We start from the raw sequence: 72,089 nt of genomic DNA, 5'->3' as shown, positions 1-72,089 counted from the left end.
TGACTTATTTTCCCTCTGAATCCAAAGAGCATAGTCCTACGAGCCCTTGCACTGGCCCTATGCAGATGGTACTTATACATATACTGACTCTAGTCACCCACTCTACCCTCTGCCCTAATCAATCCACCTCTTCTTTCTGTTGTCTTTTCCCATAACTTGTAAAATTGTAAATTAATCTAATTTCTATCCTGCGGTTATAATCAGTCTTTAATTTCTGCATATTATCTTCCAGGTTGCATAATTTCTCCTACAAATTTATTAGATAATGTCAAGAAAACTATACTGGTTAATAATTTACAACTGATAGATAGGTAATAATTTTATAAAATAAGGTAAGAATTTTACATAAATTTATTTCATTATAATTCATGTAGTTCATAGAAGAGTTAATCATTAAGGAAATGTATAAGTCTGTATGGCATTAACCAGTCACATATCTTACATAAAATCTCATTTTGGCATCCTTTTCCTCATTATTTATTCATGTTTAATTTTATATAAGGTATGCATACAACATGTGTAGATATGTGTGTTCTTGTAACGCTTAGATACACTCTTAGAACTATACTTATCTTCCTGCTGGTTGCCTAATTAATAAATAAAATATAATTTTGACATGTGCTAATCACAAACATCTGAATTAATCTTTTTCAAATTAAAAATAATGACAGAAAAAGTTAACTATTACTTTTTGATACATAACAGATACTGTGCTATTTTACATGCTTTATCACATTTAAGTCTTAGTAAAATACATTATAATACAGTACTAATTTTATGAGAAAATGCTAATTTTCAGAGATTGGAATTTTCTAGAATTCATAGAAATGACAGCCCTGAGAAGAAAATCCAAGTCATCTTACTGTATTAACCAAATCTTAGCACTGATGATCTATTTTCTCGAAGGTCATGACCCCTATGTACTTTGACCTAATTTTTTATAAGAATGCAAGTCAAATTTTAATGCTTCCCAAAGAATAACGTCAGGTCCTCCCTTGCACTTCTGGCTCCCACCTCCCTCCCATCAGACACCCTCTTGCAGTGGATGCAAGATCTACACTGCAAGATTGTCTATCTTGTTAGATGCCCCGCATCTTCCTAAGGATGGAGCTCTACAAGCTTCCTCTATGCCACCCCTGTCATCCTGCTCCAGTAAGCCCAAAATCTACAGGTCAACACCTGGTTTAAAAGAAGAGTTTACTTCTGTCATGGCAAACAGTGTGTTTTAAATATATCTTTTAAATATTTAAATGTATCTTTTTAATGAGAGAAAGAAAGAGTGAGAGAAAGAGAATTGGCATGCCAGAGCCTCTAGTCACCACAGTTGAACTTCAGGTGCATGTGCCACATTGGGCATATGTGTTACCTTGTGTGTCTAGCTTACATGGTTTCTGGGGAGTTTAACCTGGATCCTGAGCCTTCCCAGGGAAGCACCTTAACTGATAAGCCATCTATCCAGCCCCCTTATGTATATTTTAGTTAATCCTCAAAGTCCTAGGAGAGACTATTGTCTTCCTATTTTGCATAAAAGAATATTTGGATATAAAATTTCCAGGTATTTTTAATCCAGTGACTGTCTTTGGAATTGGGGGCCCTAAATTTCAACAGCATCATCTTTTCAATATTTTGCCTTGCTGTGCATGCTTGGACTTTTCCAGAAGACTTTTGGATATAAAACAAAATTTTAAAAATGAGATTCAAACACATTGAAAAAAGATCAGGGTTAAAAAGCTAAAATCAATATTAATGTACAGAAGTCTGGGGGATAAATAAGACAGGGTATAATGAAGCAATCATAGTGGAGTATTGTACCTATAACCTTACCCCTAATCAACAAAATGAAGGCATTTGGTATATTTTTTTAATCAAACCAAATTTGCCACCATCTAATTTGAGGCCTGGCCCCCAAACACTCCGTCTCCCTACAAACCCTCATGGCTCCACAATGAATGGGCAGCATAAACCTAGGGCAAGCATCTGAGCACTAATCCCAGGTAATGTCCAGGGTTTGATTCTCCACTAGTAAGGATTCACTGAAGAGAAAGCCTTCCTATAATTACCAGTGTCCTGGCCCACAGCCAGGAAGTTATTCAAATAAATATCTCCTGTCTCTGGCATAGACACTCCAGGGACAGCTGCCTAAAGCTGCCTTATCCTGTCTGCTTGTCTGGGACTCAGTTGGTATGGTTCTGCATCCCACAAGCAATAGTACCACATCTGTAGCAGATGCAACTGCAGGGCATGTGCTCAGAAGCCCTACTGTCTCAAAGACCAGAGCCTACAATGACCCCTGCTTTGGATCATTATGTTCATAGCCACAGGATTACCCCTATTGCTGAGGTCCTTATCAATGTTTCTGGCTGTTACTCAAGATGTTCCTCTAGTTAGTTACTGGCATAGTCAACTTTTAAACTGTAAATTATTTTTAAAGCTCTTGTTTGAAGTATGCACATAAAAAGAAAAAGGGAACAAGTTTAGCTTGAGATATTGTATCCTTATGTTTTCAATAAAACATTTTGAAACCAGTTATTTTATCTTCAAATTCATTTTATTGTCTTAAAATTTTCAACTTTTTATTTATTTATGCCTTGGTATTTAGGGCACAATAATCTTTTTAGGTCTTAGAGCTTCAAAATCTCTTAAGAAAAACAATTACCCTAGCCAGGCAAGGTGGCAAATGCTTTTATTCCCAACACTCAGGAGGCAGAGGTAGGAGGATTTCTATGAGTGTGAGGCCACCCTGAGGCTGTATAGTGAATTCCAGATTAGCCTGAGCTAGAGTGACACTCCACCTCAAAACCCCCAACCAAAAAAAGAGAGAGAAAGAAAAACAATTACCCATCTGATCATCTTCTCTCTAGTTTGTGCTCAAAAAATCCTTTCTTTTATTCAATATTTTCCTTTCCTTCCCTTATGAACATCACTCAGACCACTGCAATATGTATTATCTGGGATCCAACTTGTTTAACTACAACAAACCCCTACAAATATAGAATGTGGTAGAACAGAGATATTTAGTATAGCTGTAGTTTAGTGGAATGCTAGTTACATGCCATTATGAGCTTGTCTAAGTCCATAGAATGAATAATGCCCAGAGTAAGTATAGCATAATTTAAACTATGAACTGTGGATGACAATGACATGTTAATGTAGGCGATAGTAAGTGCCCTACTGTGACAGTACAGGATAGTAACAGGAATCTATTTGTGTGGATAAGGAGAATACAGAAAATTTCAGTACCTTTAGTACCTTTCTCTAATATTCTTTGAACATTAGGAGAAATAATTTTTTTAAAGAAAAGAAAGAGTGATTAGAAAGATGGTCTAGCAGTTATGAGCACTTCCTACATAAACATGAAGGCCTAAGGCTGACCGAGTCCATTGGAATTTGATTCCCCATCATGAACATAAACAACTGGGCATGATTAAGCAAGTCTGTAAAGCCAGTCCTGTGGGGATTAGAGACCTGGGAATTACTGGAACTTAGGAAACTGCAAGCTCTAGAATCAGTGAGACACTCTCAAGGGATCATACAGATAAGTAATGGATGAGGGACATTTGTCATTCTCCTGTGTCCTCTACAAGCAAGCATATGTGGCCCAATATCTACATATACATGTGCATACACCAGAATACACATAACATATGAGAGAGAGGAATAGTTGTGATATGGAGACCTGGCCTTATTATTACAATGATACTTATGAAAATACTCAAGGGAGCATCAACTTCATATCACCTATTCTTCACAACAAAATGGACAAAGAAAAATGGGAAAATGCCCTCTAATGTTTTCATCTCTGGAATGATGATGAGAAAAACAAGCAACTCCTTTCTTTAAGACACCCCAATGCTTGATCAGAGTCAGTATCCTTCCATAAGTCTGGCCTACAATTTAAGAATAGGCATAAAATGACAACTGTGGTACTGCATACTTTTAATCCCAGCACTTGGGAGGCTCAGGTAGGAGGATCACTGTGAGTTCAAGGCCAATCTGAGACTACAGAGTGAGTTCTAGGTCAGCCTGAACTAGAGTGAGAGCCTAACAACAACAACAACAACAAAAAGAATAGGAATCAAAATAATTAACTCAAAATTAAAAATTAAGCATAATTTTGATACATGACTGAGCCTCAAGAAAAGAAGATCCTGGAAGTCCAGAACAGACAAGAAATCTTTGAAGTTGGGGAAGGGTAATGCTAAATTCAAGGGCAAAGCAGAACTACACAGGTTTAAATGATCACATGTGAAAAACAGTGGCAAAGCCTGGGCCAAGAAAGCCTTGTTCACAGTAAGTGAAAGAGGGGCCACAGCCCTCAGAAGGACATGATGAAACTATAATCCCTCCCAGGCATGATTCTGAATAAGGCAGATGATACAAAACAAACTTTGGGAATTCCTAACCTTAAGTGAACACTTAATATGTTTGGAGCTGTAGTCTACATCACATATATAGCCCAGGAAATCCTAAACCTACCAGTACAAAAGGCCATGCTGTGAATCTTCCATTGAAAAGTAAAATTCTTGAAAAAAAACTTGAAAGATAGAAAGATTTCTACACTATTTGTAAGAATCTTCCCTTAAATGAACCTTAGTTGGATCTCTACATGATAGAAACATAGAATTGGTTCCCACAGATGCTCAAATGTTTCAGGCATGACTGCCTCAGTTGTGATTAGAATCCATGATGGTGAACTCAGAGTCCACACAACCCAACAACCAGCTCTGGTGTATGGTGAGATAAAAGTGCCCACAATAACACTAAACTACCTGTAAGGGAATTGTGGGAGTGCCAGCCAGCATCCTGACAGGCAACTTCAGTGATATGACTTGGCTGTTTCCTTATGCCTGCCTTCTCCTGAACCATGGTTGTTCCCAACCTAGCTCCCTCTAATAGCCCATTTTCTCCTAGTAAACTACCTTCTTGCTGAACTTTATCAGCAATTTAAGCCTAAGAAACCCGAATGTCAGTTGGTAAGGAGGGTAAGGAAAGGAATGGAAAGACAGCAATAGTTGACAGTTGGCAAGACCCCAACCATCAAAGGGTCTAGCTTGTAAGAATGTGAATTCTCCTGAAAATAGAAGGCCTGGGTGGGAGGGGGGTGCAGCAGTCTGTAGTGAGTAGGCCAGACCCATTTCTGGTCTACTCATTCCACCCAGTTCTGCGTTCCTTGCATGGTCACTGTGTGGGTGGGTGCAGAGGTCTTGAGTGAGTAGTCTGGACCCATTTATGAGCTCCTCCACCCTACACCCAGGTCTGAGATGCTTGCATGAGGTCAGTGTATGGGCAGGAGCAGCATCTGGACTTAGTAGGCTGGACCCATATCTGGGCTCCTCCCACCTACTCCAAGCCTGCATTGGTCTATATCCTGAAGGGCTCAGCACAAAATAGGCCAGATCCCTGTTCCCTTACTCCTCCTAGTCCACTGGTCCTGGTAGGTCCCCTTGTCCCATGCTCAGGGAGGCCTGGCCCCTGCAGGAGCTATGGAATCAGGCCTTTTTCTCTGGTATCTTGACTGGCCACTAAGTACCATCATCCTTCTTCACCTGAGTCAGAGGGTGAAATGGGTCAATGGTCACAAACTTGCTTCCTCCTCAATAAAATAAAGAGTCTTCCTAAAATGGGTAGACAACAATGCAATCATAATAACCAAAATAAAGCAGTACATAACACAAGTAAACAACCAAGCCCACAAAAAACCTCATCATGTCAGGGATTAATTCAAACCTAACAGTAATAATCCTAAATATTAATGGTCTTAACTCATCCATCAAAAAACACAGGCTGTCAGGATGGATCAAAAAACTGGACCCTTCTATCTTCTGTCTTCAAGAAACTCACCTCACCACTAGAGAGACACCACCTCAGGGTGAAAGGTTGGAAAATGATATTCTAAACAAATGGAAATAAAAAACAAGTGGGTGTTGCTATATTAGTATCTGATAAAATAGACTTCAAACCAAAGGTACAAAAAGGACAAAGAAAGCCACTTCTTACACATCAAGGGAATGATCCATCATGAGCATATCACAATCATAAATATATATGCCCAAAACACAGGGGCACCACATTTTATAAAACAAAATCTACTCAACAATAAAACAGAAATAAGCACCAACACCATCATAGTTGGAGATTTCAATACTCCACTGTCACAAATAGATAGATCATCCAAGCAGAAAATCAATACGGAAATAATAGAGCTAAACAAGATCATAGATCAACTAGACCTAATGGATATTTACAGAACTTTCCACCCCAACTCTACAGAATACACATTCTTCTCAGCAGCCCACAGAGCCTTCTCCACAATTGACCATATATTAGCCCATAAAAAATGCCTTCATAAAATCAGAAAATTTAAACTAACTTCCTGTACCATGTCAGATCACACTGGTTTAAAGCTAGAAATTAACAAGATACAAATCAAAAACTCCATTAACTCCTGGAGACTAAACAATACACTTTTAAATAACGAATGGGTTGTGGAAGAAATAAAAAAAAAAATTGTAAAGTTTCTAGAACTGACTGATAATGAAAACACAACCTACCAGAATTTATGGGATTCATTGAAGACAGTCATAAGGGGAAAATTCATAGCCCTAAATGTCTTCATTACAAAGACAGAGAGATCACAAATCAATAACCTGACTGTCCACCCAATGGCTATGAAAAAACAAGAAGTATCTAACCCAAAGAGCTTCAGGTGGTAAGAAATAATAGGATTAGAGCAGAAATTAATGAATTGGAAATACAATTTTAAAAATCAATGAAATAAAGAGCTGGTTCTTCAAAAATAAATAAATAAACAAAATTGACAAACCCCTAGCTGAAGTGACCAAGAACAAAAAAGAGAAGTCTCAAATTAACAAAATCAGAAATTAAAAAGGAGAGATCACAAAGGACATCAATGAAATTGGAAGAATCATCAGGGCATACTTCCAAAACCTCTACTCCATAAAATTAAATAATCTGGAAGAAATAGATGAATTTATAGACAAATACCATGTACTAAACCAAAACTAAACTCAGAGCATATTGATCTCTTAAACCTATCACATCCATGGAGATTAAAAAGGTAATCAAAACCCTCCCCAAAAAGAAAAGTCCATGACTAGATGGTTTCTCAGCCAAATTCTATCAAACCTACATAAAAGAACTGAAACCAGTTTTTCTGAAAGTATTCTCCATAATTGGAGACTAGGAAATCCTCCCTGACTCCTTTTATGAAACTAACATCACCCTAATACAAAACCAGATGGAGATGCAACAACAAAAGAAAATTATAAGCTTATATTCCTAATGAACTTTGATGCAAAAATCCTGAACAAAATCCTTGAAAACCAAATTCAACAAAACATCAAAAGCATTATTGACCTTGATCAAGTAGGCTTTATTCCAGGGATGCAAGGATGTTTTAACATATGGAAATTGGTCAATGTAATATACCACATAAATAAACTGAACCATAATAACCACATAATCATCTCAATTGATGTAGAAAAGGCCTTGGACAAAATGCAACACCACTTCATGATCAAAACACTAGAAAGAAAAGGAATGTAGGGTTTATCTCTCAACCCAATAAAATTTATATATATATATATATATATATATGTATGTAAATGTATATGTATGTATATATATATATATATATATCCTAAAGCCCAAACAATTCTTAATGGGGAAAAACTCAAAGAGTTCCCACTGAGATCAGGAGCAAGACAGGGGTGCCCACTCTCCCCACTGCTCATCAACATAGTACTAGAAGTACAAGCTTAAGCAATTAGATAGGAGAAAGAAATAAAAGGGATTCAAATTGGAAAGGAAGAAGTCAAGTTAGCCCTATTTGCAAATGACATGATCCTATATATAAGTGACCTGAAAAACTCCAACCCAAACTTCTAAAAGTAATAAATTCCTTCATCAAAGTGTCAGGATACAAGATCAATTCACAAAAATCAGTAGCTATATGATAAAAACATAATAACACTCAAGAAAGAAATAGAGGACATAAGAAGATGGAAGGACCTGGATGTTCCTGGATAGGTAGAATTAATGTTGTGAAAATTGCAATTCTACCAAAAGCAATATACATATTTAATGAAATACCAATAAAAATACCATTCATATGGAATGGAAGAAATTCTTGGATATTCAAACATATCCTCAGCAAAAAAGACCTCTGGTGGTATCTCTATACCTTATCTAAAGGTATATTACAAAGCGATAGTGACAAAAACAGCATGGTACTGGAATAAAAACAGAAACATAGACCAATGGAACAGAATTGAAGACCCATACATTAGAACAAGTAACTACAGCTGCTCGATCTTTGGCAAAGATGCCAATAATATAGACTGGAGAAAAGACAGCATCTTCAACAAATGGTATTTGACAAATTGGATGACAATATGTAGAAAAAATGAAATTAAACCCACTCATTTCACCATACAAAAAATAATGTCCAAGTGGATTAAAGACCCCAATATAATACCTGAAACTCTTCAAAAACTAGAAGAAAAAATAGGACACACTCCCCACAATATAGGACTAGGAAAAGATTTCCTAAAAAATAACTCAGTATCCAAGGAAATTAAACAAGCACTCAACCAACAGGATCTCATGAAGCTACAAAGCATTTACATAGACAAACATACCATAAGCAGAAGCAACAGATTACCCACTGGATAGGAAAAATTCTTTGCCAGCTATACCACTGACAGAAGCCTAATATCTAGAATCTACAAAGAACTCAAAAAACTAAATAATAAAAAATTTAACAACCCACTCCAAAAGTGGGGCAGAGAACTAAATAGGGAGTTCTCAGAGGAAGAATTACAAATGGCTAACACACACTTAAGAAAATGTTCCACACCCTTAACAATTAAAAGGAATGCAAATTAAAACAACTATGTGATTCCACCCTACCCCAGTAAGGATTGCAAACATTAAAAAATCAAATGAAAACAAATATTGGTGAGGCTGTGGAGAAATAGGAACTTTCATTCACTGTTTGTGGGTATGTAAGATGGTACAACCACTGTGGAAATCAATTTGGAGACTCCTGAAAAGGATGAATATGGTTTCCAGCAGACCCTAAAAACTGGAATCAACCTAGGTTCTCATCATTGCATGAATGAATAACGAAGATGTGGTATATCTGCATGATGGGATTTGACTCAGCAGTAAGAAAAAAAATGCCACATTGAAATTTGTAGAAATTGGTTGAACTTGGAACAGATCATTTTAAGTGAACTCACACAATCACAGAAAGATAATCGTCACATGATCTCACTCATCTGCAGTTCCTAACCTGAATGAGCACAAGTAGCTGACATAACTGAATAGCATCTTTAGACTTCTACAATAGGGAGGGCAGGGTTTGGGGAAGGGAGAAGGCTGGGGGGATGACACAAAATCTGAACCCAAATTGAACTGGCACCATAGAATCCTATATCCTGGAAATCAAGCTAAAATGTGGAACCCTCAAGAGGACCTTAAAGAAGCACCTGAATAGAAGGGCCCTGGAGAGAGTGAGACAAAACCTAACCTCAAATTTCTCCTGTTTCTCTTTCTCTCTGGCTTTTTCTTTTTTCTTTTCCATTGGAACTGTCCTGTAATTCCCTGAAGTTATGAAATTGAACCCTAAGTTTCAATGGAGATTCCAGAAGATTGGAGATTCCAGGACCAAATAAAGCTATAGGAATATAGTGAGCCCAAGAAGCTATATGTTGCATACAGCAGAACCGAAGGAACAGAGATACCCAAGTCTCTCTTGGGGCCCAGACAATTCAATCAGGCATCCCAGAAATAAATCACGGAGCTGCATGCTTGGTGTTTATCCTTTTGGGTTTTGATCTTACTCTGGTCCAATCTTTTTTGCTATGCCCCTTTGCTTCCTTTGGAATCGTAACGTTTACTCTGTGCCATTCCTATGTTGGAAGTACATAAGTTGATCTATAAATTTTCAGATGGTCCTAGTTAAGAGATTGCCTTGAGTTTTATAAAATAATAGGCACCAATTAATCATCCAAGTTTGCTCCTTATCAAATCCAATGACATAATTATTTTCATGATTATCATGAATATAGTTGACATTGAGACTTTAACTGGTTAGTGTTATGACAAAGGTCTATTTTTTCATGAGTTATGGTTTAAAATAATCTTCATTGAGATTACTTAGGTATTCAATATGAGAAGTATCTTATTATCCATCAATTAAATTTGAGAAACTAATTTCAATTGCAAAATAGTGTTTTATGTGGTTTTTATGACAGATGACTGACAATATTTACAGACTCTACATTTTCACTTAGAAATCATGTTCCATTTTAACACAGTTATTATGGGCACATGTGGTCAAATTGATGTTATACTGGAAACTAATTGTTATGAGTCCTGAACTTTAATTTAAAACTGTCCTATGAGTCAGGCATAGTGGAGCATGCCTTTAATCACAGCACTTGGGAGGCAGGGGTAAGAAGATCACCATAAGCTTGAGGCCACCCTGAGACTACATGGTGAATTCCAGGTCAGCCTGGGCTAGAGAAAGACCCTACCTTGGGATGGGGAGGGGAAACTGACCTATGGAAAAAAAGGCAGTTACTCCAGAGAGAAGAGTCACTAAAGATAAAGACTACAGTCCCCAGAAAGGTTTGCTTCCTTAGGAGGAAATAAGTGATACAGGTGGATAAATTACTAGGTACATTGGTAGAGAGAGGGGTATGGGAAGAAAGAGGAAAGAGGAACCAACAAGAAAAGATTGTATTTGAAAATGCCAGATAAATGATATCTCAATCTCTGTATGCCAACTAAGAATATTTTTAAAGTAAAAAAATAGAACACTGTTGGGAATGGAAAGGTTGTTTGAGTGATTTCTCAGTCTCCATTAGCATTCTTTTGTTATTTTTGCTGCTTTGTGGTTGGGATTTATAGCATCATTCAAACTCACATTTTTACTTAATAGACTCTGAAATGTCACAGTACCTTTCATTGAAACATAAATCATAATGGTATAAGATTTACAAAACTATATTCAGTAGCAGCATGTTTGAGAGTTGCTTCATAAAATTGAAGAGAAGGGTTTGAGTAAATAAAAGAAAACATAGAAAACAAGACTTAGGTTAGACTTGATCCTACCCTTTCCAGTGTCTTGTGGGTCAGGTGTTTCCTGTAAGGGCCTGTTAAAGGTTCAGCCATTTGGTCTGCCTTTTAGGAAGTAGAATTTTATGGTACCATTGCTTTTTGGGTCTAGATTAGTGTTGCCCACCCCTTCAATGCCCTTTCCTCCCTCCCGCTCCATCCCAGTGTGTAGTCCATGAGATGCTTGCTGGGTATGTAAGGTATCTTGGGTAGATTCAGGTTTGGTGCTGTAGATGAGTGAGACTATGTGGAGATTGTTTTTTCTGTGACTGGGTAAGTTCACTGAGGATGATCTGTTCCAGTTTCACCCATTTTTCCTCAAATTTCTTTGTGTCATTTTTTCTTATGGCTGTGTAGAATTCCATTGTGTACATATACCACATCTTAGTTATCCATTCTTCTAGTGATGGACATCTGGATTGATTCCAGCACTTAGCTATTACGAATTGGGCCGCTACAAACATGGTTGAGCAAATCTCTCTGGTCTGTGGTTTGAAGGTTTTAGGGTAGATGCTCAGTAAGGGAATAACTGGGTATATTGGTATCTCTATAATCAGCTTTTTCAGGAGTCTCCATATTGCTTTCCAAAGTGGTTCTACCATCCTAAATTCCCACCAACAGTGGATGAGTGTTCCTACTTCTCCACATCCTCGCCAGCATTTATTTTCATTTGATTTTTTACATGTTTGCGATCCTTATTGGGGTAAGGTGGAATCTCATAGTTGTTTTAATTTGCATTTATCTGATGATTAGGGATGATGAACATTTTCTTAAGTGCATGTTTGCCATTTGTGTTTCTTCCTCTGTGAACTGCCGGTTCAGCTCTTTGCCCCATTTTGTGAGTGGGGTATTTGACTTCTTAATGTTTAGATTTTTGAGTTCTTTGTAGATTCTAGAGATTAGACCTCTATCAGTTGAATAACCTGCAAATATTTTCTCCCATTCTGTGGGTAAACTATTGGCTTTGCTTATTGTATGCTTGTCTGTAAAGAAACTATTCAGCTTCATGTGATCCCATTGATTGAGTGACTGTTTAAGATTGTGAGCTACTGGGGTTTTTTTCAGGAAGTCATTTTCCATTCCTATATCATGGAAAATACTTCCTATATTTTCTTCCAGTAGTAGTCAAGTTTCTGTTCTTCTATTGAGGTCTTTGATCCATTTGGATTTCAGTGTAGTGCATGGTGAAATGTGTGGAACAAGTTTCAGTTTCCTGCATGTGGTTATCCAGTTTGTCCAGCACCATTTGTTAAAGATGCTGTCTTTTTTCCAGCCTATATTGTTCTGGCCTTTGTCGAATATCAAGTAGCTATAGTTGCTTGATCCAAAGCCCGGGTCTGCCAGTCTATTCCATTCGTCTATACTTCTGTTTTTATGCTGGTACCATGCTGTTTTTATTACTATGGCTTTGTAATATAGCTTTAGATCAGGTATGGTAATGCCACCAGAGGTGTTTCTTTTGCTGAGGATATGTTTGGATATGTGAGGCCTTCTGCCTTTCCATATGAAATTTGAAATCATTTTTCTGTCTCTTTGAAGAACACTGTAGGGATTTTAATTGGAATTGCATTAAATCTATATATTGCCTTTGGTAGGATTGTCATCTTCACAATGTTAATTCTGCCTATTCAGGAGCATGGGAGGTCTTTCCATTTTCTCAAGTCCTCCTCAATTCCTTTTTTGAGTGTTTTTATGTTTTCATTGTATAGATGTTTCACTTCCTTGGTTAGCATTAGTCCAAGGTATTTTATTTTTTTGTTGCTATTGAAAATGGGCCTATGTGCCTTATTTCTTTCTCTGTATCTTTGTCATCTCCACATAGAAAGGCTACTGATTTTTGTGCATTGATTTTGTATCCTGCTACTTTGCTATAGGAGATAATCACCTTCAGGAGTTTTGGGATGGAGTCTCTCAGGTCTCTTACATGTACAATCATGTCATCAGTGAATAGAGCTAACTTAACTTCTTCCTTTCCAAATTGTATCCCTTTTATTTCCTTCTGTCTGATTTCTTGGGCTAGGACTTCCAGTACTATATTGAAAAGCAGAGGTGAGAGAGGACAACCCTGTCTTGTTCCTGATCTTAATGGGAATTCCTCCAGTCTCTCTCCATTAAGTATTATTTGGGCCTTTGGAGCTTTATATATTGCCTTTATTATGTTAAGATATGAACCAACCATGCCAATTCTCTCCAATGTTTTAATCATGAAGTGATGTTGTATCTTGTCAAAGGCCTTTTCTGCATCTATCGAAATGATCATGTGGTTTTTATGCTTAATCTTGTTTATGTGGTGTATTACATTGACAGATTTCTGTATGTTGACCCACCCTTGTGTTCCTGGGATAAATCCCACTTGGTCAAGGTGGATAATGCTTTTGATGTATTGTTGGATTCAGTTTGTGAGGACTTTGTTCAGGATCTTTGCATCTAAGTTCATTAGGGAAATAGGCAGGTAGTTTACTTTTCTTGTGGCATCTCTGCCTGGTTTTGGAATTAGGGTGATACTAGCTCCATAAAAGGAGTTGGGTAGCTTTCCCTGTTCTCCAATTGTGTGGCACAGTTTTAGGAAGATTGGTTTGAGTTCTTCCATGAAGGATTGATAGAATTCAGCTGAGAAGCCATCTGGTCCTTGACTCTTCTTTTTGGGGATAGCAAAACAAGCTATCTGCTGCAATTATCAGAATTGTGCTTTCTAGGATTTTGCTTGTTTGTTTGAGGCCAGGGTCTCATGCAACTCAGGCTAGCCTTGAACACACTGTATAACCAAGGCTGGTTTTGTAGTCTGGTATTCCTGCCTCCACCACACACATGCTGAAATACAGGTGTGCACCACTATAAGGAGCTTCAACTTTCTTATTTTTTAAGATCTTGCTTTTTTGGACAATCAGGCAGAGCTACAGAATTTAATGGGAGCTTCTACAAAAGCCTAGGAAATGTTGCTGTGGAAAGGAAAGGCAAAGGAAGACCTTGTTGAAACTGAGCCCCAGCTGTCTTTGAAAGACTTTCATCTCCAAGTGGGGATGAGACTCACTGTCTTTGCAAAAACTCACTAGAAAAAGAAAACCATGTCATTCACTCCCCATCACTGTAGGTTCCGGGGAAAAAAGCTCAGTCTTGCCTCTTAGCAAAATGTCAGAAAGGTCTATGCCTTATTTGTGAATACTTACCCTATAATTTCAGAGGCAATGGAGCTGTGCCTACAGCCACCTGAAGTGACTTGCTCTGCAGTTCTAGAGCAGACCTTCCACTCCTCCTTCTGCCTTCTAGGCAGAAACTGGGGACAGAAACCACTTTGCTCCGTAACAATGACAGTGACTCTTCCTAGGGACTTATAGGAAGCTTACAATTAATTAAAGAAAATTTCTACTAAGGTGAACTGACAAATGAGGACCATTCTGACTTACTTCCTAAATTACAGACCACTGGCCTCGTGACAAGGGAGCTAGGACCTACTAAGAAGGAAATCAAAGGATTAGCTTTTAATGTTGATGAAGATCAGTGAAGGGTAGAACCAAGATCTACAAAACTCACATACAAGTTTTATAAACCAGAGTGCAAACAGACCTATAAAACATCAGGCCTTCCCTCCAAGAGGGAGAGAGCACATCACATATTCCGTTTGACCTTCCAATCCTGGCATTGAGGAGGAACCCCCCCTTGAAGAATAAAGAAGAAGGAAATTCCAACTAGAATTGAAGAACACTATTCTTTGACCTCCAGAGCATAGAAGATAGGTGCTGACATAGAAAGAACCTACCACTTTGATCAGAGATCAGACTATTCACAGGAATTATTTACAGAGTAGTATTTCTTCCTATGGACCAACATGGAAATACATACCCCATAAATATGTATAGACACATGCTAAAACTTTGCTCCTGAAATTCTAGAAATATACCTAGAATTACTTTAAGGAAAATACTTAGTTTTAACCAAATGTGGTGACATGCACCTTTAATCCCAGCACTTTGGAGTCAGAGGTAAGAGGATGGTCATTAGTTCAAGGCCACCCTGAGACTACTTGAATTCAGATCAGCTTGGACAAGAGAAATGTGCCCTAGTCTAAAAGCCCAGGATTTGGGGGCATAAATTAAACAAAATTGAAAATTAAGAAAAATTCAGAGACACCTTCCTTTGTTTAGGAGCTCGGTTAAAAGAATTGCTAGACACCATTGTGCTCACCAGCACTTCCTAATCAAGCAACAAGGCTTTCTTCTCTGTCACTCTTTCTTTGCATGGACAAGCAAAGGGGTGAGGAGGTGAGTAACAATTGACAAACATCTCCATCTTACCTCTGTGCTTCTGTACTACAGTCTCCTGAAAATTCTAACTATGCCTGAGCTTGCCAGATGAAACCTTGGAAGATTTACCCTCTGTCCAGAGTTCATGAAGAAGAGAAAACTCACTGTTGTAGGCAGGGTATAGGAAAATCAGAGATGGTGGTGAAGGAGTATAAATGGAATCAGTGATGCCATGTGTAGGCTGAAGTTCAGAAGAAAGAGTTGAGTGGGTGGGGCCATGTAACTTGGGTATAACTCCAGATGGGTGAACTCAAGTCTACAGCCTTCCCACAGGGATAAGACAGAGCACTAAATACCTGCTCACTCTTTTCTTTCCCTGCATTGCTCACTAAGGCAGGGGACAGAAGCCAGTTACTACAGCCCACATCCACCATATTTTAGGGAGCAGAGCAGAAGGATAAGACAGAGCATGGATTAAGGTAAATTAGGAGATTCAGCTGAATCAGAAACCTTCTAAACCTAAATGGAAAATGGGAGGAAAATTATATGATGAAGGGCATCCAAATATTTCATTCATAGCACACATGAGGACTAGGAGCAAGAATACACATCCAAGTCTTTTATGAGGATGAGGTCTGTTGGCAATTGCAAGTTCTTCTCAAAACTTATAACAAAGGCAAGGTAAGTAGAATGGAGTCAGTAGCTCTAGTTCTAAGTGTTTCAGAATAGCAAAGATAGAGGAAGTGAAGATAACATCTAGCAGCAAGCATCTCTGATGCCTACCATTCTAAGAGGGAAGAGGAAATAATTGACTCACAACTGGTTCTCTCTCTCTCTCTCTCTCTCTCTCTCTCTCTCAATCCATGTGTGTGTGTGTGTGTAATCACATCAAAAAGAGGGAAAGCTAAGAATAAATGGGCAATTCAAAAGTAAAGAGCTATTTGGATTTTCTTTCTATGTTTGTCACCAATATCATACACTAACATAAAAATATAGGGCTGGAGAGATGGCTTAGCGGTGAAGCGCTTGCCTGTGAAGCCTAAGGACGCCGGTTCGAGGCTCGGTTCCCCAGGTCCCACGTTAGCCAGATGCACAAGGGGGCGCACGCATCTGGAGTTCATTTGCAGAGGCTGGAAGCCTTGGTGTGCCCATTCCCTCTCTCTCCCTCTATCTGTCTTTCTCTCTGTGTCTGTCGCTCTCAAATAAATAAATAAATTTAAAAAAATATATCTGTCAGTTGAGAGTCATACTACATTTAATCAGTGTTCTCTCCATATGCCTTTGTCAAATGCTTATGTACACTACCTCCAAGAAAGCTTTCACAAAATGTACAATGTCAGAGCTTGCCTCTGAACACTAGAAACTAGCCTGCTTGCATAGGTAAGGTAGAAGTGGTTAAGAATTTTCATTCCTTTTGAAGCATTCCAAAGCAATGACTCACTTGTGTGAAAACATTAATATTCCACCTCACTTAACATTGACAAGAACATGTGAATTAAACCGAATCCAGAGTTCCTAAGCCCCTTATATATACATGTATGCATACATACATAGGTGCTTTTAGAGCTTACTTACATCTGTGATACATTTCTCAAATATCAGACTTTGAGCAGGTACTTAAACAAAGCAAAAAGGCACTATCCTACAAAAATCTCAAGAGACAGCATGAGGTTGGTGAAAAGTGAAAATTCTAAGCACTTTGAAGAAAAATGTAGAATGATTAATTAGAAATTCCATTTCTAACTCATTGGCCACATACCCCTTTTTTACCATAAATAAGTGACATTTCTAGTCCCTTCACCAGAAAGAACAGAAACATAGAATAATGCTTATATTACAATATGTAATATAAGAAATCAGCAGGGAACATTTTCTAGGAAGTGAATATTCTACCTAAATGTTTTCCCCCTCCCATAATCTTTCTCCTAACAAAGTATGGGTTCAATCATTCTAAGTAAGAAATTTTACCAGCCCTTTGAAATTCAATCCCAAGTTTGAATACATAGAGATATCTGTATAAATCAATATATCTTCTTGACTTCCAGAGTCAAGAGGGAGGGAGAGTTGGGAAAAAAAAAAAAACAGTTAAGTAGAATATCAACTTCCTGCAAATGTTCTCTTGCTAAATTCTGTCTATGTGTTCTACACTTCCCACTGAGACTTGAGTCACATTAGGACAAATCCTTCTCATCAGGAGACGAGAGTCTGAGAGGAAGATATAGAAGAACAAGCAAGAACAGAAAGTAACACTGTAAGGAAAATGTACCACTCACCTCTGTTTTGAAATGCTATATGTTCCCTTCAAATGTTTTCAAAATTATAAGACATGAATATCAGACATAGCCTTCTTAAAACTAATCTCTTCAAGATACTGGAATCATCATGCTTTCCTCCACTAAATATTGAGCTACTATATAACAATCAGTACTGAAACAACCAGACAGACTTCCTTCAATTAACTTATATACTTGACCTATTTGTTCATGCTTTCACCAATATTGCACTCTCCTGAATACTATATCACAAGACATCCTGTATTTGGCAGTTACAGTCCTCTTACTTTACACCTCTTCTTCAGTATTATATTGGCCCTTAGGAATCTTTTTTCTTTCTATATAGACTTTCTGTAATCCAGGGCCTGGGGAGATTGCTGATTGTTTAGAGATGTTTGCTGCACAAGCTTGCCAAGAATTCGGATGCCCAAAGCCTTCATAAAGCCAGATGCACAGTGGTGCATGCATCTGTAGTAATTAAAATACTCTATGCAATGGGAGGTGAGTAGGAGAATCCACTAGCTCATGTGTGAGGTAGTCTGGTCTTCCCAATGGCAAACAACAATGAGACCCTCTCAACACCTTGAGTTTAACCTTAGGCCTACACAGACAGACACACACACACACCGTACACATACACAAAAAATTAAGACTTTTGAACCCATTACTAGTATGTACAACAATAAGCTAACTGAGCAAAGCCCCTTTCTCTATTGTGATTGTATTGAGTCAGAAATAACTGAAATCTTCACCATTTTGAGTCTTCTGTGCATAACCACAGAACATCTGTGCACTTATGTAAGTCTGTAGTTTTTTTTCATCAGAGCTGAGTAGTTTTCTTCTCATGTATATATTTTCTCAGATTAATCCCAACTACTTCCTTTGTACATTAATGGAAATGGTATTGGGATTTTTAACTTCAAATTCTATTTATTCATTGTCGCTATATATGAGAGCAATTAACTTTTTATTTATGTTATCTTTTATCCCGCAATCTTGTTATAATCACATGATTTCCATGAGTTTCTTATGACTACTCTATAGTTTCCCGTATATAGACCATCATGAAAGCTGCAAAGAAAGCTTTATCCTTCAAAAGCTGTATACACTATTTCATTTGTTAGGACTTATAATAAAATACTGAATGAGAATGGTGAGAAGCGGTATACTTGCTTTGCTCCAATCTCACCAATAAATACAATGTTCATTCTTTGAACTTTTATTTTCTTTTCAATGTACACATAAGAATTGGACATAATTGTGTTATACAATGTGTTATTTCCATAACCGCTTACACTGTATAATGATTGGCCCAGGGCTTTAAGCATACCCATCATCTCCAAGATTTACCATTCCTATATGGGGATAAAGTTCAAAAATTCTCTAGCTCAGTTATTTTAAAATAGCTAATATATGGCTGACTGTGTATAGCAGTGATCCAGTATGGGCCAGGAACCATGTTTAATCCCCAGCACTGCAAAAAAAATACATCATATATGAACCGGATACCAGCACAAGGGGGAAGGAGACCAACACAGAGAAAAATCAACTCCTACCAAATCGGAGAGCCAGAGCCTCAGAGGCCCCCAACACCTCATCACTGAAGCAGACCAAAAATGAACCCAACATGGCTCAGGGAAATTTTGCAGAAGAAGGGGCGGAAAGAATGTCAGAGCCACATGTTGGGTCATGATATGCAGAGACATTTATCTTCCCCATAACTGTGGGCTAACTCCACAATGCACGACTCATACGCCGCAACAAGGAGGGGCGAATGGGGAGGGGGTAGGTCACAGATGAGCCTAATAATGGTACCAAACTGCCTGTATTTGCTGAATAGAAAACTAATTTTAAAGATACATCATATAATATTTGAACTATAATCACTCTACTATACAGTAAAAACCCATACTAAAAACATAGTTGGAAGGCTTCTAGTCAAGATGGCAGACACAGGGCTGAAGAGATGGCTTAGAGGTTAAGCGCTTGCCTGTGAAGCTTAAGGAGCCAGTTCAAGGCTCCATTCCCCAGGACCCACATTAGCCAGATGCACAAGGGGGCACGCGTCTGGAGTTCGTTTGCAATGGCTGGAGGCCCTGGCATGCCCATTCTCTCTCTTTCTCTTTTTTTCTCTCTCTCTCTCTCTCAGTCGCTCTCAACTAAATAAATAAAAATGAACAACAAAGAAAAAAAATTTTAAAAAAAAGATGGCAAAGACAAAACCAGGGGAGAAAGGAAGCAAGATTACACTGGGGCGATTCAAGATCCACTAATTCAACAACAAAAGACTGCTGACTACTCACCACACGACATGCTACCACTACCACATGTCTTGGCGTCCAGGAGAAACCACAGAGAAAATAGCAACACAAGTATTGCTCTCAATGCTAGCCTGACAATTGCCACCAGAGAACTAAGCAACAAACACAAAGATGAAATGAAATACATCATAGCAGAAATATAGAGGCTACAGAGGACTCAACCCTAAAATCAAACTGTGAACAGACCCAAGGCTCAGGGATTATTGCAGAAGAGGGAGTGGGAAGATTGTAAGAGCGACAGGATGAGTAGAAATACCCTGAGGTACACCCCTCCCAGAAACTAATAGAGACCCTAATTACCCCATAATAAACATCAAAAACCCTACTGAGGTGGACCCTCAGGGTAATAGAGGCCGGGGATAAGGGAATATAAGACTAAAACCTAAGTAAATAAAATTTATACCTATAAATAAAAAGAAAATAACATAACTGATAAAGAAAACTTTTAACTGGTTTAATTCATCCCCCCTGTGTAATCATAACTTTCCAACTATTGACAATTCTCTCCTCAACTTCCCTTCCCTCCTATTTTTCCAGGATTCAGGTAAACATCAATATTAGGGGATGATTCTTTTTCAGATTTTATAAATGTGTAAGGTTGTTCAGTCTTTGTCTTTCTATACATGATTATTCCCCTTACCAAGGTTTATCCATAATACTGCATATTAAAGGATGTCACCATCTCTGTGTCTTAAAAGCATTTCAGGGCTGGAGGGATGGCTTTATAGTTAAGGTGTTTGCCTACAAAACCAAAGGATCTCAGTTCGATTCTCCAGGATGCATGTAAGCCAGATGCACAAGGGAGCGCACACATCTGGATTTTGTTTGCAGTGCCTTGGCATGCGCATCCTCTCTCTGTGTCTCAAATAAATAAATAAATAATATTTTAAAATATATTTTTTGGGCTGGAGGGATGGCTTAGCAGTTAAGGCATTTTCCTGCAAAGCCAAAGGACCCAGGTTTGATTCCCTAGGACCCATGTTAGCCAGATGCACAAGAGGACGCATGCATCTGGAGTTCATTTGCAGTGGCTGGAGTGCCCTTTCCCCCTCTCCCCCCCCCCCTCCTCTTTTTCTGTCAAATAAATAAATAAAAATAAATAAAATATTTAAAAATATAATTTTTAAAGGATTTCATTTCATTTCACATTTTCCCGTTTCATCTGCTGGTATAGGTTGATTCTCTAGCTGAGCAATTGTGAACAGTGCTACAATAAACAGGGAGTGCAATTTTCTCATTAACATACTGATTTCATTCATCAGGGAAATGTAAATCAAAACTATGGCCTATCATCTGGCCCTAATTAGAATTAGTGTCATCAAAACATTGCTGATGCTGCTGTGGACATGCAGAAATAGGAACCCTTACATAGTATTTGTGAGAATGTAAATTAGTGTAGCATTATGGAGAACCATACAGAGGTTCTTCAAAAATAGAATGCCCATGTCACCTATCAGTCCCACTACTTGATGTTCATCTGGAGCAGTCCATTATTTATAAAGGTCTTAATTAATATGAGAAAGTTTCCCTTCACTCCAAGGTTGTTGCAAACTTTATCATGGATACAGGTAAGATGTTGCTGAATGATTTTATGCATCTACTAATGAAAGTGTATGTTTTTCTTCTTTACTCTTCTCTGGTTTTAATTGAATACTTCATATGAACTTATTTTTTAATACTTTCTTTCAATAAATTTTAGTAGCTGCACTAAATTTTACAGTATATATTTACAGCCAATTGTGGTGGCACACATCTTTAATCCCAGCACTTAGGAAGCAGAGGTAGGAGAATAGACATGAGTTTGAGGCCATCCTGAGACTAATTCAATTAGATCAGCCTGGGCTACAGCACGATGCTACATTTTAAAAAAATTACATTTACAGTTAACCAAATTCTACTGCCAAATAATACAATACTACAGCTATTAAATTCTCTTTAAAATTAAGGGTTATCTCATTTGTCTGGTGCTAACTTACTCTCCATTGGAGAATCTGCTTTTCTTATTCAGATAGATGTAGATCCTAAGGAGAGAGCCAACCCATCATACCTCGGAAGGGCCCCAGCTGACACTAAGAACAATTGGCGAAACAAGCAAGGGTGCTGTTTTCTTGGTGAACCGAGTACCAACACAAGGGTGAAGGAGATCAACACAGAGAAAAATCAACTCCTACCAAATCGGAGATCCAGAGACCCAGAGGCCCCTAGTACCTCATCACTGAAGCAGACCAAAAGTGAACCCAACATGGCTAAGGGAAATTTTGCAGAAAAAGAGTTGAAAAGAATGTCAGAGCCACATGTTGGGTCATGATATGCAGACATTTATCATACCCATAACAGTGGGCTAACTCCAGAATGCATGACCCATATACCTCAACAAGGAAGGGGCCAAGGGGAGGGGGTAGGTAATGGATGAGCCTAATAAGGGCACCAAATTGTTGACTGTATTCTCTGAGTACAAAACTAATTAATAAAAAAGAAAAATAATAATAATACAATATCACTTCATGGAAGTACAACTGCCTTAAGACAGAGTATTCCCCATTCCTTTCTACCAGCATTGCTGTCTTCATTTTCTCTATCTATAATTTATGGTACTCAATATTTTGATGTAGTTTTATCTTTAGAATTATCTATTTGGTAAATTAATGTAGAAAAAGAAAACAAATGATTTTATTTTCCATTAATAATTAAACCTTTAATGCTCTTCCTTTCTTTCTTTCTCTGGAGAATTATCTTGCAAGACGAGTCTTCTGGCAACAAGTTCTCTCACTTTCTCTTTGACTAACAAAGTCCTTAATTTTTCATCACTTTTGAAGGATAATTTCACTGGATATAGAGTTTTAGGTTGATGGATTTATTTATTTGACCTTTATCCTAATATGTCACTCCACTTTTTTCTTGCTTGCATGGATTCCAAAAAGAAATCTAGCTATTTCTTATTCATGCCCTTTCATAGATAAGATCATATAGGCAAGATGAATATTGTCTTCTGACTTCTCCCAGAAGAGTGATTTTCTTTTTGCCTCTCATTCCATGGAGGGGATCAATTATACAAATCAAGAGCAGCTGGTTTCCCACCAACTGAGCCACTATTGCACTTGTGTGAGCATCATGACAGGTTATTTGCTGCTAAGTAGGTTAGACCATGAGTTGCTTGGACATATATTGGTCATTTTCCCCCAGTCACCCATGTAGCACCTTCAACCCTCATCCTCTGTCTCTATTTTTTTTTATTCCATTTTATCCTGTCTTCAAAACCAATGACTTTTCTACTCTGCCATGTCAAATCATCTGATGGACCTATAAAATGTATTTTTCATTTCTGCTAGTATGGATATTTTCAGCATTTTCTTTTATTTCTTCTTGGAATTTTCACCTTTCTGCTACACTATCCATTTGTTCTTGCCTACTCTCAACTATTTCATTAGAGCCCTCAGAATACTAAACATAGTTAAATTCCTAAACTGATGGTTCCAACACACCTACAATATCTGAGAATGGTTCTATTGCTTGTTTTGTCTCTTCAGGTTTCATACTCTCTTTCAGTATGTCTTATTATTTTTGTTCAAAGCCAGGTGTGATATAATGGGTCATGTGAACTGAGAAAACTAGAAAAATACTGTGAAATTTTAGTGTGGTTGAATGTGAAGTTTAAGGTTTATCTGGCTAAACATTGTGCTACTTCTACTGCTTGTTCAACAATGAGATGTCTGAAAGTTGTTTCCTTTATATCATTTTTATCTCCTTTGTTCTTGTATGGCTCTAGAAAATCTCCACTAGAATATGATGGTTGTTGTTCTTTCTCTATGCTGTCTTACTAATATAGAGATTTCTTGATGTGACCTTCCGGGGGAGGATGGAAAACAATCTACAGTGCTATGATTTGGTCTCAGTCTTTTCATTATTATTGTTATTGTTATGAACATACTTTGCATGGATACATCATGTGTTCATATCATCTTTCCTCTCTTCCCTGCCTCCCTTTGGCAAGGGACCCTCCTCATTGGGGTTGCTGGTATTCCCCATGAGGTTATGGGTTATGCTTTTAGGGAGCAGCAGTCAGTTACTGTGGGAGGAAATGCTTCTGGGTATGATGTCCCAACCTGTGACTCTTACATCTTTCCATTCCCTCTTCCAAAAAGTTCCCTGAGTCTTGGAGAGTGTGTTTTAAGTCTACTTAGTGATGAGCTCTTAAGAGCCTCTGGATTTCTGCTTTGGTATGTGTTGAGAATCCTCAGCATCTGTCTCCTTCACCCTGGTTCTGATTGTTAGGCTCACCATGGAAGCAGCACTCTTGCTCATTTCCCTACTTCCTCTGTGGTTTCCCCCAGCTATGAAGAAACAGGAGGGGTGGTTTATCTCCTCAGGTCTCATTACCTTATGAAAAAGAAAAACAGATTCCCCAACAGAGAGTGAAGTCAGCATAGGCTAATTTGGATAAGCATTATTAATTTGGGAGGTTTGATGGATGTAGTCCCTCTTTCAGCCAAAGACTAGTAGAAGATTGACATTGGAGAACATAATCTTTGTTTCCATAGGATTTAGACCTGGTTCTCATTTCCAGATATGGGTTCATTTCCAGTGAGTGGATCTCTTAGCCAATCAGAAACCTATTGGTTACCCACCAAAGCTGTGTGCCACCATTGCACTGGTGTATATTTCTTATTAGGCTGGTTGCTACTGAGTAGCTTACACCCCTGCATGTTCACACTACTAATGGCCACTTTCTTCCAGTAGCTCATGCAGCAATTTCCAGCACTAGACAGGCTGTCTGGGAACTGGCTGTCTTCTGAATTCCAGCCAGTTTTCTCCATGTTCTGTGTTGGCAGCATATGGTGATTGTATTTTTTAGTCTGCCTTCAAAGAGAAAGGTTTCTATGTTGTCAGTTCATTTTCAGGTTAGTTTGTCTTTATTTACTCCAGCCTCCCCTTCCCCCAAACCATTTCATCCCTACTGTCTGGGCCTCAACTTGCCTATCCAGTATGCCAGCGACTCAAGGTGATCCAGGTTACCAACAGGAGATGAAGGAGAATATGCGGTGTTTGTCTTTCCGTGTGTGTTCACTGAATATGATCTGTTCTAAGCCCATCCATTTTCCTACAAATTTCATTATGTAATTTTTCTTACTGCTGAGTAGAGTTCCATTTCATAACTGTATCACAACTTCATTAGCCATTTGTCCAATGATGGGCACCTGGGTTAATTACAGTTTTTAGCTATTATGAATTGAGCAGCTATAAACATGGTTGAGTAATATCTCTATAGTGAAGCATAGACATTTAGGATAAATGCCCAGTAAGGGAATAACTGAGTCTGTTGGTAGTTCTATATTTATGTTTATCAGAAATCTCCATATTGATTTCCATAGTGACTATACAAGTTTACATTCCCACCAACAGCGAATAAGGGTTCCTCTTTCCTCACATCCTCCCCAACATTTGTTCTTATTTGATTTTATTATTAATTGCTATCCTTACTGGAGTAAGATGGAATCTCATAGATGTGCATTTCCCTGATGGTTAGGGATTTTGAACATTTTCTTAAATGTGTGTTAGCCATTTGTATTTCTTCCTCTAAGAACTCCCTATTTAGTTCTATACTCCATATTTTTAGTAGTTTATTTGATATTTTCATTTTTTTTGAGTTCTTTGTAGATTCTAGATATTAGACCTCTGTCAGTGGTACAGCTGGTGAAAATTTCCTCCCATTATGTAGGTAATCTATTGGCACTGCTTGTGGTATGTTTGTCTGTGAAAAAGCTTTTTATCTTCATGAAATCCCATTGATTGATATTATTTAATTTCCTGGGTTACTGGGGTATTGTTCATAAATTTCTTGCCCTGTCTTCTATCATGGAGAGTTACTCTTATTTTTTCTTCCAGTAGTTGAAGAGTTTTAGGTCTTATATTAAGGTCATTAATCTATTTGGAGATTATTTTTGTGTATGGTGAGATGAGTGGGTCTAGGTTGAGTTTTATATATGTGGTTATACAATTTGTCCAGAACCATTTGTTGAAGATTTTGTCTTTTATTCAGTCTGCATCATTGGCATCTTTGTCAAAGATCAAGTAGCTGTAGCTGCTTGACCTAAGGTCTGGGTTTCCATTCTGTTCCATTGAACTCTATTTCTATTTTTATGCCAGTAGAATGCTGGTTTTTTTAAGTTTTTCTTAATTAGTTTTGTATTCAGCAAATACAGTCAGTTTGGTACCATTATTAGGCTCATCCGTGACTTACCCCCTCCCCTTAGCCCTTCCTTGTTGAGGTATATGGGTCATGCATTCTGGAGTTAGCCCACTGTTGTGGGTAGGAGAAATGTCTCTGCATATCATGACCCAACATGTGGCTCTGACATTCTTTCTGCCCCCTCTTCTAAAAAATTTTTCTGAGCCATGTTGGGTTCATTTTTGGTCTGCTTCAGTGATGAGGTGTTGGGGGCCTCTGGGTCTCTGGATCTCTGATTTGGTAGGAGTTGATTTTTCTCTGTGTTGATCTCCTTCACCCTTTTGCTGGTACCCGGTTCACCAGGAAAACAGCAACCTTGCTTGTTTTGCCAATTTTTCTTAGATTCAGCCTGGGCCCTTTTGAGGTAAGATGGGTTGGCTCTCTCCTTATGATCTACATCTATCTGAAAAAAAAAAAAAGCAGATTCTCCAATGGAGAGTAAGTTAGTTTTACTACTATGGCTTTGTAATACAGTTTTAGATCAGGTATGGTGATACCTCCAGAGGTATTTCTTTTGCTGAAGATATGTTTTGATATCCAAGGTCTGCTGCCATAATATATGATTGATTTTGAGATTATTTTTATATCTCTGTGAAGAATAATGCTGGAATATTTATTGATATTTCATTAAATCAGTATATTTCTTTTGATAAAATTACCATTTTCACAAAATTAATTCTACCTATCCAGGAGTATGGGAGGTCTTTCCATCTGCTCAAGTCCTCCTTAATTTCTTTTTTGAGCATTTTTATGTCTTTTTATGTCTTTGTTATATAGGCCTTTCACATCCTTGGTTAGTGTTATTCAAAGGTATTTAATTTTGTGGCTATTGAAAATGGGACAGCATTGCTAATTTCTTCCTCTTTGTATTTGTCTTTAGCATACAGAAAGGCTACTGATTTTTGTGTGCTGATTTTGTGTCTTGCAACTTTGCAGGAATTAATCACTTGTAGAAGTTTTGAGATGGAGACTTTCAGGTCACTTATGTATAGGATTATGTCATCTGCAAATAGGGCTAATTTGACTTCTTCCTTTCCAATTTGCATCCCATTTATTTCTTTCTCCTGTCTTATTGCTTGGGCTAGGACTCCTAGTACAACGTTGAAGAGCAGGGTAAGATTGGGCACCCCTCTCCTTAAGTCTTTCTTATTAGGTATTCTATGTATAGTTTTTATTGTGTTGAAATATAAGAATTCCATGCCTATTCTCTCCAGCATTTTTGATCATGAACTGATGTTATATTTTGTCAAAGGCCTTTTCTGCACCCATTGAAATGATCATGTGGTTCTTGTGATTATGTTGATTCATGTGGTATATTATGTTGACTAATTTCCATATATTGAACCAGTCCTGCATCACTGGGATGAATTTTGCTTCATCAAGGTGGATAATACTTTTGATGTGTTGTTGAATTCCATTTGTGAAGATTTTGTTCGGAATCTTTACATCTAAGTTCATCAGGGTTATAGACCATATATGTACCTTTCTTGTTGTATCTCTGTCTGGTTTTGGTATTAAGGTGATGCTAGCTTCATAAAATGAGTTGGGGAAAAGTACTTGTTCTCTGATTATGTGAAATAGTTTGAGAAAAACTGGTTTCAGTTCTTCAATAAAGGTTTTATGGAATTTGGCCAAGAAGCCATCTGGTCCTGCTTTTTTGGAGAGGATTTGATTGCCTTTTAAATCTCAATGAATGTGATTGGTTTGTTTTGGAAATTAATCTGCTTTGAGTTTAGTTTTGGTAGATAGTATGTGTCTAGGAATTTATCCATTTCTTCCAGGTTATCCAATTTTGTGGAGTAGCAGTTTGTGAAGTATGTGATGGTGACTCTTCCAATTTCATGGATGTCTGTTGTGGCCTCTCCTTTTTCATTTCTGATTTTGTTAATTTAAGATTTCTCATTTTTCTGTTTGATCAAATTGGCCAAGGATTAATCAATCTTGTTTATTTTTTTCAAGGAATCATCTCTTCATTTTCAAAATTTTTCTTAATTGCTTTCTTAGTTTCCAGTTCATTAATTTTTGCTCTGATCTTGATTATTTCTTTCCATCTGGAGCTCTTAGGATTGGATTCCTGTTTTTCCAATGCCTTTAGCAAGAGTGCTGCTTTCATGGTGAGCCTAACAATCAGAACCAGGGTGAAGGAGACAGATGCCTTTAGGTGGATGGTTAGCTTATGATTTGGGATCTCTCTGTCTTTGTTATAAAGGCATTTGTTGTTATGAATTTTCCCCTTAGGTCTCCCTTAATGGTATCCCATGAGTTCTGGCAGTTGTGTTCTCATTAATATTAAATTCTAGAAATTTTCCAAATTCTTTTTTGCTTTCTTCCACAACTCATTCATTGTTTGAAAGTATTTTGTTCAGTCTTCAGGATCTGGTGGAGTTCCTGATGTGTCTCTTCTTGTTAATTTCTAGCTTTAAAGCATTGTGATCTGACATGATGCAGAAAGTTACATCAATTTTTCTGAATTTATGGAGACATTCCTTATGAACTAATATATGATCTATTTTGGAGAAGATTCTATGGGATGCTGACAAGAATGTGTATTCTGTAGAATTCAGGTGGAATGTTCTGTAGATGGCCATTAGGTCTAGTTGATCTATGTTGTTGTTGAGATCTATTGTTTCCCTACTGATTTTCTGCTTGGATGTTCTATTGATGATAGTGGAGTACTGAAGTCCCCAACTCTGATGGTGTTGGTGTTTATTTCTATTTTGTTGTTAAGTAGGTTTTTTTTTAATAAAATATGATGCATCTGTGTTTGGTGTATATAGATTTATGACTGTGATGTCCTCATGCTGGATTGTTGCCATGATGAGTAAGGTGTGGCCTTCTTTGTCTTTTTTGAGTACTTTTGGTTTGAAGTCTATTGTATCACATATTAATATAGCAACACCTGCTTGTTTCTTATTCCCATTTGCTTGGGATATCATTTTACATCCTTTACCCTGAGGAGGTATTTGTCTTTAGTGTTGAGGTAGGTTTCTTAAAGACAGCAGATAGACAGGTCCATTTTCCTGATTCACCCTGTTAACTTGTGCCTTTGATGGGTGAGTAAAGATCACTAAATATTTAAGGTTATAACTGTAAGTTTCAATTTAATCTCTGCCATGATGGGGTGCTTTATGGGGTTTGGTGCTTTCTTGGGATTAGTAGTTTTTTGAACCTGCTCACTAGTTTTGGTTATTGTGATCTTGTCAACCTTTGAGATGATTATTATTTTTTTTTTGCCTTATTCCCTTCCCTAAAGTATTTCCTTAGGTTTGGCTTTGTGTTATATATGTTGTCAGCTCTATGGTTATGTATGTATGTATGTATGTATGTATGTATGTATGTATGTATGTATGTATTAGAGAGAGAGAGAGTGGAAGATAGAGAATGACATGCCAGGGCCTCTAGCCCCTGAAAACAAACTTGATGCACACATCACCATGTACATCTGGCTTATGTGGGTCTTGGGAAATTGAACCTGGGTCCTTTGGCTTTGCAAGCAAGTGCCTTAACCACTAAGCCATCTCTCCTGCCCCGGAATTCATTATTCAGTTTGATCATGACATACTCTATTTGTTGACTCATCTTCAATTCATTTATCTTTCTTTTGAGGCTTATCCGGTTTTCTTCAATTGTTAAGCCTAGTGATAAAAGCTGAATGTTCTAAGAGACAATTCTGCTCAATTTCACTGATGCAATTATTGGTTTTTTTGATGGTTTGCTTCTAGTTCAGCAATTCTTTTGATCAGGGTCACATTGGTTGCTATAGTTTCATTTTGGTACTCAATTTCTGTCCTTTTTCTCTATGGCTTCATCGGAGGATTTCATTGTGGGACTAGGCATCCTCGGTGGAAATCTCTCAGTTTTCTGACTTTCATTGCTTTTTTGTGGTCTTGTCTCTCCATCTTGGGGTAAAAGTCTTATTTTATTGAGGAGGAAGAAAATATTGGTCCTTATAGGATCTTCAGTGAGTGTTCTGCTTTAAATGTGAACCAAATTAGAGTAGGATAGGGTTATAACAGTAGATGTGCACATTTTGGAGATTCCAAGTACATCAAAGATACCTGGGGAACTGAGACTTCAGAACGGGGATCTCAGGCCTACTCAATCCACTTGTGCACACTCTTTAGCACAGGGAAACCAGTGGTTGAAGAACCAATAACTGGGAAGCTGGGAGCCAGAAGCAAGAGTGCCAACTCCCACAGTGGTCCCTGTTTTCTCTGGTTCAGGGGAAAGGGATTAGGGGACCCAGGGGTCTGTCTATCAGGAAGCCAGATCCAAAGGCCTGCTTCCACAGCACACACACAGGGTCCAGGCCACCCCAAGCCAGCAGCAGGGAACCAGCTAGTGGGGAATGAACCAGGAGTCCTGGCCTGTTCACTCTACATGTATACCTCCAGTGCAGGAGATCTGGGAATTGGAAATCCAAGGGCCATTTAATCAAGAAGGTAGATTAAGAGACCTGCTTCTGGAGCACCACATGGGTCCAGGCAGCCCCAAGCCAGCATCAGGGGTACCAGAACCAGAGAACTGGAAATCTCAGTCTTTTGTGTGACTGGCTCTACGATTCTCACAAGTATTTCTCTGGTCTTTCTATCCAACAGGTGAGATAGGAAGCCTAGAGGAGACTAAGTTCAGTAGTTTCCTTCCCCAAAATACTTAGGCCAGTATAATGTATTATAAGAGGACGAGAAGGCACAGAATGTGTGTGTGTGTGTGCGTGTGTGTGTGTGTGTGTGTGTGTGTGTGTTTGTGTGTGTGCTACTTTTTCCTCCTCCTATCTAAAGGAGGGTCAAGTGACTCTGTCTATCTTCAAAGTACTAACATGAGCTTTAATCTTAAGCAGAGGAAGAAATGGGGTAAGGGTCCAGAGATATGCATATTTAGCATTAAGTCTTGATACTATCTTATTATTGCTCTAGCTCTGCAAGATGGTCCAAAAAAAAAAAAGTCCCAAATGTGATTGCCCTGACAAGACAAGAGATACTCTAAAGTGAGGCTTTTGTACACATCCATCTGGCTATCATGCTACTGAAACAATGAACCCCCAAAGAATTAAAAATTTCTGAATGCCAGGCATGGTGGCACACACCTTTAATCCCAGAACTTGGGAGGCAGAGGTAGGAGGATCACCATAAGTTACTTCAAGGCCACCTTGAGATTACATAGTGAATTCCAGGTCAGCCTGGGCTAGAGTGGTACCTAACCTTGGAACACCCCCCCCCAAAAAAAAAAACCTTAAAACTTCTGCAGAAATCTTCTGTGTGAAGGAAAAAATTCAAGTCTATTACCAGCCAGAGGAAAAGAGATTTCACAGTTCTGATAATTCATTGTTTTCCAGGAAATGATGGGCAGGGCCATACCTTGATCAGAAAGGACTGCTTAATGACATATACCACTTGCCCTCTATTTTGTGAACTGAAGTTCTCAGGGGAAAAGAACACCTACATCAAATGTTCTACAAAGCTGATGATGATTTAGAACTTTGTGGTCACAGAGAATTAGAATATTATCCAGAGCCAAATTATCTTAGAGAATATTTATCCCCTTAATACCCATTCATTGCCCACCTATGTGTGTGATCTATATTCTTTAGTCTGTCAGATAAAAGTTTGGGGATGTATTAATTTAACTGACCACTAGCTAAAGCTAAGAAATCATCAACTGGCAACTAAAACTTACAGCAGAAATTTTTCCACTTTGCTGTAACCAGCCTACCTGATATTTCCACCAATTGAAAAGTGACTTCACTTATGACATTCTTTGGATAACTGTAAAACATCTGTAGCTATGAAAATGTCATGAAACTCTTGCCACATGTGAACCTGGTATTTTAGGAAACATAAACCACCATTTCCACACTGTGGTTGTGGTTTGAATGAGATGTTCCTTCTCCAGAGCCTCAGTTGTTTTGAATGCATGGTAACAATTTGTAAGGTGAAGCCTTTCTGGAGCAGTCATGTTGTTGGGGGTGGGCTTCCGGGTGTTATAAGCCAGCTCCCGCTTGCCATAAATAACTCACTCTCTTGCTGCTTCCTGCCATGCTCTCTCCACCAAGAAGAAGCTTCCCCTTGAACCTGAATCAAATAAACCCTTTCCTTCCATAAACTGCTTCTGGTTGGATGTTTTGTTCCAGCAAAGGTAACTTCAACAGCCATTGAAGGGAGAGAAACTAAAACTAGAAAGTGTTCATATAGAGAAGAAAGCCCCCTACCTAAAAATTGTTAGAACAAAAACCAGTTTAACTATTTTGTAGATAATTTGGTAATGTGTAGAAGCCTACCCCATGCATTCCTGTGACCCAAAAAACCAACATGCCAAGAAAAGTAAGTGAACTCTTCAAAAAAACACACATTCTCAACAATTTTCATGGCAAATTTATTAATAAAATGTAGAAGCTATAAACAAATATCTATTAAGAAAATAACTTAAGAAAATTTGTATATTTAGATAACAGAATACATATTCAATAGGAATAAGCATAAGCAATGTTACAAAAGAATCTCAATTGACAATACAATTTGAAGCTAGACACTCAGAAGAAAGGTACTGGGATATACCTCAGCAGTAGAGAATGTATTTAGCATATGCAATACTCTGGGTCCTGACACTGCAAAGGCAAACTAAGTATACTATTTATTTAACATTCATATGAAACTCAAAAAATAAGCAAAATGAATCTTTGATGATAACAGTACAGAAAATAGTTATTTCTAGGAAGAGAGTAGATCGTGGTATTTACTTGGAAAGGCCAAGCAGGAACATTCTGAAATGGTGAAAATATTCTACTTCTAAGTGGTCATGTACAGCCACAGCTTTGCATATGAGAAGAAATCCACTGACATATAGTGTTTGTATACTTTGCTGTATAAAGTTACACATCAATTTTAAAGGGAGTGGACCCAGTCAGAATGACTATAATTAAGAGGAAAAAAATCCAACAACAAATGCTAACAAGGATGCAGCATATAAGAACTCTTTCACACTTCTGGTAGAAATATAAATTAGTCCACCACTAAGGAAACAGTTTATAAGTTCCTTATAAAACTAGAATTAGACCTACCATATCATCCAGCTATATCACTTCTGAATATATACCCATAGGTATCAAAGTCAGAATACAGTGGAGGTATCTGCATATGTATGTTTGGCCACAGTGCTATCACAATAGTCAATTAAGGAACCTAGATGCCTATCAACAGATGGATGGATACAGAAAAGGTGGTATATATACACAATGAAGTTTTATTCAACCACAAAGAACAAAATTGTGTCATTTTCAGGAAAATGGATGGACTAGAGATTATCTTAAGTGTGAAATAAGGCAGACTCAGAAAGAAAAATAATTTTTCTCATGTATGGAGTCCCAATTTTTAAAGATATCAAATTCGGAGATTATTTGTAGGGAGAGGCACTCAGCAGTAGGAAGGTAGACAAAAGAGTACATGGCTGAATATGATAGAAATACACTGTACACATCTATGAAAATGTCACAGTGATAAAAAATTTGTGGGCTGGAGTGATGGCTTAGTGGTTAAGGCATTTGCCTGCAAAGCCAAAGGACCCAGGTTCAATTCCCCAGGACCCACATTACCCAAATGCACAGGGGCCACATGCATCTGGAGCTTGTAGTGGCTGGAGGCCTTGGCCATTCTGTCTGTCTCTCTCTCTCTCTCTCTCTCTCTCTCTCTCTCTCTCTCTCTCAATCTTTCTCTGTCAAATAAATAAATATATAAAAATAAAAATAAATTTAAAAAAATTTGTGCAAGTAAAATATGCTAATAAGTTTTTAAAATTAAAATAAAGGGTTGTGATGATTTTTCATTTGCCTACATAGTATCAATTGTCCACTCATCCCCCTACTACAGCCTCAATCCATAAGTGTCACACTAGTCCTTCATTTCTTTAAATCCTGTGCATGACTAAAGAGATGGATTCTAATTGAAAAATAAATAAGTATTATCCAACTTTTCTTTTTCCTAACCAACCAAAGAACTTTCTTGAGAAAAAGTTACAAATCCAAGTATCTTCCAAACAGCTCATGAGTTATTAATTCAAAAGAACTGTTACCACTATATTCAAAGAATTCATATTCAAAGGAAAATGCCCTAATTCCCTTCATTTTGTCCAATATAGTGAGTTATGTCCATATATATCTTAGTAAGTTACCTTATCCAGACTCTTAAAGTGGGATTTCAAATCATGTCTCCATAGAAATGGAATTAATCACTGAAGCTTGTGTCTTTAAGTCATTTATGTGTGCATTTCTTCCTCTTAGAAGGTCTGGAGGGCTCTGCACACCATATCAATGAGTGCAAATGTTTCATTCTGTGTAAAATCTTTATCTCTGTGTCAATACCAAATCAATCAAAATTTCCATCCCCAATACTCTTCTAAAAATGTTATGCCAAAAATGAGTCCATGAAAACATGCATGTCACCACTGGGAATACTGATTCATTCCTTTATATGTCAATAACAACAGCAACAAATTTAGAAATCAGGGCTCAAGAAATGCCTCAGAAGGTAAAAGTACCTCCTGTGCAAGCATGAGTGCCTGAGGAAGCCTGAGAGACTGCTTTCATTTGATACCCAGGACCTAAAGAAACAGCTGGGCATGGTTACATCTGTAACCCCAGTCCTGTGGGAAGCAGAGAATCACTGGAACACACACACACTCACACACACAGGCTCTGGGATCAGTAAAGAGATTCCAGCTCATAAGACTGGGTAGAAGAGCCATATAGGAGGACACCTGACATCTCATCAGGCCACCTCAGATGAGAGTACGGACACACACACACACACACACACACACACACACACACACTACACCAATAACACACACAAAACAAAAAAGTTATAAGTAAAATTGTTTATGGAAAAGACAAAACAAACAAATAAAGCTGAAAGAAAACAGAGTATAATGGATTAAAAAGGGCATGCATTTCAGGCTCAGCTTTCGTAGAGGTTACATCCATGTCTGTAGGCAACTTAAAAAATATTTATGAGTCTCCAGTGTGTAATATATCCACGAAGAGGCTGGATCAAATTACTTCTTGGACATAATAAATATAAAATATTTTATGGCTGTAAAAACTATTTTTGTAAAACAAAGACTGATTGGAATAATAGGTTGGACTGGCAATGTATAAAATAATTGTGCTCGAGAACAAGAATTAAAATTTATATGTTGGTCATCAAGTACTCTGACAAAATTCTGTCTTCTTTTGGGAAACCTTGTGGGTCTATCTGATCAGCCGCTCATTGTGGATGTTACCCACATGCTGGAACATGGCTCAGGGAAATTCATGAAAGAGGGGGCCAAAAGATTGTTAGAGACATAAGTTGGGTCATTATGCACAGTGACATTGGCTCGCTCCCAAAACTGAAGGCCACCCCCACAATGCATCACCCACAATCTGCAGAGGGGACAACAGGGAGAAGGCTGTATACTCAGTACATACATAACTAATAATAAAAAAAATTATATGTTAATAGAGGGTAGGAAATACTGACTTTCACTTGCTTTACTGAAAAAAAAAAAAAAAAACTAAACAAGTTTTAGAAAAAAAAAATTCCAACAATGCTTCAGGTTCTATTTCAAGATCACTTTCAAGAAAAGACTTTTTTGCTCAAGGTTTTCTTCAGGGCAATTTTGACATCCTTATTCCTCAGGCTATAGATTAATGGGTTGAACATAGGAACCACAGCAGTATAGAAAACAGAGGACACTTTTCCCTGGTCTAGAGGCAAAATAGAGGGTGGCTTAAGGTATGCAAACGTTCCTGACCCAAAAAAAAGAGACACTACAATAATGTGGGAAGTGCAGGTACTGAAGGCTTTGGACCTGCCCTCATTGGAACTAATGTGGAGAATGTTGGAGATGATGAAACCATAGGAGATAAAAATGGTAACAGTAGGCACCCCAATTCCAATGGCCACAACAATAAAAACTAAGAACAAATTTATGTAAGAAGTATTACAGGATAGCTCAAGGAAGGGAATTATGTCACACATATAGTGGTTGATGAGGTTGTCTGCACAAAAGGTCAAGGACATTACATTTCCTATATGAGCCACAGCTCCAAAAACTCCCATCCCATAAACAGCTGACAAAAGGTATAAACACATCTGAGGAGACATGGTAACTCTATATAGCAGTGGCTTACAGATGGCTACATAGCGGTCATATGCCATTGCTGACAGGATGTAGGATTCCGAGAAAACGAAGAAGCAGAAGAAAAAAAATTGTGTCATACACCCTGCATAGGAAATGATGTTCTGTGAGACAAAACCCACCAGCATTTTGGGGGTGAGGGTAGTAGAGTAACTGAAATCTATGAAGGACAAGTTGAAGAGGAAGAAGTACATAGGGGTGTGGAGGTGAGAGTTCAGCCCTATCATGGTCATTAAGCCCAGGTTTCCCACCACAGTGACCACATAGAAACAGAGAAACAGGAAGAAGAGAGGGATCTGGAGTCCTGGCTGGTCTGTCAAACCTGAAAAGATGAACTCTGTTACGAAGGAGGTGTTCCATGCAGCCATTCTCCTCTAGGAATATCTGTGAAGGGAAAAGAAAACATAGATAGATGATAGATAGATAGATAGATAGATAGATAGATAGATAGATAGATAGATAGATAGATAGATGCTACAACCACAGAAGTTCATGTGGTGGGAAGAAAAACAACAGTAACTACTTACTGACACTAACTGTGGGACTCTTTCCAAATGGTGTGGCATTATGACTGTTCACATTTTATAGGTAAGGACCCTGAGCAGCTAGTAGAGATACAGTGCTACTGCATTGCTACAGTAGGTGAAACGCAACCCTCTGAATTCTGTGCTTTGAACTCCTAACCACTCTAAAGAGGACCCAGGGGATAGGTAGGCACTCACCCCTTCAGCTGAGCCAGTCTCTACTGCTTCCCATCCATCTCTTTCTTGAAGATGCAAATGGTCTTATGATAGGACACTGACAACTTGAAGCTCAGATTCCTGTGCCACTGTTTCTTCACTTTTAGGACCAAAACCTTTACTTTAGTTTGGTTTCCTATCAGAACTGCATGCAGCACACCTCTCTGATTGTGCCTTTGTCATTAGAGTTCTGGACAGTTTCCACTGAGGAAATAGCATCTTCTCCTAGCACCACAGACAATAGGAGATGAAAGGCATTTATTAGGGATCTCCATGACCTTGTCACAGAGGCTCCCACAGGACCATTGCCCCAGAGTCTGCCTTCCCAAGCAAGAAGAAATATTCATTTACACAATTGATAGTTACATGTGGATTTTAATTAATTGGTTTTTTTATTTACATTTTGTATCTTTTTAAGCACTGTGGGAAAATATAGTTCTTTCTGGCTTGCACAGAGCACTTCCTGTTTACCAAACACTGTGTCTGACACAACATCCTCCTACAGACACCAAGGATATGAAAGCAATGTAGAAATAATTCTACATCATTTATTACAAATTACATATATTAACCCTAATTTTGAAATAAGATGCAAGAGATCTGATTTACAAGAAGTGGACTATATTTAATGGTGATACATTTTTTCTTAAACAATGTAAAGAATGGGAGCTGGAGAAATGGCTTATCAGTTAACATGCTTGCCTGCTAAACCTAAAGACCCAGGTTCAATTCCCCAGTACCAACCTAAGCGAGATACACAAGGTGGAGCATGCATCTGGAGTTTATTTGCAGTGGCTAGAGACCCTGGTGCACCCATTCTCTACCCCTTCTCTCCAATAAATATTTTAAATATGTAAAGAATGGATGTTACTGGGCTTAAGAGATAACTTAGCAATTAAAGTGCATGCCTGCAGAGCCTAAGGGCCAAGGTTCAACTCTCCAAATCCCATGTAAGCCAGACATACAAGGTGACACAAGTGCTCAAGGATGCACATGTGCACAAGGTGGCACACACGTCTGGAGTTCAATGACAGTGGCTAGAGGTCCTGGTGTGCCAATTCTCTCCTCTCTCTCTTTCTCCTCTCCCACTCTTGCATAAAAAAGAATGGACATTACTACAAAAATAAATATATGAGCTAATATATGGTAACAAGCTATATTAACCATTATACAAGAATATATTATATTTTTTTTAATTTATTTATTTGAGAGCGACAGACACAGAGAGAAAGACAGATAGAGGGAGAGAGAGAGAATGGGCGCGCCAGGGCTTCCAGCCACTGCAAACGAACTCCAGACGCGTACGCCCCCTTGTGCATCTGGCTAACGTGGGTCCTGGGGAACCAAGCTTTGAACCGGGGTCCTTAGGCTTCACAGGCAAGCGCTTAACCGCTAAGCCATCTCTCCAGCCCATATATTATATTTTTAAGTAATAATGTTGTACATGATAAATACATATTATGTACATAAATACATATTATATCATCTATAAAGTTAAAACTTGTTTTTTTAAGAAGCAGTGTACATAGCTAACCCTTCAGAATCACGAACAAAATCTGGTCTACCCATCTACAATATTCATGGTCTCAGTCACTGCCTCCCTGAGAGTGGTAATGAAGTCTCAGAAACAACATCTTTAATCACAAGACAAGGATCTACTGAGACTCTGGATAGATTAAAAACAAGTAATTTTAAAGAAATGTGGAAAATGTTAGAGTCATAAAAGGTTAAATGACAGAGAGTATTGAACATCAGAAGAGATTAATTATCTCACTCAAATCACAGAGTTATTTAAACTTGTCTAAGCTCAAATATAAAGAAATACTTTATTACCCCCTACTGTCTACTCATAAAGATCAATCTTGGTAACTGAAAACAAATATTAGATAATAGTATTAATATATGTCAAGATCTGAAGTCCAGGCATTGTCCCTACTATCAATATGACTGATAATGGGCATCCTATGACTTTGGCAAAGTCCCTACTATCAATATGACTGATAATGGGCATCCTATGACTTTGGCAAAGAATGACATTGTGTTTCTACCATGTCTCAGAAACTCTTCCAAGTCTGAGCTGTTCTTAAGAGCAGACAGAAAGTTATATATACATAGAACATTCATTCAAATATTCAAGTACAAGAAGACAGAAAGCACATAAAAGAAGGAAAAGATGAAGAGTGCTGTGATGAAAAGGAAGATAAGGAAAAGAGAAAGGAAAGGAAAGGGAGAGATTTGAATTTTAAATACAGTAACCTAACATTACCAAGAGACTTGAGAGACATTGCTTGATCATAAATTTTCGTCTAAAGCTTTGACATTTGTAGCTTGATATAGGATGCTTCAAAGGCATCACATTTTTGTCCTGTACCTTAAATATAGATTACTAACTCTGAGGGAAAAATTCTGTGTGCAGTAACAAGACAGAGAGGCAAGAAACTTTGCAGTGTATTTAGACAATCACAACTCACATCGCAGTCACTAACTGAGGTCAATGAAAGAACAAAGCTTTGGGTATCAACTTGAATCAGCATTCTTTATCAAAAACTTTATTTAAATGGCAGATTTAATAGCTGAGAAATAAATCTCTATTTGAGGAAATTCAGTTAGCAAATGGTTTGTATGTTTTTGACCAAAGATAAGACCGGAGAACTCTTGGAAAAGGTACAAAATTATCACACACAAGTCCATCTTCTTCTAAACAAATTCAGCTAACACTGCTGCACACATCTTGGCATGAGTATGTTAGGTACAGATGCACATACATCAGTGAGGACTCATTCCCTCTCAACTCAGTCTAACCCTATAATGGGGATTCATTGGCCATTTTATCCTTATACCTGTCCCAATCTCAGAGGATTGCTAATGAGTTCCATTTCCTGTCTTCAATTCTACTACTGACACTTAAGAGACAGATAAATTCAAACCAATATCAAAAAGTTCAAATAAGCTTTGAGACCCACAGGCACAGGAGCCGTTAGGGATTCATTAAGTATTAGCTTGCCTCTGGGAGCTTTGTGGGGTTCTGTAAACATGATGCAATACCAAGGAACGTTCTTGAGAGGTTTTTATCACTTCAGGGATGGTTTCCATGGGAACTTAATTTACAATGCATCAAGGTTTTATTTCAAGTGAACCAGGACTCCTCTGTATCTTTTCACTGTTAACTTGATCCAATATAGCCAGAGAGTAGCAAAGAAATAAATATGCTTGATTAAGTTACATTTGAATGCAGAATTGTCCCTTTCTGAAAATTTGAATCTACTTATAATGGCTTCATTGCTTATTACCAACATAAAAATACATGTGAAGCATGAATTATAATAAATTCATGGTGGCAGATTGTACATGTGGTATTTGTATTAAGCCTCAATTGACTGGTATGCCTTCAAATACCATGTAATTGTGTTAAAGATAATATTGTCCACTCCATACAAAAGAAGTCCAAGACCAAGTCTTAATTTCAACAAAAAGTCGACAGCCTGTCCAGAGAGAGAAGATGGCAGCAGAAATGTCCCCATTTGAAAGGAATTTAGATGACAACCAAGGATGCACACTGAATTAAATTCAGCAATAAGTCATCTGATCAGTTTTATGTTTAGTGTCAAATTGATTTTAAGATGTATATTTAATATATTGAAATGATAAGTGAAAAGATTCAAGATAAATGGCTGGTTTCTTAAAGGGATTTACAGCCTGAAATATCTCCCACTCTGTTTCAATACCCTTTGTTCTCTTTGTGTTTCAAAAGTCCCAGTGTTGGGCTGGAGAGATGGTTTAGCGGTTAAGCGCTTGCCTGTGAAGCCTAAGGACCCCGGTTCAAGGCTCGGTTCCCCAGGTCCCACATTAGCCAGATGCACAAGGGGGCGCACGCGTCTGGAGTTCGGTTGCAGTGGCTGGAGGCCCTGGCGCGCCCATTCTCGCTCTCTCCCTCCATCTGTCTTTCTCTCTGTGTCTGTCGCTCTCAAATAAATAAATTAATTAATTAATTAAATTAAAAAAAAAAGTCCCAGTGTTAGAAGTTTCTTTCTGCAATGGACAGATGTTAATGAAGATAAGCATAGCTAGCAAATTTGTCCACTTCCTAGTCCTAAACAGGACATCTAAGCCACCCCTTCCTAGGCTCAAGGAAACTCATATTTTAAAAAAAAAAAAACTCATATAACAGAAAATGTAACAATATTAGATGGTCATTTTTAGTACTCTATGCCCATGACAAAACAGTTCTTTTCATGACAGTAATAGATAGGATCAGCTAAACAGCAGGAGGCTAGGCAGAGTAATGCATCAAGGAAGTGTTGCCACAGAGCAAACAGAAAAACAAAGATAGTATTCAAAATGACATTATGAAAGAACAGACAACAGCTTTATGATTTTTAAAACAGACAGAAAAGAAATACAAACCAAATCTGACTAAAATGCTGACTCCTGGGACCATGAGTGTAGCAGATAGCTTCAGGTTTGCTGAGATGAACTTTCTGACCAGACACAGTTATGGAGGAAGGGATTTATTGAAGCTTACAGATCCAGGGGAAGTTCCATAAATGGCAGAAGAAGCTGGCCTGCCTTCACAGGTCCAAGCAGAGAGAGAGAAGTACAAGCTTAAAGGTCAAAAGCCACAGCACACTTAAGGAACTCCAGCTAGGCACACTTTGCATATCTTTAGATTGAAATCTGAAACCCACCACCACACCTTAAGATCCACCCAGTGACACTGCCTCCAGCCAGGTGGCTACAGATGCAAACTATAAACTGAGTATATTGGAGGCCATCTATTCAAACCACCACATTCCACCCCTGGCCCCTAATGGATTTATAGCCATCACACATTGTAAATTTTACTCAGTTCAGTTTCAAAGGTCCCCACAGTCTTGACCAATTTAAGATATTAAGACCTGTAAAATCAAACAAGTTAAACACTTCTAACATATAAAGGCACAGAGTAAACATTTTCAGCTGATATAAGGCATAGCAAGGAGAGACTAAAACAATGCAAACTCAACCACCATCAAACAAACATCAAACTTCTGCAGTACAACCAAAGACTGACAGTGTCCAGATTTTCCAATTCCACCCCTCCAGCTGGGCAGAGTAGCCAAGGAACACTTCCATCTTAGGCCAACAGTGCACTCTCTGATAGACCTTACATACTCCTGGTATATCCAAAACATCTTGAGGTCTTCATGCAAACCACGGCCTATCTTCCAAAGGCTCTTTCAGCCTATCAGGGCATCATGCCCTGCCTCATGCTGCATCTCGGCAGCAGCTCCTGGAACCATGTGCAATTCATGACCACTCCTCACATTTTCCAAAGGCTCTTTCAGCCTATCAGAGCATCAAGCCCTACCTCATACCGCATCTCAGCAGCAGCTCCTGGAAGCATGTGCAATTCACGACCGCTCCTCTCATTTTTCATGCTTATGAAACCAATACCAGGTGTGCAGGACCCAGCCATATTCTTAATTCACAGACAAAATAAATCATAACCTTGAAAAGCAGGTTCATTCTCCAGTCAACACTTTCCAAAAGTGTTTGCATTTCTATGATAGTCTTTCCTCAGGCATCCTTTCCATGGTAAAGCAATTGAACCATCTTCCTTTAAGATTGCTAATGTGTTTGAAAATAGAAGATTCAGTAACCTAAAACCAGTCTCAGTGCCTGCAATTTTAACTTGCTAGAGGTTTTCCAGCTTAAAATCTTAAATCTCTCAGTCCAATATCTCTAGCCAAGCACATCAGTCCATTACAAATTTAACCTTGATCAAACTCTCTGGGCCTGGGCAGCAGGACACAGCCAGCCATTATGCCAGTAGCCCAGTTCCAACAAAGTCCTCTGCAGTCTTTCCTTCCCCTTAGAAAGCTCATAAGCCAAGCCTCAAAGTTCAATGCTGTCTGCACTTAGCATTCTCAGACTCTTATCAGAATAGTCCATAAAACTTGGCTTACCTCTCCAGAAGACATCTTTAGTTGCAAGAACCAAGTCCATGCCTATTCCTCCAAAACAACAGTTCCAAAAGATCAACATCCACATGGTAAGTTTCATCTCAGCCCACTCCTCAGTACCAAGTCCTGTGGCAGACAGCTTCAGGTTCGCTGAGTTGAATTTTCAGACCAGACACAGTTATGGAGGAAGGGATTTATTGAAGCTTACAGATCCAGGGGAAGTTCCATAAATGGCAGAAGAAGCTGGCCTGCCTTCACAGGTCCAAGCAGAGAGAGAGAAGTACAAGCCTAAAGGTCAAAAGCCACAGCCTACTTCAGGAACTCCAGCTAGGCACACTTTGCATATCTTTAGATTGAAATCTGAAACCCACCACCACACCTTAAGATCCACCCAGTGACACTGCCTCCAGCCAGGTGGCTAAAGATACAAACTATAAACAACTGAATATATTGGGGGCCATCTATTCAAACCACCACAATGAGCAAGGTGATAAGATGAATAGATAAGTATAAGATAGAAGCTGGATTTAAGACTAGATGTTGTCCAAAATCTGCAAAAGGAAATAAGTTAAAAATGATCATAAGGGCTGAAGAGATGGCTTAGTAGTTAAGTATATCCCTGCAAAGCCTAAGGGCCCAGGTTCAATTCCACAGTACCCATGTAAGCCAGATACACATAGTGGCATATGTGTCTGGAGTTCGTTTGCAAAGGCTAGAGAACCTGGTACACACATTATTTCTCTCTCCATCCTTTCCTCTCTCTCTCTCTCTCTCTCTCTCTCTCTCTCTCTCTCTCTCTTTCTCTCTTGAATAAATTTTTTAAAATGGTAATTAAACAGAAAATACCTTGGGGCTGGGCGTGGTGGTGCACGTCTTTAATCCCAGCCCTCAGGAGGCAGAGGTAGGAGGATCGCCATGAGTTCAAGGCCACCCTGAGACTCCATAGTGAATTCCCGGTCAGCCTGGGCTAGAGTGAGACTCTACCTCGAACACCAAAAAAAAAAAAAGAAAAGAAAAGAAAAGAAAATACCTTGGGAGAAAAGAGACCAAACTTCAAACTGAAGAATCGGGTGACCACAGAAGAATGATGAGTTGTTCAAAGCAGAACTGTTTAAAGACAGAATAGTTGAGATTAAAGACTAAACCTTTCTAAAAGCATTCACAAAGCAGGAGGAGAAGTGTATCTCACAGAAATTTTAAATAAGAAAGCCAAGTATAACAATGAGGAGAAAGATGTGATGTCAAACTGACCGGGAGTCAGATGCCAACTTAATAATGCATTCATAAGTGAGCTTGGGAAAGTTATCTTGATGTCATTGACAGATAATAATACTGCATGGAAATCAGCAATAGTAATACCACACTTGCAGATGTGCATAAACTACAAAGTTTGATTTAAGTAACTATTAAATCTATAAAATTGATAAAACCCATCCCACAAAAAGGAGAATTTCAAGAATTAGTAATTTTTTGTACATTCAAGTGATTTAAAAACTGAAAATCACTTGAAATAAATTGTCCTCCAAGTTTCTTCTTACATATTACTTTTTACCTATATTCTAACATGAAATGAATGGAAGAATCCAATATTAAATCAACTTTAAGGAAGCAGAATGATTTAAACAATAATTTCATTTAACATGTTGAGGTATGTTTAGAATTTCTTTTTCCTCTTTTGTAAATTTTGTGAATTATCATCTTTCAAATAATTTCAAATTCCTTTGGCTTTAACTTAACAATTACTGACAATATTTCATTATTTTTAAGGTCTATCAAATCTGAAGTGACTCACCATTTTTCAGTGTGCAATCAAGTGTTTTATTTCAGATATTTTATTTTTTTAATATTTTATTTATTTTAGAGAGAGAAAGAGACAGATAAGGAGAGAAAGAAAGTGTCAGGGCACCAGCTTATGCATCTGGCTTATGTTCGTACTGCTGGACTGGAATTCACTATGTGGTCTCAGGAGTGACCTCAAACTCATGGCAATCCTCCTACCTCTGCCTTCCCAGTGCTGGGATTAAAAGCATATGCCACCATGCCCAGCCAAATTTTTTAATTGTAGCCAAAATGTATTGATCTTTAAAATATCAGCATTCTTTTTTCACTGGTTTTCTCTTTGTTAAGCTTCTATTTTAATTTATACTTAATTTTTATCATTTCCTTTCTTCTATTTTCTTTGAGTTAAATTTTCTCTCCTATTTGTTGGCTTTTACCATGCAAATTATTGATTCTTGATTTTAATTTTTTTATAATATATTTAAAAATTACAAATTTTAGAGCCAGGCGTGGTGGTGCACACCTTTAATTCCAGCACTCAGGAGGCAGAGGTAGGTGGATTGCCATGAATTCAAGGCCACCCTGAGACTACAGAGTTAATTCGACCTTGAAAAACAAAAACAAAAAAAATTATAAATTTTCTCACAAAAAGTACCTTATCATTTTCAGTTATGTTTAGTTCAGAAATATTTTGTAATATCCCCTGTCCTTTTTCTAACGGTTGTGTTATCTAGAAGTGTGTGGTGAGTTTAACTTCCATATGTGTGGAGATTCTGCAAAGATCTGTCCTTAGTGTCTAATTCTAGTAGGAAAAAACATATTTTGTATGCTTTCAGTAAGCTTAAATTTACTGAAACTTATTTAATGTTTCAGCATATGGTCTATCTTATTGAATTTTCCATGTGAACTTGAAAAATGCTCATTTTATTGTTTTATTGTTCTTGGATAAAATATTCAATAAATGTCCCTTTGTTCCTGTAAGCTAATAGTGTCATTCAAGACTTTTGTATACATGATGATTTTCTGTCCACATGTTCTATTAATTACTGAAGAGATAATGCTGATATCACTAACTTGAATTGTGAAGTTTTCTATCCCTTCTTTCAGTCCTGTCAATATTTGTCTAACGTGTGTGAAGTTCTAAGAGTTCACAGTCATGCTACTAACCATTAAGTGTCCTTTATTAGTTGTCATTAGTTTCTATGGTGCTTTTATGTTTTTGGTGGTTCCGGAAATTGAACCAGGGCCTCATATCTACCAGACAAGAACTTTATTATTGAGCTACATTCCAAGTGTAAGAAGCTATTATGAAACACCACTAATAATATGTTAATATTCTATGTTATATCAAAAATTCATGTAACAATTCCAAATTCCTTATGATTATTTTTTACACAATGTATCTTTCCTCATTCTTTTTAAATTCTTTGGCTTTTACTTTTTTGAGACAAAATATATGCACATATTTACAGAGTATAATAATCTGTTCTATTTATGCAATGTACACTGATCAAATCAAGACAGTAAGACTCATAGTAACCCTTTCAATGTGCCAGGAATTTTCATACTTCTAGTTATTTTGAAATCTATCATACATTGCTGAGATAATAGTTACCTTCCTAAGCTAAAGTAAATCAGAAGTAGTTCCTTCTATCTGTGGAGTGACCATTAAATTATTTCTTTCTATCCCCATTGCCCATCACCCTTTGGTGACCACTATTCCACTTAGCTCTTCTATAGGATTGATTTTCCAGTTTCAATAAATGACAAAGCAGCATCTACTACTTGCTTTCCTGGATTATTTCACTTAACATAATGACCTCCAAATTAACCCATATTGCCAAAAATAACAGGATTTCATTCTTTTATGGTAGTTCTGTGTGTGTGTGTGTGTGTGTGTGTGTGTGTGTGTGTGTGTGTGCTTGCATGCATACACGTGCTACATTTTCTTTGTTCGGCCATCCATTGATGGATACTTTGGTTAATTCCATTTAGTGGCTGCTGTGATTTGAACAGTGCCATAATGAACATGACGGAGCTAGTATCTCATTGATATAATGGTTCATTTCTTTTTGGAAACATGCGCAGCAGTAGAATTGCTGAATCATACAGCAGTGTTATTTTTAGTTTAAGGAATCTCCATATTGTTTCCTATAATTCTTAAGGCAAAAATCTGTTTTGTATTTCATCTGTGATTCATTTAAACTGTATATAGTTAGGTTTTGAGTTTTTCATCACTTAGAACAACTTTTTCTATCTCTTTAATTGGCATGTTTAGACTATTTATATTTAATATAATTATTGAGTCAAGCCTACAATCTTGCTATTTGTTTTCTGTTCATCCCATCTGGTCTGGTCTTTGTTACCATTTCCCTGGTTCCTGTCTTCTTTTAGATTTTTTGAATACTTCTTAGTATTTTATTTTATCCCATCTGTTGCATTATTGTCTTATGTTATTAATGGTTGCTAATTCTAGTGACAATATCAGAATTTGAGACATCAGTTTATGCATTATATAATAGTTTATTTCCATTTCCTTTTCCTAACCTTTGTACCATTATGGTTAATTTTTTTTACCTTTATATGTTATATAAATATTAATTAACAATTCTAATGGGATGTTTTTCTTGTAATTGAACTATCTCTTGAGGAATGTTTTTAATGAATGAAACACTGGTGTTTTATATTTAGGTTTTTTATGGTGATCATAAAGATGCACTTTTTAAATGTGTTGCTTCAAGAAGTGTGACTGGTCACTTTGTTTCTTTTTACAGAGAACTTTGAAATTAATCACATTTTCTGCAAGGCCTACCCCCCCGCCCCGCCCCAGAGTGCTCTCAGACAGTGACTGACAGGAGCAGCCATATGAAAACAGGAACTAAATTAAAGCTGGTTGCAAGAATCTTGTCATGACATGTGAAGAATTCTCTGGCAGCTTCATCATCAGCCTTGCCAGTTCCTAGCTTCTCTTAGTACTCTCTTCATTGTCTATGACAGATATACAACTAACCAGGCATCTGCTTCTTAAAGAACCTAGACTTAAGCAAGTGGTAACAACTATAGTCCAGTCAAAAAAGATAGAGAATAGAGATAATTCAATTCATTGTCAGTTGTGTACAGAGACCATTGTCCTGTCTGCTAGGACAGGCGTGGATGGTAGCTAGCACACTATGACTACTCGACTGATAAAGATTTTATTGAGGCCTGTGCTGGTTTGGATATAAAATTCCCTCCATAGCCTCATATGTTTGAATGCTTAATCCCCAGCTAGAGGTGCTGTTCATGAAGGCTGTGGAGCTTTTGGCATGTGAAGCCTTGCTGGAAAAAGTGTGTCACTGGGTTTTGGAGTCCAGCCCTACTTGTCATACATAACTCACTCTTCCGACTTCCTCCCTGTTGATGTAAAGATGTGACTCTAGTTGTCTTCTCCTGCCACCACAATAAAACTTTCACTTGAAGCTATAAGCCAGAAATAAACCCTGTCTTTTTCGAAGCTACTTCTGTGTAGGTGTTTTGACCCAGCAAAGAGAAGGTAACTACTACAGTGGCATATGTCCCCACGAATGTAAATATGATGTGAGTGCATTGAATGACACCATTGAAAATAATACTTTCAGGACTGGAGAGATGGCTCAGCAGTTAAAGCACTTGCCTGCAAAACCTAACAACCCTTATTCAATTTCCTATTACCCACATAAAGCCAGCTGCACAAAGTGGTGCGTGAATATGGAGTTCATTTGCAATGGCTAGAGGCCACAGTGCACTCATTCTCTCTGTCTGTCTCTCTTCTCTCTAAAAGTCCTTGAAATTAAACAAAATATTTTTAAAAGTAATTATAATGGGCTGGAGCAACAGCCTAGCAGTTAAGGTGCTTGCTTGCAAAGCCTAAAAGCTCAGGTTTGATTCTCCAGTACCCACATACGCCTGATGCCCAAGGTCACACATGTGTCTGGAGTTCCTTTGCAGTGGTTTGAGGCCCTGGTTGGTGCACCCATACTCTCTCTCTCTCTCTCTTTTACTCTCTATTTCTTGAGTAAATAAATAAAATATTTTTAAAGTAATGATGGATCCAGGCATGGTGGTGCATGTCTTTAATCCCAGCACTTGGGAGGCAGAGGTAGGAAGATCACCATGAGTTTCAGGCTACCCTGAGATGACATAGTAAATGCCAGGTCAGCCGGGCTAGAGGGCAACATGACACAATGAAATTTGTAGAAAAATGGTTGAACTTGGAACAGATCATACTCAGTGAACTTACACAATCACAATCACAGAAAGACAATTGTCTCATGGTCTCACTCATTTGTCTCTTAATCTGGATCAGCCCAAGATACTGGCATACCTAATAGACATCTCAAGGCCTGGACAATACCGAGGGTAGGGCTTGAGGGTAGGGTAAGTGTTGGAGAAGGAACAAAACACTGAAGAGAAATGGAACTGGTACTATAGAATTCTATATCCTGGAAAACAGACTAAAATGTTAAATCCTCAACAGGACCTTAGGGGAACACCTGAATCAAAGGGCCCTGGAGAATGAGATGAAATATAGCCTTAAATTTACCCTGTTTCCTTTTTATTTTTTCCTGTTTTTCCTTTGCTTTTTCCTATTTTCTTTCTTTGACTTCTTTCTTTTCCCTTGGTGTGGGCCTGTAACTCCCAGTACCAGGATTGTGGTTAACACCCACAATGAGCTGTTGATCAGAAAGACCTACTAGTCTCCCAAAAGAAGACAGACTTCTGGCACAGCACTCAATTACCCACCAGAGATTAATGGTAAGACCCTACTGCTGAAGACACCATATGCTATCAGTACAGAACATGGAGAGATCTGATGGGAATCAGGAAGACAGCCAGTCCCCAGACAGTTAGACTGTCTAGTGCCAGAAGGTGTTATATGAACTACTGGAGAAAAGTGGCCAACATCCATGTGAGCAACTCGAGGCCTAAACTACTTTGAAGCAAACAACATGACTTGATGCTCACACAAGTGCGATAATTGTATACAGCCATGGCGGGTAACCAACTCCTCTTGGATTAGCTAACAGATCTGCTCAGTGGAAAGGAAACCATATCTGGAACTGGGAAACAAGTCAAGAATCATATCCAGATATTGAGTTTGCTTTCCAATATCAAGCTCCCACTAATCTTGGGCTACAAAGGGGTCTACACCCATTAAATTCTCTCTAAACTAATAATGGTTATCCCATTTGACCTGTGCTGGCTTCACTTTCTGTTGGAGAATCTGCTTCTCTTTTGCAGATGTAAGTGGGACCTGAGGAGAGAAACAACCCATAGCACTTCACCAGGGAGCCAGCTAAAACCATAGATGAATTGGAGAAATGAGCAAAAGTACTACTTTCTTGATGAACCTGCTTGGAGGACGTAGTGAGGGGAATATGGCAAGGAAGGGCTGGAGGAAAGTGACATATTTCCTCCATCAATGTTCCCCTTCGCCAAGGTTCCACAACTTTACAAAACATCCTCACCAACTGGTGATTGAGCGTTCAAACACATGAGTCTGTGGGGGATAGCCTACATCCAAACCACTGCACAAGGCATATATAACTTGTCCAAATTGCCACAACACAAATTAGTACATCACTGCTTCATATAGAAACCTTACTTAAACATTTTATTTTATTTATCTATTTTATTTATTTATTTGAGACAGAAAGAGAGGGGAAGAGAGAGAGAGTGAGAGGGGGCATGCCAGGGCCTCTAGCCAATGCAAATCAACTCCAGACACCTGTGCCACCATATGCATCTGGCTTATATGGGACCTGAAGAATTCAACCTAGGTCCTTAGGCTTCTCACAAAAGTGCCTTAACCACTAAGCCATCTCTCCAGCCCATATGTAAACCTTTAACCTATAATTTCAAAGTTTATCTTTCTCTTGCTGGTTATTTCATAAATTTTCTAACTTCTCTAAAGGACTCGGAGGCATTTGAAGAACTGTGTGATAATGTAATTGAAGCATTTTAAAACAGGTATGAATCAAGGAGCAAAAGGACACCAACTGTGTGCATTTTGTGGAGATTAATGAGACTGAAGTCTGCTGTGGACATAGAGTGCTGTGCTGGAATTGTAGTCCTTATCAATTCAGTGTCCTTAGTGTTCCTCCCTATCCTGTGGTTCTTTTATTCTTTCCACCTCTCCTCTTCTTCAGTGTTCTCTAGGCATTGGAGAAACCTGTGCTGACTTCACCCCTTGTTGAAGAATCTACTTCTCTTTTTCAGACAAAAGCATGACCTGAGAAGGAAAATGACCCATTACACTTCACCAGGGTGCCAGCTGAAACCATAGAGGAATTGGGGAAATGAGCAAGAGTGCTGCTTTGTCAGTAAACCTGATATCAGCACAAGGGTGAAGGAAATAGACACAGAGAAAACTCAACTCCTACCATCACTGAAGTAGACTTAAAACTCACCCAACATGCTCAGGGAATTTCTCAGAAGAGGGGGCAGAAAGATTGTTAGAGCTACAAGTTGGAACATTATGTACAGAGACATTGCCTCTTCGTCATAACTGATGACTTCCATCCCCGTAATGCACAACCCACAATCCCCATGGGGTTGACCTGCATCCCCAATGAGGAGGATCCCTTTTGAGGGGGGCAGCAATGAGAGAAAGGATCAATATTTGCTGTTTACATACTATGTCAGTAACTAATACAAAATAAAAAATAAATAAAGATGTCTCATTTAACACTGAACACTCAACCATCACTTATTCTCAGAATCTTAACGTTTTTCTTTTCCTTTTTATTGACAATTTTCATACATTAATATAATATAATTTGATCATAATGTCCTCCAAATACTTTCTTTTGTTCCTTTCCTTCCCACCAGCCTTCCACTGGAATCTTCCTTCTTTCCAGCTAGATCCTCTTCTATTCTGATGACTTTGTTTCATCCTCTTCTATGTTGAAATGTTGACCAGCTCAGTACTGAGGAGGTCTTGTGAAGGCAGCAACAGCTGATGTGAGGTTATGAAGTATCAGTCACTTTGTGTCCAGAGGATAGTGACCAAAAGATAGTGACCTCCTCTAAACTCATTCATGAGTTGATGGGAATCTAGGCTGATTCCGTTTCCTAGTTATTGTGAGTATATCAGCAATAAACATGGATGAGCAAGTATCTCTGAAGTAGAGTGTCGAGTCCTTAGGTATATACCCAGGAGTAATATAGCTGGATCATATAGTAGATCAATTTTTAGATTTTTGAGAAACCATCAAACAGACTTCTATAATCACTGAACCAGCTTGAATCCCCACCAGCAGTGACTACGTCCCTCTTTGCCTGCATCCTGACCAGCATTTATTTATTTATTTATTTATTTATTTATTTATTTATTTATTTATTTAAGAGTGACAGACAGAGAGAGAAAGACAGATAGAGGGAGAGAGAGAGAATGGGCGCGCCAGGGCTTCCAGCCTCTGCAAACGAACTCCAGACTCGTGCACCCCCTTGTGCATCTGGCTAACGTGGGACCTGGGGAACCGAGCCTCGAACCGGGGTCCTTAGGCTTCACAGGCAAGCGCTTAACCGCTAAGCCATCTCTCCAGCCCCTGACCAGCAATTTTTTATGATCAAAGTGAAATGGAATCTTAGAGCATTATTAGTTTGCAGTTCTCTTATGGATGATGATGGTGGACATTTTAAAAATATTTATTGCCCATTTATATGTGATTTTCTGAAAACTCTGTTCTGTTACATAGTCCAGTTTCAATTGAGTATTTTTATTGTTTTCTAGCTAAACAGTAGCTTTTTTGTCTCATGAGATTCCATTTGTTGATTGTTTGCCTTTTACTCTGCACTGGGGTCCTATTCCTATTCCTGTTCCTATTCTTATTCCTTCCTATTGTCTTGAAATGTTATCCCAACTTTTTGCTCTACCTGTTTCAGACTTTCAGGTCTTACATTCAGGTTTCCTATTGTCTTGAAATGTTATCCCAACTTTTTGCTCTACCTGTTTCAGACTTTCAGGTCTTACATTCAGGTTTGCAGGGTGAGAGAAAATGATCTAAAGTCATTCTTCTACATGTGGATATCCAGTTTTTCCCATATCATTTGCTGAAAATTATGTCTTTTATCTAATATGTGTTTTGGCATCTTTATCAAAAATTAGATATCTCAAAAGGAAGGGAGGAGGGTACTTAATAGGTTGATATTGTATATATGTAAGTACAATGATTGTGATGGGGAGGTAATATGATGGAGAATGGAATTTCAAAGCGGAAAGCGTGGGGGGTGGAGAGGGAGGGAATTACCATGGGATTTTTTTAATAATCATGGAAAATGCTAATAAAAACATTAAAAAAAAAAAGAGAGAACATTCCAGAGCACACTCAGTTTAAGGTGACAGTTCAAGAAGGAAAGATGGGGGCATTCATTGCTCATGAACTACATGTTGGAAAGATTAAAATGGTGGACAGGAACACAGTTGAGCCTCTTTGTTTGTGTCAAAAGATGGTAGACAGGAGTGCCTTGTCATGCTTGTTTTCTAAAATTTTGGCTGAAAGAAAAGTAAAGAACATTTTAAAGGTCCAAAAAAAAATTAGATATCTCTAATTACATGGACTTAGAAATGGATCTTATATTACATTGATAGATGTGTCTGTTTTGTGCCAGTATCATGTTTGTTTTTCATCACTATAGCTATACAATGTACTTGAAATCAGGTAAAGTGATTCCTCCAGAAGTGCTCATTTTGTTAAGTATAGTTTTGGTAATCCAAGGTCTTTTTCACTTCCATACAAATGTTTTTAATTATTATTTATTGATTTTTTTATTTAAAAGGTTGTATGCTTAGACCTGCCTCACTTTGCCCCAATTCTGCTGAAGATCTTCTTTGGTGGGATTATTGATATTCATTGTGAGGACCAAGAGGCCAAAGTCAGAATGGGGGCCACACAGTGCCCCAGACTATTCCTACCCACCCTGGGGTTCTTACAGTGTTTCTGCCCCCTCTTCTAAAATGCTCCTTGAGCCTTGGTGGTCAAGATAGAGATCTGAGTTAGTGTTGGTTTCTCTGTAGCCTCTGAATCTCTGCATTTATAAGGTTTGAGTGACCAGTGTCTGTTGCCATCTCCCTAAAACTGGTCCTCAGGCTGTGAGAGCAGTACTTGTATAACTGCTTCCTCTGTAATGAGTTCTGAGCCCAGGTAGGTAAGGTGGATGTGACCCATCTCATGGTAGACAGTCAACTCTCCATTATTTATGCATTGATGTATCTTGGTTCTCCCCAGTATTCTCCATCTGCCCCTCAGAAGCATGCCACTTTCATACAAATTTTAAAATTATTCTTTCTATTACTGTGAAGAATAGGACTTGAATTTTGACTAGAATTGCTTTGAACCTATATATTGTTTTGGGTAGGATGACTATTTTCATGATACTAATTATTCTTATCCATTAGCATGGGAGATCTTTCCATCTTCTGATGTCTTCCTCAATTTCTTTCTTCAGGGTTCTAAAGTTTACACCATAGTGGCCTTTCCCTTCCTTAGTCAGGGTTACTCTGAAATATTTAAATTCTGTGGTTATTATAAAGGAACTGTTTCCCTGGTGTCTTTCCAGTATGCTTGTCGTTGGTATATAAGAAGGCTACTGATTTGTTTAAAGTTTCTGATTTTTTAATCCATTTATAGTGATATAATTCCCAGATCATAAAAAGTATAGATTATGATTACTTCATTGAGGTAAATGATGTTTTTGGTAGGTTCCTAAATTTGGTTTGCAAATATTTACTTTAAAAAATTTACCCCTAGACTCAGTTTGGCCCCCCCTTCCCCCGGGCCTGGTGTCGATCATGCCTCCGCTGGCTGCCCGGGACGGCGGAGGAGCGGCAGCCCCGGACAGCTAGCTCTCGAGTGGCCCCGCGCGTCCCCGCCCGATCCCGAGACAGAGGCGCGGCCCTCGCAGCGAGCCGGGGACTGGGAAGTGAATTCGGATCCACCCGGGAGGGGGAGTGGACCGTGTCCGCTCCTGGCGGCAGCAGGGCGACGGCCACAATTGATTACGGAAGATTCCCACAAGAGTAACATTTCCAAGACTGCACCTGAGCCTGGTTCAGCGGTTCAGGGAACTCATGTTTCTCATATTGCCCAACAGAAAAATTTTGAAAGCCCTCTCTTCTGAAGAAACACGAAGCAGAAAAGGAGACGGAGAAAATCCTGGCGTTTCTGCTGCTACTTCTATGTCTGCTCCAACTCCCACCTACCAGACCAGCAGCAGACAGTACATTGCCATTGCCCCAAATGGAGCCTTGCAGTTGGCCAGTCCAGGCACAGAGGGAGTACAGGGACTACAAACCTTAACCATGACAAATTCAGGCAATCCTCAGCAAGGTAGGATTCTCCAGTATGCACAAACCTCTGATGGACAGCAAATACTTGTGCCCAGCAACCAGGTGGTTGTGCAAACTGCATCAGGAGATGTGCAGACATACCAGATCCGCACCACACCATCGGCCACTTCGCTGCCACAAGCTGTGGTGATGATGTCACCTGTCACTCTTATCTGTCAGGCAACTAAGACAGATGACCCCCAATTGAAAAGAGAAATAAGATTGATGGAAAACAGAGAAGCTGCTCGAGAATGTCGGAGAAAGAAGAAAGAGTATGTCAAATGCCTGGAAAATCGAGTTGCAGTCCGGGAAAATCAAAATAAAACTCTCATAGAAGAGTTAAAAACTTTGAAGGATCTTTATTCTCATAAAAGTGTTTGATTTTTTTTTAAAAAGAAAGTATTTTGTGGACTGACCCAAAAATTAGATGATTTCTTTTTAGTGGAGTTTTATAAAGTTTTATAAAAGTGAAGCTAATTTTTATTTAGGCTTTTGCAATGCAAAGGTAAATAAATGTCTTTATGCAAGAGACCAGGTCACAGGATGAAGTGGCAGATGGCCTTAAGAAGCTACCGGCACAACTGGGGGCTTTGTGAACAAGAAACATCCTCAAGAAGCACGAAGTGAACTTCAGCAGTTCAAGTTTTCTACGTCAATCCAAAAATGGTATATAAGGTGAAATTTAGTAAATTGAATTTGTAAATCAATTTACCCTGTATGTATGCATTTCTTACTCTTTCTTGGGATTGGCCTTTTTCAGTTGTACGTGGTTATATGTGTATTTTATTTCTACCAATAAATTCTAAATTACAAATGTAAAAGAAAACTTGAACATTACTAAATATATAAATTATGTGGTCTGATTGTGTATACCTGTCGTATTGTGAAGTTTTTTAGATGAGTTTTTAAAAGTAAGTTTGTTGAACTGGAGAGCATTTTTAAGAATGGGTTAACTGTTTCTAAGGTCTTTTCCTAAAAGGCTTGCAAGGTACATGAATGAAGTGGGATGATTTTATAGCATTTGATTTTTATCAGAAAAATGGAAAAAAGAACTGTTTTAAAGTTTGATACTTTCAATTTTTTTTTTTTTGCCTACTCTGGTAAAGGTGATTTTTACAAATACATACTGATTTGATTTTTTGATTCTGTATCCTAAATGCTGTTGGATACCCATTACTTTTGTGCTTTAATAGAATGAAGTGTTTACAAAAGCTCTGAAAATACTTTTTATAAAACCTGAAAATGCATACCAAAGCTTTCCAAGAGAATTTTACAATCAATTTCATGTAAGGGCTGTCAGGTTCTGAGATAGAGCAGTTAGTTGAGGGAGTTTTACGTTAGAGACTATTTTGTAATGTAGCGAGTGGTACCTTTATAAGAAGAGTGACTTGCCAATATATTTTTATAGCTAATCTTTATAAATTCTAATGTTGAGTTTTAATGATTATTTTAAATATTTTATGTAGTTTGTTTAGTGAAAATCTGCATCTCATCCTTTTTATATTATGAGAAAGTTATCAGATTGGCTAATATTTGAAGTTTTATATGGAAATTTAAAGTTCAAAATGTCAGTTACACAAGTGTTAAACTCTGTATTCTAATTTGTATACACCTTGAAACTGTACTGCAAAACCGTTGTGCTTGTTTCATATTGTCGTCTGTGAAATTAAAGAATATTTGATTAAAAAAAAATTACCCCTATGTTCATCAAGGATGTTTATAGTTTTCCTTAGGAAGTATGTTCTCTTTTTCCACTTGATAGAATAATTTGGGAAGCAATGGTTTCAATTGTTCCTTAACTTGTCTGGACCTGGACTTTTTTGACTGGAAGATTTTTATTACCACTTCACTTTCAGTGTTGGTTATAGGTCTATTTAAATTATTAATCTCACCTCAGTTTAACTTTTGTAGGCATATGTGATAAGAAAGTCGTTCATTTCATTTAAATTTTCCAATTTGGTGGAATACAAAGGATCCATCCACGGTCTTCCTGGTGGCAGTGATGTCATGACCGGGGTCATGAGTCCTCCACTGTGTCAAAGTTGTTATGAATGCTCTTGGCATCCTTGGATGGTGCAGGAAACTTTGGTGATCTTGAGGGAATTGTCACACTTCTCATGTTCATGCCCATCACAAACATGGGAGCATCAGCAAAAGTAGCAGAGAGGATGACCCTTTTTGCTCTACCCTTCAAGTGGTATCCCATCTCCTCTATAGTAGTGAAAATACCAGTACACTCCACAACATACCAGTACCAGAAACACCCATCTGATGTTGGCAGGAATCTCACTCCGGAAGATGGAGAAGACCTTCCCTGTTCTCAGCCTTGACTGTGCTGTGGAACTTGCCATGGGTGGAATCATACTGAAACATGTAGATCATGTAGCTGAGGCCAATGAAGGGATCATTAATGGTGACAATACCCACTTTACCAGAGTTAAAGGCAGTCCTAGTGCTAAGAGGCCCAATGCTGCCTAATCCATTCACTTCAACCTTCACCATAGTGTCTGAGGGAAGCGGCTGGCACTATACAGAAGAAGTGGCACACGCCAAACTGAGAGGAGAAGAGGCCCAGATTTAGGATTTCTTGACTTTACTATTCTAGTTCTCTGAGCCAAAGGAACTGTGAGCTTTTCGAAGCGGCAACCATGTAGATTCCACATAATGGCAGATACAAAGATGGAACCTGTTCTGGTTCTCTATCTTCTCTTCTCCAAGTTAATGTTCATTCCCCACCAATATCTTTCTGTTCCCACACACTCTTCAGCACTGTCTGGTACTTGGTTTTGATTTTCTTTCATATTGTCTAGATTTACTTTTTATGCAAGATTATCATCTGGTAGGGTCTAAATCCATAATTCATGTGTAACACACATGCATTTCTTCACTCTATATTATACATAGCACACATAAAGGGCAAAATCTTCAGAGATCAACACATTCTGTAATCACTATTCAGATCAAGATATAGAATAGTTCCTACATCCCAGAACATGTTCTCATACCTTCTCCACTCAATAGCACCACCCACATCCCAAAAAGTCACCACAGTCAGTATTCTACCAATACAAGATAATTTTGCCTATTCTTCAACTTTATACATTTTATTCTCTAGTTCAGATTCATCTCATTGTTACATCAGGAACATTTATTAATTTACATGTTACATAGTAGTAAGAATATGTAAGTTTCTGTATATTATTTCACTGTGTTGAGATGGAACAACTTATTTCTTGGTATTGTAACAGTAATTACATCTTAAAATAATAAGCCAGATTAGGCTGTTCTAATGACAACAGAATATATTTGATTGTGACTTATATACTAGGCAAATATCTATGAATATATATATTGCCTCATTTTTTTCTGAGTTTTATAAAATAATAAAGGTTGTTATTGTACCTGTATTTTTTTTATTAAGTAGAAACTTCATATGGATACATCATGTGCTGGTACTATCATTTCCCTCCTTTCTGCCCCCATTCCACAGGAACCCCTCCTTAGTGGTATTTATGGTATTCGCCATGGGGCTGGGGGTTATGAGCTGTGAGAGCAGCAGTCCAGTCATTGTTGGGGGGTTGGCAATGGATCTGGATACTCCCTCTCACCCTGTGGCTCTTACAATCTTTCCAACCCTCTTCTGCAAAATTTCCTGAGCCATAGTGGTGTGTTTTAAGTCCACATTAGTGTTGTGCTCTCAGCATCTTCCAGATTTCTGCTTTGGTACATTTTGAGTATCCTCATTGTCTGTCTCCATCACCCTGGTGCAGGTGTCTATGGCATTACTCTAACCATGGAAGCAGCACACTTGTTCATCTCACCAGTCACCCAGTGGTTTCACCTGAGCCCTAGCTAATGTGCAAGGAGTGGTTCATCTCCTGCCAGGGAATCAGCTATATTTTCTTGTCTTGTTGAATGATTTTTGTTGTCCTTGGTTCTCACCACCTTCTGGAAAAGAAAAACAGATTCTCCAAAGAAGAGTGAGATCAGCATAGGTTTAAGGTGATGCACATTGTTAATAAGAAAGATTTTGATGGGTGTAACCTATCCTTTGGCCAAAAACTAGAGGCAGCTTCTCACTGGAGTCCATAATGTTGGTCTCCATTCTGCCTTCGTTCCCACTTCTAGCTGTGGGTTCCTTTCCACTGAGCAGATCTATTAACCGATCAGAAAGCCACTGGCTATCCACGTAGGCTAGATGGCACCATTGCACAGGTGTGTTCATCTTGTCACATTGGTTGCTTTCATATAGCAGTGTACCTTGCATGCTCACAATGTTGTTGGCCATTTTCCCCCAGCAGCTCATGTAACACTTTCCAGCACTACATGGGCTAACCATCTAGGAACTGGCTTCCATACTGATTCCAGCGAGATCTTTAGATGTTCTGTGCCAGAATCATATAGTGTCTTAAGCAATAAGGTCATACCCTTTACATCAGGCAGGTAATCAAGTGCTTTGACAGAAGCCTATCTTCTTTTGGAGACCTCATAGGTCTCTCTGATCAACAGGGCAATGTGGTTTATAACTGATTTCTAGTACTAGGAGTTACAAGCCAGAGTCAGATGTTTTAGGGTTAGGCTTCATCCCACCCTCTCCAAGGCCCTTCTTAACAGATGATCCCACCATAGTCCTATTGAAGGTTATATATTTTACTTTTCTATACAGAAGGAAGATTTCTATGGTACCAATTCATTTTGCAGTTAATAGTCCCCAGGGAAGGGGGAGTCATTTTTGTTCTATATTGACACCACTAATAAAATTTCTATGCTCCAGTAAATAATGCCTCCCCTATGCTCATGCAGGCAACCCTAATTAAACTCAGTGACACACACATGCACACACACACACACACACACACACACATGTAGGATGGAGATTAGTTAGAAGAACAAGGGGTCCAGCAGGAATGAGAGGAGGATAAGAGAGGGTAATAGGAGCTAATATGTTCAAAATACTTTGTATACAAAGTGAAATTATTAAAAAGAAGGATTAAGTAAAGTGAATTAATTTCATCTTGTTTGGCATGTGTTGTCAACTTGAAAGCTTCCTAACTCTACCTCAATTTATTTTTTGATGTAATTTTATTATTTTTTGAAGCCTGAGCTTAGAACAAGTTACAGTAAGATTATAATTATGTCTTATAAAAACACTTCAACATCATATTTTAGCCATTTTGATGGTCCATAATGACCTCAATTGTCCTGAGCCTTGGAAGGTATGATAGAGATATTGCAGTACTGAGCACTCTGGTCACTTCTTTCCAGCACCATGATGCCTTATGAGTCATCCCAAGGTCACTGCTATCTGAAAAGAGAAGATTCTCTACCAAAAGTGAGAGTAACATTAATATAAGGGCATGGACATTAAGAGAAGTGCTTACTGGGCAGTTTGGTAAGCATAGTATATACATTTAGCCAGTCTTGTCCTTTCTTGTGAGGGAGAATCATCATCTCTGTAATTGTTGGCATTGATGCTGTGAAAACAAATAATAGCCTGCCTTCTACACAGCTACCTTGACAGATGCTGTAACATTCTTTACTTATATACCTTTAACATATCTTTGAAAGCCAAAAATTTCTGATAAAAGTTAATTTGCCATGAATTTGTCAAATGATTTTCTGTTCGTCTCTTTCAACAGCCCAGTCCTAAACTCTGAGTTATTTTTAGAACATGCACTTTTGTGTATAGCATAATTCAATTGTTTTATTTATTTACTTATTTGAGAAAGAGAAGGAGATAGAGGGATGGAGGGAAAGAGGGAAGGAGGTAGGGAGGAAGGGAAGAGAGGAGGGAAAGGCAGATATAGAGAATGGACACACTAGTGCCTCTACCCACTGCAAACAAACTCCAGTCACATGTGCCACTTTGTGCATCTGGACTATATGGGTACTGGGGAATTGAACCTTGGTCCTTAGGCTTCACAGGAAAGTCCTATATTATAATGCATTCTCTCAACAAATGTTTATGAAGTATAAAATAAAGAAAACAAGAAATGTACTTTCTCACACCCACAGAACTTCAAAAACAAAAGTAGTAGACTGTTCTGGAACTATTCACTAGCACTTTCCCATGCCTTACATTCCTGTACTCAGAGAAGGCAGTCTGCTCTGCCATTATCTGAAGAAAGAGGAAAAGAGAAATGGCCAATCTCACTGCCCACCAGTTAGACCCTTTGAGATGATATGTTCCCAGAACAGCAAATCCATATGGTTTGTCAAGGCAGATGAAATAGAAACTATGTCAGAAGTATATGTGGGATGTAAGAAAATCGTAAAAGATGGTGAGGTTCTAGGACATCTCTGCCTTGTGAAGATCAACCTGACAAGTGAGATTGCGGAGTGGGAAGGGCGCCTTCATGTGGATGCACACAGCACATCCAGGAGAACAGGCTGAGAAGGTCGCTTAAACAGAAACACAATCCTGCAACCCAAATGGGTAGTGGAGTAAAATGATAAGATGGAGCCTACCCAAATTGTTCATGCATAATAGAAAAGAGGGCCAGAATCAAAAAAGAAAACATCCAAGTCCTCTAGGATGACGCTGCCCATTAAAAACTGCCAACTCTTGTCAGAAATTAAATTGTGCCAGGATATGTGGGATGGAGCCAGTGGTTTCCGTGCTGAATGTCTGTGGAGAGCAAAAGCAGAGGATGCCAAGACAGCACAAACAGCAAATGGGCCTGTTGCTTTCCATTTCAAGGGTGAGTGTTGATTCACAATTAGAAAGAGCAAAATTTCACTCAACAAAGTGTTAGGATAAAGACACATATGCCGTTATGAATTTTGTTCATGTCTGTGTATAAAGAGCAGAAAATATATCCAGAAGAAGAGAAGCTCATGGCAAAAAATGATAAATGACCAAATAAGGTGTAATGCTTACTTTTCTGCATAGATTCTCGTGAATGATGCAGAAACTTCTCTATTGCTGTGAGATGTGCCAGTCACCACCCAGTGTTCCACACACACCAGCTTCAAGTAATCTTTCCCAGACTTCCAAGGGCCTGCACGTATTTTTACCTGGCAGGAAGTAGCACTATGGACAGCAATTTACATCTCCTGATCAGGAGACTAGACAGCCTGGAAACTTGCATCTCTTGAAGTATCCCTGAACCTGTGATGTGTGTGTGTGTGTGTGTGTGTGTGTGTGTGTGTGTTTGTGTGTGTGTGTGTGTTATTCCATAAATACTTCAGATCCCTGACCGGGCTCAGGAGAGTTGGACATAACACACAAGGTCTTCAATGACTCCTTGTGAATTTTTGCCAGAGTTATTATAGGAATTTTGCTCACTTTCTTAGACTTCCTCTTTATCTATCCTGCATTCTTCTGCTGGGTTTGTCTGGAATCCTTGAAAAAATCACCTTCACCTGAAACCTCACCTTATCTCATCCCACAATCCCTCCACAAAAGAAAGAAAAAAAAAAACATGGAAACAGATTACTCCCAGAAGCCACCAAGAGATCAAAACAATTAAGGAAAAAATTGAAAACCATCTATTTTCTTAAGGAAAACATTTAGAATATAAAACATACCATAGCTTTTGCAAACAAATCACACTTTATATTTCAGTACATCTCTAACTCACAGGAAGAGCTTCATGAGATCTTAGTTGAGTAAGTAGATAGTCATGGATGCCATGTGGCTGGAAAACACAGAGGTGTGGCCCCATGGTTCTCAGAAGCTTATTCCCAGAGCAACAGCAAAAGAATCACATTGGAACTTATTAGTAATAGGAACTCCTAAGTACCAAGTAGGAAAAGGAATATATGAAAGGGGGATTATGCTCAATATGTAGAATATACTTTTATAAAAATGTCCTCATGTAACAGTCTCCTGTACAATGAATATATGCAATGATTTTTTAAAAAATAATGTTAATTCCCTGATTCCATGGGAATCTCACCATATTGGACACTGAAACTCTGGGGATGGTGCTTGGGTATCTGCATTTGAAATGCTCTACAAAGGGGTTCAGTTATAGAAGTCTCTTGTTACCCATGGTTTCAGTTACCTATGGTCAATCATAGTCCAAAAATATCAACTGTAAAATTCCACAACTCACCCATTCAAAGATTCAAGATAACTTCTTATGGTATAGTCAGTACTCTACATCTTTGGGTTGTATGTGTGTGTAAAATTCCATCATTAATCAGTTTAAAGTTTCAAGATAATTACTTACCATATGGTCAGTACTCTACATCTGTGTGTTGTATAAGTTCAGATTCAAACAACATATTTTAAAATGTTTCAAAAAGAATCCTGAACATATACGTTTTGTTCCTTGTCATTATTCCCTAAGTAATATAGCATTTGCATTGTATGTGGCATCATAAATAATGGAGATGATTAAAAGTATACAGGAGGTTTTGCATATGTTATATTTGAATACTATTCCCTTTGGATAAGGGACTTCATTCCAGGGATCAAAGATCTGGATTCTGATATCGATAAGAGGCCCTGGAACTCCTCAAGTACATAGGCAACTGAATATTGCTTTATTTATTTCATATTGTTGTTCTTATTGATCTCTGATTATGTTGAGTCTATAAATTAACCTTAGTAATAATTATTTGTGTATAGCATAAAGCACTAGGTGTAGCCCCTGGTCCCAGAAAGTGAAATGGGGTACATGTATTTACTTGAACCAAGAAAAAGAAGAGTTTTGAGGTTTGCCTCGGGAGAGAAAAAACATAGAGTAGTTGAAAGAATAGTAGGCCAGAGATTATGGTGGTCCATCATAAGCACGGGGTCTTAGCACCCAGGAGTTATGAAACCAATGTTGATAATGCAGAGTTTGAGGGGAACCATGATCTCACATGAAGGCTGTACCTGGATATCCATCTACATATGAAGAAAAGAAACATCACCCATCCATGGCACTTGAGCCATACAAAGATATATAAAGGAGGACTGCCTTGACATTTGTATAGATCAAAGTTCTGGCTGGAAACCCACAGAAACTTCTCTGAGATACTCCCATAAAAGTTTTTGTAATAAATAGTAAAATATATTTTTCACAAATAGAGCACACTTGACTTCTATACAGAATTTTGTTTCTCAAAGTGAATGCATATCCCAGGGTAGATGCAGAATCCTCTTTTTTTCATACACAAACTAGGGAGGAAGGTTGAATCTAAATGAGAGTCCCTACCAGATGTCCTCATAAAAGATACTTCATGATACACTGTGGGCCTGGCAACCAATTAGTGTATATAGAGCATCACCATGGCAAAGCACCTCATCATGATCTTCTTCAGCAAAATGATCTAAAGCTTTTAAAATTCCCAAGAGTCTATGTTATTCAGTAAATATGGAAACTTACCCCTAAAAGGGTTGAAAGCCTGCACATGAAGGAGAGAGACAGAGAGAGAGGTAAATGTCATCTTACCATTGGCTTTAAGAAAACAGTAAAGTGCTGCATAGCAACAGCAGGGAAGAACCACACGTAAAAACAGTGACATTTTTCTAAAGATAACCTCACTTTGGGAGGTAAGATTCAGTACATATTTTCTATTATCTTGGCTAAGGCATAAGTTCACTATATGAATGATTCATACATTTATTCAGTAATTATTCCACAATTTTTGCATTTTAAAATGAACATAAAGATTAAATTATACTCAGTTAGTGTGAAACTTTTCTGCTAAAACATGGCATTAATTAAATTATGTTCTTTTCTCTAGATTCTGCCTCCTTAATTCTATATATTTTGCCTATAAAAATTAGAATCAATATAGGTTTTAAAATTCGAGTGGACATAAATGCACAACTTCAGGTCAGAAAATGACTGATATGCTCTCCATTTCTATGATTTCCTCCCCTCAAGCATATTGCATAATGGAATTGTACAGTATTTGTTCTTCTAGGACTGGTTTTATTCAAGCAGCATAATTCGATTGAAATTTACCCAAGTTGCATTATGCATGAATATTTTGTTCCTGTTTTTGAACAAGGGAGGTGAGTCTGTAAAAAAAGATTATTGTGGTGATGGACTGTTATGCATCTTGACTCTACTAATAATATCTGCAATATTTTGGTTGTCATTTTGTAATGTACTTTTTCTAGGTAACACCACAAGGAGAAAGCAGATAAAGAGTACATAGGATGTTTAGTTTTTTGCCACTACATATGATTCTGCAATTATATGAAAATAAATGGTGTAGGGGGCTTGACAGATGACTCAGCAGTTAAAGGCACTTGTTTGCAAAGCCTGACAACCTGGTTTTGATTCCCTAGCACCCACATAAAGCCAGTTGCATCAAGTGGCACATTCATCTGGACCTCATTTGCAGTGGCAGGTGGCCATGGCATGCCCATACTCATTCTCTGTATGTCTCTTTCTGTCTGTCTCTCTGAAATAAATAAATAAAACTATGAGATAGTTTAATTAAAATTAATTCATCAATAATTCAAGTTAAACAGTATGATTTCTTCCATGTCATGACAAAGAGGAAAAGTTAGAGTCATAGTTTGGGTCCATGATTGCTTAGTCTTGGTTTTTGAGCCCACAGTGGCACAGAGTATCCTAATGGGAGCATGTGACAGAGGTGATTTGTTCACCTCATGACAACCAGGGAGCAGAGGGAAAGGAAGTAAGGCCAGGATTCTAACACCCCTTAAGGACACACCCCAATGGTTAGCCTCTTATAGGTAGGCCCAACAACCTACATAGTCCATCACCTCCCAAATCTCCCTGCTTTGAGGACCAAGAGTTTAGCACATGGACATTTTGGAACATTTATATTCAAATTATACAATAATAAAAGATAACCTCAGACCAAGAAAATTTTTAATTTTGAAAATTGTTCCTAAGTAGAACCCAAGACAAAACCATGATGTCTGCACTATTATTTAGCACTGTATTAAAGATATTAACATATGCTGATATGAGAAAAGAATAAGAGCCATAAAGACCAAAAGGAAATAAGCACAAATATTTCTACTTAAAGAAGACTTTGGTACATATGAGAAAACCTGAATTAATGTGAAAACTTCTTTAGATTTTGAATGCACACACCAGAAAAAAATAATAAAATTTAAGGTAATGTTTATGCAAATTACCCGGATTTTGTCACTATACAATGAATATATGAATATATGAATTTAAATATCACATTGAACTTCATAATCATGGATAATTATTATGGCAAAAAAAAGAAAAATTTTTAAATAAAACTCTATGAAAATAATAAATTACATTATGACATATAAAACTAATATGGTAATCAATAGAATTATATACATAAATAATAATCCAAAATCCAATGAAAAATAAGACTCATTACAGTCTCAAAAGTACCATTCCTTAACATAAACCTAATACTATGCATGCAAAACATAAATGATAGAAATTACTAAACACTCTCAAAGATACTGATATAGACCTAAAAAAAAACTGAAAAGCTGTACACACTTAAAAACTAGAAGCTTTAAGATGCAAAGATATAGAAAAATCCAAAGAAAAAAATCTTAAATGCATCTATGCTATCAAGTTGTTTACTGTACCTAGACTAACTATAAGAGTTAGTTCAATACGAGGCCGGGCGTGGTGGTGCACGCCTTTAATCCTAGCACTTGGGAGGCAGAGGTAGGAGGATCGCCAAGAGTTCGAGGCCACCCTGAGATTACATAGTAAATTCCAGGTCAGCCTGAGCCACAGTGAGACCCTACCTCAAAAAAACCAAAAAAAAAAAAAAAAAAGAGTTAGTTCAATACGAATACTCAACAAAACCCCAAATGAAGGATATGTGGGAAGCTACCCTAAAGAAATGAAAACATAGTGAAGTTTCTGTAGTTAAAGCAGTGTGGGACTGGCTTACTGGTAGACTGAAAGACCAATGGAACAGGATGGAAAACACAGAAATAGCCTGACTGCCTATGACATTTACTATGTGATAAAGGCAAGAACTCAAAATTAGACAAAGATGGACATTTTTATAAATGGCAATAGAATAATTGGATAACCATATGGAAAAAGATAAAGTTGGGTCTATTCCTCACACAATATAATTCTATAATTTCTAAATTATACCAAATAAGAATCCACCTGTAAAACACTGAAATTACATAAATATTATTGAATCAGTAAATTGTTTCATAAAGCAAGAGGATATAAAGCACTCTAAATATGATTAATATATAAAAAAGATAAGATACTAATAAATTTAACTAAAAATAAAATTTTGAAATTATTTGAGAGAAGTCAAAAGACAAGAAAATTCAAAGCCCAGTAGAAAATGGGGAAGGGATATAAAAACATTACATATAAGAATTCCAGTAGTTACTGAATATACTAAAGTATACCCAATCTTTTTCACAATAATAGAAATGAAAAATAAAACAACATGAAAATTGATTTGCACCTATAATGCTAAAAAAATGAAATGTTATGAAACAGTGGCATAGGAGATTATCCCATGGTTAAAAGTGTTTGTTCCATGAGCCTGCCAATCAGAGCTCAGATCCCCAGCACACACAGAAAACCAGGCACAAAGGGATCTATCTACTCATCAATAATCCCAACATGCCTATGGCAGGGCATGGAGGGTCAGCTAATCTGGCCTTCCATGGCACAGCAACAAGACTCTGTCTCAAACAAGGTGAAAGGACAGGACCAATCACCTTAGATTATCCACTGACCTCCACATGCATGCCGTTGTATGCATATGTCAATACACACATAGGTAGATAGATAGATGATAGATGGATGGATGGATGGATGGATGGATGGATGGATGGATAGATAGATAGATAGATAGATAGATAGATAGATAGATAGATAATAGATAGGAAGGAGACTATAGTCTATAGTATGTTGGAGAGATTGAAGGAAAATGGTCACTTTCATTTATTGTTAAGGAGAATAAAAATTTTTATTCTCCACAAAATATTTATTGCAACTGCAGTCAAACTCTCAGCACATTTTTCAAATGTTTATTTATTTGTTATGTATTTATTTATTTAAGAGATATACAGCAGGCTGGAGGGATGGCTTAGCAGTTAAGGCGTTAGCTTGCAAAGCCAAAGGACCTAGGTTAGATTCCCCAGAACCCACATTAGCCTGCACAACGTGGCGCATGTGTCTGCAGAGGTTAGAGGCCCTGGTGTGCCCATACTTGCACTATCTCTCTCTTTCTCTCTGTCAAATAAATAAACATTTTTTTAAAAAAGAGATGGACAGAAAGAATTAGGCAAATAGAGATAGAGAGAATGGGTGTGCCAGGGCCTCTAGCCACTGTAAACAAATTCCAGACACATGAGTCACCTTGTGCACCTGGTTTGTTTGGGTATTAAGGAATTGAACCTGGGTCCTGAGACTTCAAAGGCAAGTGCCTTAACTGCTAAGCCATCTCTCCATCCCTCAGGAGATTTCTTTTAGAAATTATAAGCACCTTGTGTAGCTAGATCACATGGGCTCTGGAAAGTCTAACATCAGTCCTCAGGCTTTGTAGGCAAGAGCCTTAACTGCTGAGCCATCTCTCCAACACTTAGATTATTTTATTTTAACCAGAGGTAAAAAAGATAGCCACTGCAAACTTATAAGAAAGAAAAGCCATGAATACCACTTTGGTCCAACCTTTGAACCATATGCAAAATTTTATTCAAACTATAGTATAGATACAAATGTTAAAAATCACAAAACATCTAAAATAAAATATGTAAGAAAAATATGATCAAATAGGCAAAAGGCTCTTCGATATGACAACACAGCTACAATGCATGAATGAAAAAAAAATCTGATAAACTGGACTTCATTAAAATTAAGTAGTTCTGTTAATAAGATGAGAAGGCAAACCACATACTATTTTTAAAATCATATATTTGATGAAGTATTTGAATCCAGAACACATAAATGAGCTAGAAACTGCAATAATAAGATAGCACACCTAGTTAAAGTTCAGAGAAGTAAGTTTAATGGATAGTTTACCAAAGAGCATAATAGATGGCAAATGACCACATGAAAAGATATTCACCATCACTGATCATTAAGGAAAATGCAAATGAAAACCACAGCAGGGATCTTCAATTAAAAGATGGGTGATGCCAAGTACTGGAGAGGATATGAAAAAAAGATGAATATCTCAGACCTCACTCATAGGAGTGCAAAGCAGTACAACTTCTTTGGAAAAGTGTGATAGTTACTTTAAAATTTGAAGCTGCTTTTGGGGAAACACTCCTGTAACCCTTACATTCAAGATGCCATGGCAGGAGGATCACTATTAGTTTGATGCTAGTATGGCCTGCATATCAAGAATCTGTCAAAAAAATTAAATATACATCTATAACATGACCTAATCATTGCTGGCCCAGATATTCCTCAAGAGAGTGGAGTTTCAAAGGCGAATGTAGGGTAGGGAGAGAATTACCATGGCATATTGTTTACAATTATGGAAGTTGTCAATAAAAAAAAGTTAATTAAAAAATAGAAATTTTTTTTAAAAAGAAAGAAAAATGAAAGCAATTGTCCATGTGAACATGTGTAAAACTTTAATAGTAGCTTTGTATGTGACAGCTAAAAAAACTCAAACCCAAGGGTGAATGGTTAGTAACCAAATGGTGGTATGGACCATCACACAGTAATAAAAAGTACCCAATAATTAATACAGGTGATAATACGAAAGAATATCAGAATACATAACCTGACAACAAAGATAAAAATGAATATATTTTATAAAATACTATTTATTCAAAAACCTTGACAGTGGAAACTAAGACTGGCAGAAGTCTGGGGATACCACACATTACTAGCGACTTCCACAGCTGCACTAAGCCCTCAGTTTCTTCTCTGCCACCACAAAAAGAATTGCACAAAGCAGATCACAAGTGAGAGAGGAAGAGGGAGCTCTCAAAGGGATAAAATGATGGTGGTAATTTCACATCAAAAGCGATCTGATCCAAAATAACCCTTTAAATACATGTGCATTATTGTATTTATGTCTTATTAAAATTCTCAGAAACATGAAAATTGCTAAATAAGAATACATAAAGGTTTATTGAGTTGGAAACATTTGTAATGCCTGGAGTGCTCTGTCCTTATGAAGCATAAACTCAGCAGAAGCAGAGAAGCAGCCATTGGGAAAAAATAGAAACCAAGGACCAAAATGCAGCTAAATGTGAGCCTGCTGTGGGTTTGCTATGCTGTTTCTCACTCACAACCTGCACACTGCTCTTCCTCCAACCTCAGGAAGGAGAGGAAAAGATCTTTTAAACTGTTTTTTTGTTGCTATTTTTATTTATTTATTTGAGAGCAACAGACAGAGAGAGAAAGAGGCAGAGATAGAGAGAGAGATAGTGGGTGTGCCAGAGCCTCCAGCCACTGCAAACGAACTCCAGACGTGTGTGGCCCCTTGTGCATCTGGCTAACGTGGGTCCTGGGGAATCGACCCTCGAACTCGGGTCCTTAGGCTTCACAGGCAAGCGCTTAACCGCTAAGCCATTTCTCCAGCCGGAAAAGATCTTTTAAACAAGATACAGCATACAAGGTCAAGTTAATGAATTCATCAGCCTTAAATGAAGAACATGGGCTTTCCAAAAAGACCCATTACTAGAACAATCAATCTGTTGTTAAGGACTTGGTTGCATGTTTCTTGTTTTCCTCTGGAGATGTGAAATTACTTCATATATGCTAAACACAAGTTCTTTGACATATATACGCACATAGATATATACATATCTGCACTGTGTCTCTAAACTCTGTGAAATAACATGATACTCCCATTCCCACATATGCACGGTCCTTTGTATCTCACCCTCAGTTGTAGTCTGCTAGACTGTCCTTAGTGGCCCACCAACAAAGTCAGCAGACACTACCTTTGCTTCCGTAGAAACCAAACCCACTTCCCCATACACAGTACAAAGTTCATTTGACACCAATCCTGTCGTTTTGCCAAGACTAACTCAACAAAATATTTCACCTCCTACATTCTTGCAAAGTGTGATATATTTAAATTGCCTTGTGAAATATAACATGAAATTACTGTGAATGTATTCATAGCTTAAATGTGTTAGGTCAACTAGCATGTGAAATGAAATCTTCCCAGAAAGAGATGAGGTCAGAAAATAACTCATAATGGGAAGTAAAGTAGATTGGAATTCAAGCCAGTATTATAGGACAAACTCTGGCACCAAGTATCTTTTGTTTGTTTGTTTTATTTTTATTGAAAATTTTACATTTATTAACAATTATGTACTCAGCATGTGAGTGCCAACAATCCACCTTTCCCTCTAGGAGTCTGTGTCCCTTCACTACACATGTACCTATGTTCTGCTATTAGGGATGCTATTATAGACAAGTATGAGCTCCAGCCCTGGCATTCCTTTCAGCAATCCTCCTCCCTTCACCACAGGGGCACCAATGGCCTGCTATTTGAGTAGATACCCAGCTGTAAATTTAAGCACAGTTGTAACTGAATGGAGAACAGCTCACCTATATGACCCATAAAGCAATACCAAGTGACACAAAACAACTCCACGCAGCACAAATCAGACAGTGAACACAAGGAAACAACAAGCAGCATTCTAAGTACTCACTTAAAACAGGAACACCAGAAGACCTGACCAACCCAAGATCTCCGAATTGTAAATCTCAATGCATAACCCACAACAAGACAAACAAAGCCTATATGTCTCACCCCAAGAAATGTCAGTCCCATAGCAGAGGATCCCTTTGAGAGTCATTTAAAGAAAACTCCAAAGAACTTAGAATGATTATGAATATGTACAAAGCACTCAAAGAAGACATAAACACATGAATGAAATGCTGAATAAATTCAAAGATGAAGCAAATAAATGCCTGAATGAATTCCAAGATAACACAAACAGCTAGATGAAATGAAGTTAAACGAGGATGTGAAAATAAAGGGATATAAATAGTGAAGAAAAACTAAACTGAAATAAAATTGGA

At 38.0% G+C, this 72,089-nt stretch overlaps 2 protein-coding genes across 3 annotated transcripts; one reads left to right on the top strand and one right to left on the bottom strand.

Moving 5' to 3' along the window:
• Positions 1–35,814: 35,814 nt before the first annotated feature.
• On the bottom strand, positions 35,815–42,231 carry LOC101616802 (olfactory receptor 8B12-like). 2 transcript variants are annotated; one of them, XM_045145448.1, is made up of 2 exons: positions 42,224–42,231; positions 35,815–36,751 (listed from the first exon to the last, which is right to left on the bottom strand). In XM_045145448.1, the coding sequence occupies exons 1-2, from the start codon at positions 42,229–42,231 to the stop codon at positions 35,815–35,817; spliced, it is 945 nt and encodes a 314-aa protein (XP_045001383.1). The 2 variants fall into 2 exon arrangements, with proteins under 2 accessions (XP_045001383.1, XP_004670657.2); XM_004670600.3 differs by lacking the exon at positions 42,224–42,231 and adding an exon at positions 38,960–38,970.
• A 12,807-nt stretch (positions 42,232–55,038) lies between these two features.
• On the top strand, positions 55,039–55,578 carry LOC123459386 (cyclic AMP-dependent transcription factor ATF-1-like). The gene has a single exon (XM_045145864.1). It carries the CDS (start codon positions 55,039–55,041, stop codon positions 55,567–55,569), a length of 531 nt encoding a protein of 176 aa, XP_045001799.1. The 3' UTR covers positions 55,570–55,578.
• The last annotated feature ends 16,511 nt before the right edge of the window (positions 55,579–72,089 follow it).

Source organism: Jaculus jaculus, chromosome 3, assembly GCF_020740685.1.
Source record: "Jaculus jaculus isolate mJacJac1 chromosome 3, mJacJac1.mat.Y.cur, whole genome shotgun sequence".
Taxonomy (NCBI): domain Eukaryota; kingdom Metazoa; phylum Chordata; class Mammalia; order Rodentia; family Dipodidae; genus Jaculus; species Jaculus jaculus.
Note: the sequence above shows the minus strand (reverse complement) of the source record. Positions and strands in the feature narration are given on the sequence as shown.

Bases quoted from the DNA above. Each gene is read 5' to 3' on its own strand.
- LOC123459386 (XM_045145864.1), top strand. From the start codon at position 55,039: ATGTCTGCTCCAACTCCCACCTACCAGACCAGCAGCAGACAGTACATT.